Below are 62,365 nucleotides of genomic sequence, written 5' to 3'. Positions count from 1 at the left end.
ATCTTCCGATTAAAGGACGACCGACTCTACCACTGTGCCACAGCCGCCCCATAATAACTAAAACAAACTAAACTTCTCAACATCTCTGTAACATAAACACTTGGAGATTAATTAGCATGATAAGAACTAACTATAAGGACAGAAATCATGTTTGAGTAAAATGTATTTAACATGTAATTTGATTTCACAGTTTGACTCATGTCCCATCTGTTAATATGGAGGAGGCAGGCTTTTTTATACAGTCTATGGAATGACCCTTTTGGGCAAAGTAAAAATAAAAAAACGTACTTACGTGCATTATGTTGCATTGGGTAATGATATAGTGCAACAGCTTGCATAAAATTATGAAAAATGTGAGTTAACATAATATTACCTTCTAGTTAAAATACGGGACACCACATGCGTAATTGTAACTGCAAACAGAGATAATTTTGAATGTTTGTCATCATCCATTCTGAATACACTTGAAATATTTCTTCCTTGTGTTTAAACTACAGGACCAGCTGAGACCACGCCTAGAGATCCTGCAGATTTCCAAATTGCTTTTACTTGATTTTCAAACTGATCATAATGTTATACCGGAAACTGTACAACTAAATACTGTTCAAATGTATAGATATTTACATGGACGAGATTATGTCCAACGACAAAAATATACTCACATGGGGGGCAGTCAGACCAGGCAGACAAAACAGGCAAAGGCAAAAACAGGATAGGTGCACGAGGATCAGGTAAACACGAGGGAATAATGCAGGAATGTTTGTCACGAAGGTACAAAGACGAACTGGCAACTAGGATGGGAAAGCACAGACAGGAGGGCAGGACTTACAAGACAGGTGGAAACAATAAGGGAAGAGTCACGTAATCACAGAGGTGGGAAACAAGGATTAGGACAAGATCTGAAACGAGAGGAGAGGTGAGTACTTTCAAAATAGAACACACAATACAAACACTAGTAGTGCGCAGGACGAGACATGACACCAAGACGATTTGTTAAGTTAAAGACACATTTAAATTTTAAGAAAAGTCACGTTTTTGTAGTAAAAGGTAAATGGAACACATCAGTCTGGTATGACTGTCAAGTGTATTAGTGACAGCCATGCAGGGATCACGCACCCTTTATATTTAACTATATTTTTATAAAGCTACCTGCTCCAGACGTAACCACATTTGCTGCATGTTGTCACAGTCTTTAGAGTCAGTGGTCAAATAAACCCCTATTTGTGACGGCACTCCTACGTTACTGTGTGACCCAATCACGTTTGCTCCAAAGGTCCTTAAAGGAAAGTAAAAATCATTCATGTTTATACAACGCATGTTATAGGGCAAATTATTGCCTGGGGAAAATATTTTTTATCATTCCAGGCATGAAGAATTTCCTTTGAAGATACAGTTTAATGTTTGGTGACAACAAGCAAATCAAAAATGGTGCCAGCATTCCGTTTCAAACATGTCAGTTAAATTGCAGTCCTCACTTGTGTTCATGCACGGTGTGCGTGACGGCTGCGGGACGTGTTCATTTTTATTTTAAATGCATGAAAACAGATGAGAGTCTTGACACTGCTGAAGGAAGCTCGCCTATTTTAAAACACACCAAAACACACGGTGAAAATGAATTGTGATGAGTCCTGACGCACACAACTCATTCTACTTGGCTACAGTATAGTCCGCGGTAGTGTGTTCTGCAGATATGTCTCCTGCTGCGCTCGCTCTCTGCACCCGCTTTCTCACTGACTGCACAGCATGGCTCCACGTGCCTTCAAGTGTAGTTACATAATAGCGCCACAAAGGGGCACTTAGACCCCAGTTAACAACCTTTCCAACAAGTACCGTCACTCAGTCACAAACAGACCCATGTGTAGGTCAGCCAAAAAATAATTAATTGATCAATGATGAATGATAAAGACAAAGAGTGACAATGTGTATATGTAGGCCTATGTTTCATGTCTGATTTCGTTTTATGCAGGATGAACTTGACGAAGTCATGAGAACCTGTAATTCACACAAGATAAGAGCAATGCCGGGCCATGCCGTAATCGGAGGTCGGCCTATTTTGATGTACACACTTCCAGAGATGTATGGCGCCCAGGACAATCTCAAGAGAGTTGACATGGAGGAATTGGCCCTTTGTAAGGATGAGTGCACCCCCAAAAGCCAATTCCCATGTGATCGGATGCTCTTAGAGATGCATTTTCTGCTGCTGAACTGTACACCTTACTGAGAACTGAAATACGCCTACTGCTGAATATCTGAGGGTCGACAAATCTGCAGACGCTCGATACATTTAAGCTTTAACCTGTTAAAGCAAATATGTTCATAAGAAATGCTGTAAAAAGTATCTTAACTGCATGTTGAGATATTGGCTTGCATGTGCATAACACTTTAGTAAATCCTGCCCCTAACTTAATGAATAGTTAAATACAAAATACACAAATTTAATTTGGTGCACATTTTTAATAGCAAATAATGGGCATGGCTTTTTCCATTTTCAACAAAAAACTGCACCAGCAGAACTGTCGATTTATTCTTTTTGCTTTGCTAGATTTGTAAACTCAGATTTGTGGGGTTTCACACAATCATCCTATTCAAAGAACATTTGAAGAAGTGCGCAACGATCATAGAATTCTTGCTAAAAGGCACTGAAGACATCTCTAAGAACCCCTGACCCGCTACCAGCTTCCTCAGAATTATCTGGGAGTAATCGCCTTACTGCCAGGGGTCTGGTCAGAGTCTCTGGGTCAGAAAAGGCTTCGATCATGTCATTGAAGTAATTTGCATGGTGTATAGTTATCATTAGTGTTTGAGGTGTATGGTCAGGTGTTTCAGGCTGATAAATCAGTCACAAGTCATTTTCTTCAAACTCAGCTTCTGCCTGTGGGCCAAATGTAATTTCAGGGTCAGAGAAATTTCATAGTGTAACATACTCTTGAAGAACAACCTCATCCTCCTGCAATATCTCTGGTAAAAAAAAAAAAGATTTCGATCTGTGATGACTGGGTGATGCTGAGTGACCTGGTCCTGGTCTTGGTCTGGATCTGAGTAGCTGGACTCCTGACACAGGGATTGGCTGTCTGAAACTTCGATGACTTCATCCTGTCTCTCAGAACTAGAATCATCAACTGACTGTGGTTTTGGTTGAGTGGCAATGTAGAAACGCAGCTTGGGTAGTTTCACAGTTTCATATACAGTATTGTGCCAATTGAGACATCATCAGAAAAAGAGATTTGTTTGAAATCCCATACATCAAATGTGAAGTCTGATGCATTGCCTTCACTTGACACACCATTTGGAAAAAAAATTCTTCCCCTCTTTCGGGATGTCGTTAATTCGACTCCTTTCTTAGCTTCATTTTCTCCCAGAGCTTTTCAAGAAGGCCCAATTTTCGTTTTGACACAGGCTTTTGATTTCAGCAAAAATTGAAAAGTGCAATTCTGTCTCCATATGAAGGAATGTATTAAGCCAAAGCTGAATCGTCCAGAAGCAGGATGACATCTATGTCGATCTGTGAAGCAAAGAAAAGATATGGCAAGTGTAAAAACAAATTATAGGCAGTGCTTTCACACATTAGATGTTGCCCTGGAAGACAAAAACTATGAACCGGAACCGAACTACCAACCGGATGAAGGTTATTTAGAACAGCAATGTAACACGCTGAAATACCCTGGGATTGTGACAGTTTTTGTTGTAAAATTGGAATAGTATTGAGCCCTTAAGTTTTTCACAGCCAGCTGGTATTTATGCAAAAGATCCTTTAGAATTTGAAATATCTGCAATTTTTCCTGCTTCCACCTCCGCTCTGATTTTCAGCATTCTCTCCTTATTTCTCTGATATTGCTGTTATTTAGCCATGGTGAGGCCAGGGGCTTACATTTTTTAGTATTTCGAAGTGCAACAGAATCAAGGACGGCCAAGACAGTAATATTGAAGTTCCTCTGTGCTCACATGAGATGGTGCAGCCTCAACACTGGTAATAATGGGAACATTTCTGTGGGCTTCTGCAAACCTAGTCGCAGTGGAGGAGTTTGGAATGCGGGAGCAGAGGAGAGCAGGGCGGGCTGGAGGAAAGTAGGGCAAATCTAAGTCAACTAGAATTTACCGCCTTGCGGTTGTATGCCTCCACCAACTAGTCAAGTTGAAGTAACATTTCTGTCTGTGTAGACTCTAGACATTGGAGTTATTAAACAGAAGGTATTAAGTGTATGTTCTGGCGAAATGGAAGTTAATACTATAGTAACATGTATGATTCCAGTGAATAGTTTCCAGTGAGAAATATGCTGCCCTCACTTAGAGACTATTTTTCTAGAGAAGGAGTAAGTACTGATAAAGAGCTTTGACACATGATGCAATTATCATCACCTTAAGTTCAATACTAGCAAGATCAAAGAGCTTGTTGTGGATTACCAGAGGAACATGAGCCCCCTGTCCTGGTTGTCATCCAGTGAGAGGAAGTGAAAAGGGTGGATTCATACTCAAGCACCTTTGGGTCTAAGTCAATAAGAATTGGATTGGAGTGACAATATGAAGCATTATGCCGACACAGTGAAGTTGACCTTTCATCTTTTGGGTATAAAATGTCATCACTTCGTCATTTTAAACCTATTAGAAATTTGTGAATGAATTATTGTGTTATGGCCACAAATGTGTTTTGTGAGGTCACAGTGACCTTGACCTTTGACCACCAAAATCTAATCACATGATTCTTGAGTCCAAGAGGACGTTTGTGCAAACTTTTATTATAATTGAAATTGACTTTTTGAACAACAGAAATTCCTTTAAAACATATTTCAATAACATTAATTTTGCTCCTGTCTCAAGCACATAGTCTCTCTTAAACGAAGAAAGAAATCCCGGGTGTGTTTCATTTACTGCTGCTGCTCTCTCTAACACACTTGTGTGTTTTCACCCGTGACTTTCTGGTGAATTTCCTCCCACAAACAGGACAGCTGAATGGCTTCTGACCTGTGTGGAGCATAATGTGTTGGGTCAAATTGACTTTTTGTGTAAATCTTTTTTCACACACTGAGCAGCTGAAGGGTTTCTCTCCCGTGTGGATCCTCATGTGTTTCAGCAACGTGGGCTTCAGAGTAAAACTTGCATTACACATTGTGCAACTGAACGGCTTCTCTCCTGTGTGAACTCTCATGTGTTGGGCAAGACTTCCACTGAGGATGAAGCGTTTATTACAGACTAAGCAGCTGAAGGGTTTCTCTCCTGTGTGGGTTCTCATGTGGGAGATTCGACTTGACTGCCGAGTGAATCCTTTACCACAAACCGAGCAGCTGAAGGGTTTCTCTCCTGTGTGGGTTCTCATGTGGGAGATTCGACTTGACTGCCGAGTGAATCCTTTACCACAAACCGAGCAGCTGAAGGGTTTCTCTCCTGTGTGGGTTCTCATGTGGGAGATTCGATTTGACTGCCGAGTGAATCCTTTACCACAAACCGAGCAGCTGAAGGGTTTCTCCCCCGTGTGAATCATAATATGCCGCACAGCATCTGCTTTACTACGAAATTGTTTCTTACAAGCTGAACAGCTGAAGGGTTTTCTTGAGTCACTTCTCTTATGTGTGATTACATTTGGACTCTGCTCAGCTTGTTTGGATGACTCTAGAGTCTCATCTTCATCAGCAGGATGAATAAGAGGAACTGATACTCCACAGCCCTCAGTATTACATTCTTTTCCCATCTCTTTGGCGGAGCTGCCGGCTGCACTTTGACTTTGCTGAAGCGGTGAGATCTGAGCCTTCTCTTCATCGTCTTCACTCTTCACATGGACAGGTTCTTGGAGCTGCTCTCCCTCCTGACTGCTCCAGAGCTGCTCAGCCTCCTCTTTGATCTGTGGGGGCTCTGGGTCCTGCTGAATATCTGCAGAAAAAAGGAGGAAATCAGGTCAGCTGAGTCAGTGATCTCTTCTAAATCCCTTCTTGATACATACTTTAAACAGCAAGTTGTTCTGAATATTACTTGAATTTCTTTTTGTCTGAATTCTTTTAAAATATTTTTGTCTTTTAGAGTTCTTATAAATTCATTTTATATTTTTTAAAATTATTTCAGATATTTGCCTTTGATTATGATTTTATGACCTGTCTGTTTTGCTTTGCTGCCTTTGAAACACTTTGTAACTTTGATTTTGAAAAGTAAAAAAACAATGTCTATTTAAAAATAACTGATCAGTCATCAATATTTCTTTAAGATGGAAAAGTGATTGTAATTTTAAGTATTGCTTTAAGTTCTAATAATATGTTTATTATCTTTCAGATGTGATACTTCCCATGTGTGTTTTGTCCCCCTTTATTTTAATGCAATTCCTTGATTTGGAAAATAAAAGTTATTTCACATCAGTGCGGTACGGAAATGCAAAAAATCTGCATGCAAATTTCCCCGCATGACAACTATGCACACCGGGTCCGGTGTGAAGTATACGCATTGCGGTGTTCCATTTTTGTAATAAATTAAAAAATGATTCCGCCCAGAGACAGTACACCAACTTCTGCGAACCAGTCGACCCTGAGACTGGCTGTGAGGTGAACATTTTTCCAAAGGCTTCCGTAATTCCGCACAAGAGCCTTTCCGTGTGGCCCATAGTGTATTGTAGAATGTAGATCGTGGATACACTGATGTAATTCATACATTAATCATGCTTTATTCAATTGTCACGATGAAAAAAAAGTACATGAGGACAGCACGGCTGAGCTTTCGGGTGTTGCAGAAACAGGTATGAAACAGTCACTAATATTCATAAAGTATATTTATGACATTCTTTAAAATTTAAAAGAGGCTGTTTTTGTAATTGATGCAATCTGTACTTATGCATTACTGAAAATCTGTGCTTGGTGTGAAAAGGCTTAAAACCATGTTCAGACAAATGAAGTTTTCTGACTGGATTTTTGCATTCTGACCCGATGCCCATGAAGATAGTCAACCTTTAAATATGAACCTTCTACTTAACACACTGACATTTATAGATAAGTTATTATATATTCAACATAGCTTGAACACACCAAGTATTCATCGCATAATTTCCATTACGCTGCTTTTATCTCGTACTGGTTAAACTAGAATTCACCCTATTTTATATTTACTATTAAACATAACTAAATGGTTTCACTAACCTTGCCTTAAATGGTAAAATTCTAAATATTTAAACCTGGGCCCTATACATTTTCATTTTTGGTAATACATGTAATGGGTTTAAATGTATAGAATTGTTTCAGTAGATTGCTTCAGTCCGCGGCTGTGAAAAGAGCTGTAATTGCTGTAACATAATCCCTGCTGGCAAATGTGCCTGATCAAAGTGTGTCAAATTAAAATGTTTGGTTTTGCCACTGACAGACTCATATGGGATCTCATCTTATGGAAAGGGGTTATTTTATATCCAGGGACAGCTGGTAAATTGCTCTCTTCAAAGCCACCAAACTCCAAAGTTATTTTACCTCACAGAACACGAGAGTTGTTGGACTACCGCTGCCTTGATTGTTTAATTTATTTTTGTTGGAATGGATAAAATGGACAGAAAGAAAGGGGTACAATGGTATGGATTTGATGGACCAGAGGAGGATTCGTCCTGACTGAAAATAATCTGTGTCTATTTTTATTTTATTTAAGTCTCAGTTCTACCATTTTTAATTGTATAATTTCATTCATTTGTAACTTACGTTTCAGATGAGCAAAATCAAACATGAACCTACAATTTTTAAAACCAAAATGTGATCAGCAGTGTCTCCTAAAGTCTCCATTAGTGGGTTTTAAAACACTGGAGTAGAGTGGACGCTTTGCATATACGTACAACAAGTAGTTTTGAATAGAAGAGATTTATCCCAGCACCATATACTGTCACATTACAGGAAATTAAGACCAAAAGAAGTTGGCATCATACATTGGTTCATCTGTCATTATCAAAAAATGTACATGAAGCCTGAGTTGCATGGCCAGTTGTGTTGAAGACTCTTCCTGCAAACAGCTGTACATTATGTGAAGCATTAAACGCAGCCATCACTGTAAAAATGTTCCTGAACTTATTTTCTGAGCGGGAACAATAGGCTGTATAAATAGGCAGGAACATGGACTTGTGTGATGATTATGCACACGGTGTAACTACAGACTATTAAACAGTAAATAACCTGCCAATCAAAACTGTAATTTGTCCGTTTACAGATCTGAGCTCAATCTCGCATTAGGCTGTCTGAGTTGACACTGATATAACATTGTACATTAAAACTTAAAGCTTCTACTACGACTTCGACGACCAACCTGTTCCGTGTAACCGAACTTCCGGCTTCAAAACAGCGTCTAGCAGTTTGCGTTGTCGCTCGTTCTCTTGCTTTGAGAGATAAAGTTCCTCTTCATACTCAGATATGGCCCTTACAAAGAGTCCTAATATTTCTTCGGCGGTAGAAGCTAAATGCCGATTCACCACGACTCTCAACATTTCCACTTTAGACATGTTTAAACTATTAACTACACCCAATCAAGCGGTCTATGTTCACAGCTACAACCATTTACTTCCGTGTTCTGGCCGGCAGCGACAAAACGGCGACTTCCGGCTAAAAACTTCTTCTTCCTCTTCGGTGATTTACAGCCGCCGGCATCCATAAAGTTGCATGACTGCCACCTTCAGATTTTACTTTTCCTCATTTATCCTCATTATTTTAAATCTGTTTGCCTTAAGAAGGCCAACATTCACTTTCTTCCTTGTGTACTGTTTCTACTTTCTAAAACTTAATTTTGATAATATTCTCTACTTGCCCGATTGTCTGTAATCTTCTCATAATTTCCTCTCTCTGGCGTATTTGTGTTACCATGATATGTTCCACTTTCTTTATGTTATTTAATCAGAATCAGCTTTATTGGCCAGGTATGTACACATACGAGGAATATGACTCCGGTTTAACTTTGATCTCTATGTACAAGCACAAAGTACCAAGGCTACCATCCGCGGCACCATCTTGGATTTTCTACATAACCCTGTTGGATGTTTTCCTATGAACTTAAGTGTACTGTTGAAGTTGCTGTGCTCTATCCTCAGTCTGCTTATAATGATCTGTTCTCTCCTACTTGTCCCCCTATTTCTTCATATACCAACACTGCTTTGTATAGATTGTAGGCCTAAATGTCTGCCCTAAGTTTCATTATTCCAAAGTTGTTGCCACAGTGGGTTAACTTTTCTTCAAATTATGGCTTTCCCCTCTGTTTTTGTCCATTTTTTTCTGCTTCCTTTGCAATGTTGTCTGCCCTCTCATTTCCCGGTATCCTTAAGTGTTGTGGGACCCACATGAAGCTGATATTTTGCACTTGTCTTATAAGTCTTGTGTTTGTAACCAACATTTCATAAAGCAACTCCTGGTGACTTTGACTGTCCCTGTCTTGAAACTTGTCAATGCTGACACAGAATCAATGCCTATAACTATTTTTCTTAAATTAATTTGCTCTCTCCATTCCAATACCATCAGTCTTGCATACAGTTTTACTGCAAATATACTTAAACAATCTGAAGTTGTTTTATTAAATTCCATCTTGAGTTTCGGCACAACTGCAGCCCCTCTTGCTTCTGTTTGGGGATCCTTTGATCCATCAGTAAAAATGTGTATGCGGTCAATATATTCACTATCCATATAATTGTAGTACTCTGTGCTCCGAGTCCCAACGTCTGCAAATCCAAACTCAATGTCGTTTAATCAGAAGTTATAGTTGAGATAAAAAAAAACCAACGTATTAACAATCTAAAACCTGCTTCCATCTTCCAACACTACAATCAAGTTAGCATCAGACCCGGTCAAAAACTTTCAGAATAAATCCTCATCTTCAGAGATGTTAATTCCCAAAAAAAACCTATAAATCTGCACTGAAGCTCAAAATAAAATGTATATGCTAAAATACAGCTGGAGTGCAGTCATTTTTTAAATTCAATATTTTTATGATTACAGACATTTTACACTGAAGTGATTTTCTGTCTACAATAAAACCCCTGTTTCCTGACCTGTATTTGTATCATTAAGTCTGTGAAAGGGCAAGAAAAAACATTTAAAAGGCAAGATAAAGACAATCTTAACACGTGTTACTTTGAGATTTGTTGGGTTTCTATGCATGGACGCCTAGTTATGTCTTAAAATTGGAATTTTAAACAAATTTCCTCCAATTCTACACACCAACTAAACCCTTGGATCAGGAGACAGCCCCCTGCACCAGTATAAATGAATTAGATTGAGGGTGCTTTGAAAACCCTGCAAAGAGAACTGCTCAAAACTGCTAATAATACATTCATTGTTGTTGGAACACAAATTCAAAGAACTGACGGGATTGTCTTAACTGTAATTGTATCTTCTATGATTACATGTAACCAATAAAAGGATTTTTTTCTGCCTTTCCCTATTCCCATTCACCCCAGCACTCAGATGCTACTAGCAGCTACCTGCAAGTTAAAATTGAGTTTTTCTTGTATGATAATGAAAATGTAATTTGACAAAATCAGTGAACCAAGAAACCGTTAATGGGACAGCTTCAGACTAATAAATATATTCTTACCATCTCTCTGTATATCTGTATTATATATGATTTGACAGATTCTACACTTCATTACATTTACAAATCTTTGTTGGTGTTTGCTTTGTGAAAGAAACCCCACATACATACTTTGCTGGGAATTGAATACCAGTGTTGGTGAAAATAGCTTCATCCCAAAGAGAAAACTTTACTTAGTCATCTCTAAGGAGAAGCTGCAGGTAGTCAGCTACCCAAGCCTGCCATTGAAACTTAGGGGAAAGGCAAAAACTGTGGGTAAAAAGTTGATGTAGCCACCGTGACATAGCACACTGGTCTGTGGACTACTGTTTTGAAGTGTCAAGGTGGCATTTTGTCCATCACCAACTTGTTTCTTGAAGCCAGAAGTGACTAGGTCGGAGCTGGAGAGCAGCGGTGGTTTTCTTTCCGCACACACTGCAGCTGTATGAGCCCTGTATGAGCTTTAATGTGTCTCTTCAAAGTTACTTTCTGACTGAAACATTTTCCACACACTGAGCAGCCATACAGTCTCTCCTCTGTGTGACGTTAAGTCATTTCCTCATCCTTTGTGTGTAAAAGTGAATGTTCATTTACAGATGACCTCCCATTGACCCTCCTTCCTTATTCTGATTGGCTGGACATATCCTGGTGATAAACCATTGTTTAGGCTACATGTGTTTTTACTTAACGAACAAGTGTGATCAAAAGTATCAGTTCTGAAACAGTCCACCACCCCCTCTCTTCAACTGAATTATTTAAAACTTTTCACGATCAACAAATCTTTCCAGTCATTAGTCAGCAATTAATCATGTCAAACATGTTCTGGTTCCAAAGAAACCGCAATTAAAAAGTAACATATCAAGTAATAAACTTTAAACAATTTACATTACAAACAGGTAGTCTTGTGTGTTTTCAAACTTGACTTTCTCGTGAATTTCTTCCCACACACAGGACAGCTGAATGGCTTATGACCTGTGTGGAGCGTCATGTGTTGGGTCAAATTTCCTTTTTGTGCAAATCTTTTTTTACACACTGAGCAGCTGAAGGGTTTCTCTCCCGTGTGGATCCTCATGTGTTTCAGCAACGTCTGACTCAGAGTGAAACTTGCATTACACACTGCGCAGCTGTACGGCTTCTCTCCTGTGTGAACTCTCATGTGTCGGGCAAGACTTCCTCTGCAGATGAAGCGTTTATTACAGACTAAGCAGTTGAAGGGTTTCTCTCCTGTGTGGGTTCTCATGTGGGAGATTTGACATGTCCTCTGAGCAAATCCTTTACCACAAACCGAGCAGCTGAAGGGTTTCTCTCCAGTGTGGGTTCTCATGTGGGAGATTTGACCTGAGCTCAGAGCAAATCCTTTACCACAAACTGAGCAGCTGAAGGGTTTCTCCCCCGTGTGAATCCTGATATGCCGCACAGCATCTGCTTTACTACTAAATTGTTTCTTACAAACTGAACAGCTGAAGGGTTTTCTTGAGTCACTTCTCTTATGTGTGATTACATTTGGACTCGGCTCAGCTTGTTTGGATGACTCTGAAGTCTCATCTTCATCAGTGGGATGAATATCGGGAACTGACACTCCACAGCCCTCGTCATTACACTGTGTTCCCATCTCTTGAGCTGAGCTGCTGGCTGCATTTTGATTTTGCTGAAGCGGTGAGATCTGAGACTTCTCTTCATCATCTTCACTCTTCACAGGGACAGGTTTTTGAAGCTGCTCTCCCTCCTGACTGCTCCAGAGCTGCTCAGCTTCCTCTTTGATCTGTGGGGGCTCTGGGTCCTGCTGAATATCTGCAGAAACCACTAAAAGCATAAAGAAATTCATGCATACACACAAAGTAGTAAAAGTTCCTTTTAGCCTTTTACCACTTCCCTTCCAAACTCCTTTAGGTCACATCCTACCTCTCCTTTTCTCGACATTGGTTTGCTCGTTTGTATTCCTTGTCAACCCTTGTTAGCCTGACTAAATTCATCTGATCACTCCTTATTTAAAGACTGCTCTTCCTTGCACTCACTCTTCTGAACTACACATGAGACATGGCAAGAGGTGTTTCATCCTACTTGAAATTTTCTATGACTATATTAATTTAATGGAGATGCAAATGATGTGATGCGAGACTGTCTGACTGTCTGTCTCCGCTGGCTTTTATTTGTGCTTTAAGCACATGTGGTTAAGCATCAACCTAGTATTTCTATGATATAGATATGATATAGTTTAACACCACGTATCTTGCACAGCACGTTATCCTCATCATTTTTGTGAAAGTACTCACGGCTGAAATGGTGCATGTAACTGAATTCAACTATTTTAGCCGAAAACGTGTGCGCTAGTAGCGTCACGTTACTCGAATAACGACGTCAACAAAGAGTACTCGATTATTCGTCCCCATCCCTAACTTACACTGTATTATATTTACTATTAAACATAACTACATGATTTCATTAACCTTGCATTAAATGGTAAATCCTGCATTTTTAAACCTGGGCTCTATGTTTGTTTTATTTTTTTCCAGTATATCGCTTCAGTTTATCAAAAGAGCTGTAATGGCTGTAACTTAATCCCTGCTGGCAAATGTGCCTGATCAAAGTGTGCCTAATAAAAATGCTTCTTTTATATAGGATCCCATGTTATGGTAAGAGTTTATTTTTTCACCAGGGACAGCTGGTGAAGTGCTCTCCCTTTGGTATTTTACCTCAAAGAACGCGGAAGTTGCTGGACTACTGCTGCCTTGATTCTTTATTTTATCTATATTGAGATGGGTAAAATGGACAAAAAGAAAATGGTAACATGGTATGGATTTGATGGACCAGGGAAGGATTCGTCCTGACTGAAAATAATCTGGGTGTCTGTGTCTTTATTTCCAAAGTCTCAGTTCGATCATTTTTAATTGTATAATTTCATTCTTCCGCCAGAATATATAAAACCATAAATTCGTAGCTCACGTTTCAGATGTGCAAAATCAAACATGAACCTAAAGTTTTAAAACTAACATGTGATCAGCAGTGTCTCCAAAAGTCTCCATTAGTGGGTTTTAAAACACTGGTGTAGAGTGGACGCTTTGCACAAACCTAGAAAAAGTTTTGAACCGATAAGATCTATCCTAGCACCATATACTGTCACAGTACAGCAAATTAAGACCAAGAGAAGTTGGCATCATACATTGGTTCATCTGTCATGATCAAAAAATGTACATGAAGCCTGAGTTGCATGGCCAGTTGTGTTGAAGACTCTTCCTGCAAACAGCTTATTCATGTGTGAAGCATTCAACGCACCCATCACTATTTTCTATTCGGGAACAATAGGCTGTATAAATAGGCAGGAATATGGACTTGTGTAATGATTATGCACACGGTGTAACTACAGCCTATTAAACAGTAAATAACCTGCCAATCAAAACTGTGATTTCTCTGTTTACAGATCTGAGCTCAATTTCCCATTAGACTGTCTGAGTTGACCCTGATATGACATTGTACATTAAAACTTAAAGCTTGTACTACGACTTCGACTACTAACCTGTTCTGTGTAACCGAACTTCCGGCTTCAAAACAGCGTCTAGCAGTTTGCGTTGTCGCTCGTTCTCTTGCTTTGAGAGATAAAGTTCCTCTTCATATTCAGATATGGTCCTTACAAAGAGTCCTAATATTTTTTCGGCGGCAGCAGCTAAATGCTGATTCACCACGACTCTCAACATTTCCACTTTCGACATGTTTAAAACCGTCAAATATACTCTGTAAAGCTGTCTTCGTTCCCAGCTCCAACCTTGTTCTACCCGGCAGCGACAATACGGCGACTTCCGGTCTTCTTCTTCTTGTGCTTTTTGCCAATACCAACTTAGGTGCATCCCGCCACCTACCGTACCGGAGTATGTAGAACAGGATTCAGATTCAGTTTATATTAACTGTTTTAATCTATAAGTATAAAATACATATATAAATGATAGCAATAATTAAATCAGTCAAAGAAATTCATTACGGAAAAAGTCAATTTGTGTTCAAAATCAGGCTGATGGCTGATCATAAATAAAGGCTTCTGGAAACATCAGTACACTTCACCATTGTCTGGCGGGGGTTTGCTATATCTTATGTTAAGAGCTAATATTTTGATACCAAAAAACAAACAAACAAAATAAACCCGCTAACTATATTCTATTAAACAACCTAGTGCTTTTTAAGAAATATATTATCCCTTGGTAAGTTTCCGACGCCCCATCTCCACCCGTTCCTAGAATACCTTGCAAATTCTATTCATGTCTCGCCTCTCTCACCCTTTGTAGTAGGTGTACCCTTTCTTCATTATATTTTCCGCAGTGCATTAGTATGCGTTCTGCATTTTATATTGTGCCTATGTTATAGTGAATACATATTTACTTTTCCCAATATAAATAATGTCTTATTCAAACCAGTGTGGTCAAGTCTTAGTCTTGATGATATTACCTCCTCTCTTTTATTTCTTCCTTTTACATTCTGTGCTCTGACCGTCTTTTGTACTTTGTAGGAAGTTCTTCCTTTACTATCTTCATCCCACTTCTTCTGCCAAAGTTCATATACTTACTTTTTTATCATTGCTTTCCCTTTCCCTTTTCCAAATGGAATGTTGGTTATATGCCTCATATTTAGTGACCTTATAGCTTCCCTACCCGCAAATTATTTTCCCTTTATTCACACATGTGCAGGTACTGAACAAAATTCAATAACAATTTTCCAACCTCTGTATTCTAAATAAAGATTGAAATATTTTAAATATCAGATCTTCCCTGACTGACTTCACAGCCTGCAAACTCAGAAGGACTGCTGCAGTCTATACACAATACTACTCTGTCTGGTCTCACATCTTCCACCCACTGAAGACCAATAATGGCTGCCATCATCTCAGCTGTATAAACTGATAATTTATCTGTTATTGTGTTTCCTAACTGAATTTGAAATTGTGGGATGTATACTCCTGTCCCTACATGATTATTTTGATCTTTTGAGCCATCATTAAATATCTGTAAATAATTGTAAAAGTTCTTATATAATTAGTTGTGCAGGGTCCTATTTTCCTTTCCACCCAGTCTTTCTTTAGCTCTGTAATATTAAATTATTATATTAAACCTTACTTCTTTAACTTGACTTCTAGTCTTCTTCTTCTTCTTCTTCTTCTTCTTCTGTGTTTTACGGCCACCGGCATCCATAAAGTTGCATTACTGCCACCTTCAGGTATTTTTTTTTCCTCATTTTCCAATTATTTTGTTCTTCTGACTAAAACTTTTGTAACACATGGAGCAGCAGTACGGTCTCTCTCCTGTATGAATTCTCAAGTGTTTAATGATGCGTCTTCTGACCAAAACTTTTCAGGTTTTTTTAATGACTTTTAAATGTGATGTAATTAACCATGTAGATTCAAACAGGATGGTACTGAAAGGGATGTCAGGCTGGTCATGAGGAAACGATTTGGCCCAGTCGACATGATAGACTACTAATCACAACAAAGCTAAATGTAATGAGTGTTTCAAAAAGGAGGAGGGACGGGGGTTAGCTTTGCAGCTAGCTAGATCTGTTTTGGAGATGTAGTGTCCCCTGTGCTCCTTGACCACAGTCTGGATTATGAAGCTGTTTTTGTTTAAGACATAGCAGTCTGTATTATAAGCCTGTAAAATAATGTCACTGCAAAAAACACCCAGCAGATTGTGTTTTTCACTAATTAATCCAGCTAATTCTAGCCTATTTTCAAAGTCAAGAGATGTGAAACAGAGTTTTTAGAGAATGATTAAGAGCTCAAATGTGAAGATGAAGAATCTTGTTCACAAGATGTCATTTAATTGATCAGTACAGATGTAAATGACAATAACAGTATTGATTCCAGGTGGTATTGACAAGCTTTCAACAGTTTGACCTTATACTCCATGTTAGAGTCAAAAGTATTTTCCTCGTGCTAATATATGCTTTTTTTAAACACTGAGCCGCAGAAGGGTTTCTCTCCTGTGTGGATCCTCATGTGTTTCAGCAACACCTGACTCTGAATGAAACTTGCATTACACACTGCGCAGCTGTACGGCTTCTCTCCTGTGTGAACTTTCATTTGTCGGGGAAGGCTTTCACGGTAGATGAAGCATTTATTAAACTAAGCAGCGGTATGGTTTCTCTCCTGTGTGGGTTCTCATGTGGGCGGTTCGACCACCCCTCTGAGCAAATCTTTTACCACAAACTGAGCAGCTGAAGGGTTTCTCTCCTGTGTGGGTTCTCATGTGGGAGATTCGACCTGAGTGCTGAGTAAATCCTTTACCACAAACCGAGCAGCTGAAGGGTTTCTCTCCTGTGTGGGTTCTCATGTGAGTGATTCGACCTGAGTGCTGAGCAAATCCCTTACCACAAACCGAGCAGCGAAAGGGTTTCTCCCCTGTGTGAATCCTGATATGCCGCACAGCATCTGCTTTGATTTTAAATTGTTTCTTACAAAATGAACAGCTGAAGGGTTTTCTTGAGTCACTTCTCTTATGTGTGATTACATTTGGACTCTGCTCAGCTTGTTTGGATGACTCTGAAGTCTCATCTTCATCAGTGGGATGAATAACAGGAACTGATACTCCACAGCCCTCGTTATTACACTGTGTTCCCATCCCTTGGGCGGAGCTGCTGGCTGCACTTTGACTTTGCTGAAGCGGTGAGATCTGAGACTTATCTTCATCATCTTCACTCTTCACAGGGACAGGTTCTTGAAGCTGCTCTCCCTCCTGACTGCTCCAGAGCTGCTCAGCCTCCTCTTTGATCTGTGGGGGCTCTGGGTCCTGCTGAATATCTGCAGAAAAAAGGAGGAAATCAGGTCAGCTGAGTCAGTGATCTCTTTGAAATCCCTTCTTAATACATACAAACTTTTATCGGCAAGCCTTTCCCGATTTTACTTGAATTTTTTTTTGTTTTCATTATTTTAAAATAATTTGATGTCTTTTGCGGTTCTTTTAAATTAATTTTATATATTTTTTTATTATTTGTTATTTCTAATATTTGCCTTTAATTATGATTTTATGACCTGTTGCCTTTATAACTTCGATTTTGAAAAGTGCTGTTACGGAAATTAAAAAAAAAAAAAAATTTAAGGTAGGAAAAAATAAAATAAAACATTTGCTAGAACTCACAAAACTCGCAAGAAAAGTTGTTGAAAAGGTCAATGTATTATTTCAGGTGTCACAGTTTAACTCGTGGAAATAAACGACTCGATTCTACTTCATATGTCTTTTGAGACATTGTAAGACCAACAGTTTTCTGGGCCATTCCTTTTTCTGTGGACAACATGTGACTATCCTGAAAGAGTTAATGACAGTTACTTCTGGAGACGTTTTGGTCATATGTGCACGTCAGTGCTATTGGCATCATAAAAACAAGCTGAGATCACCTTTGCAACCACAGCCGGCGCACACAGCAGAACATCACAAGCTAATTCAAACTCCAGTGGAACAGTTAATGTCTTATTTTACACCACAGATGAATCATAACTTACATGTCCTGAGTTTTAATTATTGTGAAGCTTTTACCTGTTTACTCTGATTCAGTGGAATACCGTTATTTTAAGAAAACAGAAGCAGAGAAGACACCTTTGTAGCGATCATCAGTGGCGAGTGTGGTCCACTATAGTCACATGTTGTCCACAGAAAAATGAATGGTCCAGCCAACTGTTGGTCTTACAATGTCTCAAAAGACACCGATTAATTGAGATAAAGCAGCGAAGTTGAATCGAGTCGTTTCTTTCCTCGCTTGTGTACAACGGACTCAGAAGCAACGCCCACACACATCTGTGACCACCACCAGTTACACTGTGACACCTATCGCCAGGTCAGAGTAAACTCTGCGACGAGATGTATCCCACTCTGCTAATCCGGAACTGAGCGGCTGCAGGAGCCGTATTTGTCAACAGAGATGTCAGTCATCATTTTGACAGCATCAAATAACTAATAATTAAAAATGAACTTGCCAGAAAAATGAACACTCGGAAACATGTTTGAGAAAGATTTATTTGGCGTGTATTTTGATTTTATAGTTTGACTCAAGTCCCACCTGTTAAGATGTAGGAAGCGGGCTTTATGACCTATACTGCAGCCAGTCAGCAGGGGGCGCTTCACTTTTAGGGAGCGGTCATGTCGTCCATCTCTATATATACAGTCTTTGGTTTAAATGTTTTGAATTGCTTGATTGCATTCACTAATGCCATTATTTGATCAGAAACAACCTCATAGTAAAAGGGAAATGCATTTTTCACAATAATTAAAATGGCTAAATTCAAGGCGGTTCCAAGTGTTCAAAATTTGGTGCAATAGCATGGAATGTGTAGTTATTTCTCCCGGGATGACTACCTGCAACTATTTTACCTTTGGTGATCACTTTAAAAGTGCATAATTTCTTTTTCTTTTTTTCCTCTAAAACAAAAAAATGCGTATTCTACTTTGACTTGTTTACAAGATCCAGTAATCAGACAACAAATTATTCTGTTTTTGTTGATATGATATATCAGCTCATAGCTACCATTTTGTGTAGAGCAACTTTTCTCTCTCCCGTTGCCATGTCCCAACAATGATTGCTGTTACAGGAAGCCATGCTTAAATGCATGATTCGTCGCAACTGTTGCCAAATAAGAAACTAAAGTCTCCTCAAATCTGTTGATTGTGAGTCTCATTGGGAATTTGATTGAGACCACAGTTCAATTGAAAATAAATACATACATAATAATGTATTCACTACTGTATAAGTATATTGGGTGGATTTTTCAGCTTTGCTCATCTTTGCAACCTGTAGGATTAATAAGGCCATGACAATGGGGACACTATATCTGAAGTCTAAAATTGTCATTTGGAAATGGTGACGGTCTTTTAATCTTTGAAGATGTAATTTCCCCCGCCCGCCCCTGCAAGGTAATTAATATTTGAAGATCAATAGTTGTTGTATTTGTTGTGTAAACAATTGTGATGTCAGTTAGATTTGGTTAGGTCTCAGGACCTATGGAATATTAAATCGTCTTTGCCTGTCTTACTCAAACACGTGCATAAACTACAGGTTTTTGTAAATTACCAAAATTTGCAATTATCTCTTTTCTTATTGGTATCTGCCATGAGAAGCAGGTCATTTTCGGTCATCGGTATTGGCTGAAATAAAATTTCCAAAGTGAGCATCCCAAGTCCAAGGTGGGTTCATATAAGTAAAGCCTGTTAACCTACAATCAAGTCCAAGTCTCCGTAAGTTCAATTTGTCATGAATTAACCTTCTTGGAATGTCCTGTTTGTGTTGAATACAAGTATGTTATGCTCACAACCGCAGGACTGAAATTAGTCCCATTAATTGAAGACAATCATGTCATACTTTTTTAAGGGGACGATTATGTCCAAAACTCACTACATTTGCTTATATTAATTCTACAGGTAACATTAGATCATGGTCTGGGAGAAGTGTGATCATCAGCAGTGAGACAACTTAGACCCCTCTATCTAGAGTTGTCGACCGTAAGTGTAGTTTGTCATTAGTTATTCTTAGAAAGACCGACAGGTTTCAGTGCCTCTCAGAGATGGGTACAATCAGTTGCAGAGTAAGTTGATGAGTAAGAATATGTCCAAAGCTCAGTCAATTTGAAACACCTTTAGATCTATCCTTACATTTTTCAAAGGTCTGAAAGAGTGACCTTTTATTCATTTTCCAACTGTCATTGCATATTTTTAAATGTATACCTATTCTCAGGAAACCTTGAAGAAAGCTGGAGGGAAAGCCCGGGTGACTACGATCCTTTATCAGTTGGCAACAGACGGGCAACAGACTGCAACCCGGACAGCCACCCAGACACACAAGGATCAGCACCATAGTCAGACTGCAACACAGCGCTGGGAGACAGCCAGCAACCCAGAGTCGCGAGGGGGTAGACAGGCCAGGAGGAGACAAGGATGCATGAGCCTTCAGAGGGATCCATGTTCCCAATGGATATGGGCAGCAAGTACTTTTTCAACTTTTGAAAAGGCTTTTTTGGTATAAATAAAAAAAAAATCAGCAATCTTGCATATATCTAAGGTTAATCCACAAATGCTCTAGCGACCACTGCTGACCCTTTTGTCCGCTGTCTACACCTCCATTTTTCCAAGCTGACAGCTTGACTACTCGGGTCACTTCCATTCATTTTGAGGGTCTGCTTTTATTTTTGAAAGCTTATAAAACTGAAAAAGACTACTTTGCTTTTAGTCAGAGATGTTTGTGGTATTGAAATCAGCACAGGAGTATTTTTATTATACAAAAGTATGATTTTTAAAGTAGGTCAGCAAAATTGATGGAAGTGAATGAGTAGCCCGACACCTGGGAGGAAGGTTGGTGTTGACAAGACACGGCAGTGGTCACTAGCTTACTTGTTGATGCACTTAGATACCAGTAGGACTGCTGAAACTTGAAAGTTCTACTAAAGTTGAATATCTCAAAAAAGGAACAATGACAGTCTGGCCTTAGTCTAATTTATTTTTAAAGCCAAGGAAAGTTACAGAAAAAAATATTTTACTGTCTAATGTTAGCCTAACCCTTCGTAATATGGATTTTGCTCAACTGTCACTCTATTTTTTCATGGTTAGAATTCCAACGCAGGGTTCTGACACTGCTGGTGGAAATGAAGGCAAAAGTCAGTGCAATCCAGGTGACTTTACAGTTTAATGTATACCTAAACATAAAAATATAAAGACATACAAAAAACAAAAAACAAATGTACATACAAATATTCCCTTTATAAATGAAAGCTAACACTACATCATAGTTCAGTACTAATAACAAAACACATTTTAGAGTTGGGATTTGTAATTGTCTCAGAAGAAACACAGCAGCCGGACATTTCTCCATTCTGTTTAGCAGCACCTGACATTGTCACACACTCTCTCTGTATTTCACTTTCTTTGTCTTTTCTGACCGCACAATTGCTATGCACACCGCCTCGCACCTAAATCGCCATTGTGATACAGTCCAGTAGATACTGCTCGTGTAGAAAAATATTGGCAGTGGAATTAGATATCAAAACCTAATCGCTTTCAACTGAATTTTTTCTGGTGGCCCAAGACTTCACTGAATTCACACAATATATTTAATCTAGGTTTAACATCATACTGATAACATCCTTTAACAGTTTTTGTCCTATTGTTGATTTTTTAGTAATTTTGATTTTCATATTCATGTCCTCAGGTAGCGCAATTGCAAGGATTGGAGGTGCCTTCTGGCGTGACTGCACCAACAATATAATGAATAGGTTCTATGCAAATACAGTTGGATCACCTTACACTCCAACATAAAAATCTTTATAGTAGGGGTGTGTATGTTGTTGTGATAGCTATTAGAAGGTTTATTAGTTCATGTCACAGCAATTTAAAATGTGTCAAGGCATGATATTCTGTGACCTAAAAATAAATGAATAAATTGCGTTGTAGTGGCGATCAGGTCAGTAATGGATGACTCCTATATTCTTGTATTACTGAGGCTAGTGAATAGCTCCCTGTATTGCCCTAGACCATTCATACAAGTCAAACTGGCCTCTTCTCTAAGTAAATTCACTTATGACTTTGATTAGAGTTTCATCTCTAGAGATGCGTGGCACTCATTATTTTTCTTCATCAACCCTCTATAGTTATATGAAAGAGATTTGTGTTGTAGTTGAACGGCTCAGCGAGTAGTGTGGATAGAGATTCATGGGCTGCACACATAACAAAACTGGAATGCTTAATGAAGAAAAACAAATGTTTGTTTTGAATTATGCCCCTTTTTTCCCTCTTTCTCGGGGTGATGTCAAATTCGGTAAAGGCTTGTCTAAATATGGCTGATGGGGGACATCGCAGTAAAAGGCGATTTAGGGACAGCCAAGTCTACAGTCTGGTTGGTAAGTTGAATCAGTAATGTGTAATTTTCACATATAATGTAATGCACACAAAAAGACCACTGTGCTCTCGACTGAATTACAAGAACACTGTTAAATGAAACAGAAGTGTAACAATATTGAGGGCGTATTTTTGTGAAGAACATTGCATTCCAGTCAACTATTTACCTTTCCATGTTTTGTATAGATGGTGCACCAAATGCAGTAAGCCATGATTCTAAAATAATATAATTTAATGTGGTCATGGCTGGTTTTATGGAGCAGTTATGCCAGTAAAACATATGCCATTTATACAATTTTCAGACCATGACTCATCAAATCATCATTAATCTATGTATGTTTAACCCTTTGGTATCTGTTACAAGTTGTCTGGACATGCAGTATTCATCGCCATATGAGCTAGTCATTACCAGCAGATGATGTTATCAAGTTAAGAAATTCTTGCAGGAATTGTTAATAAAACATTTCAGGACATCAAAAATTATTAATGTCCTAAAGTTGGAGAGTACACATTGAGACGACGTTGAAGTTGTGACCTGACGTCGTTTCAATTTGTATTTTGGCTACATTTTTCAACCCCCTGACGACGTCAAGGTGTAGACGTTATTTCAACGTCAAAATGTTTGCAGGGTTATGATTCAGATGTGCAAAATCAAACATGAACCTAAAGTTTTAAAACCAAAATGTGATCTGCAGTGTCTCCAAAAGTCTCCATTAGTGGGTTTTAAAACAGAGAGTAGAGTGGACGCTTTGCATAAACGTAGAAAAAGTACTTTTGAACCGAAAAGATTTATCCTAGCAGCAGATACCGTCACCGTACAGCAAATTAAGACCAAGAGACATCATACATTGGTTCACCCGTCATTATGAAAAACGTATATGAAGCCGGAGTTGCGTGGCCAGTTGTGATGAAGACTTTTCCTGCAAACTGCTGATCAATGTGTTAAGCATTAAAGACATCCATCAGGGTAAAAATGTTCCTGTACCTATTTCTGTGCTGGAACAAAAGACTTTATAAATTAGGCGGGAACATGAACTTTACAGATCTGAGCTCAATCTCCCATTAGACTGAATTGACATTGATATAACATTGCACACTAAAACTTAAAGCTTCTACTACGACAACCAACCTGTTCTGTGTAACCGAACTTCTGGCTTCAAAACAGCGTCTAGCAGTTTGCGTTGTCGCTCGTTCTCCTGCTTTGAGAGATAAAGTTCCTCTTCATACTCAGATATGGTCCTTACAAAGAGTCCTAATATTTCTTCGGCGGCAGCAGCTAAATGCTGATTCACAACGACTCTCAACATTTCCACTTTAGACATGTTTAAAACCGTATAATACGCTCTATTAAGCTGTCGATGATCGCAGCTTCCACCGCTCCGATCGCGATCCGCCTAGCAGCGACAATAAGGCGACTTCCGGTCTTCTTCTTCTTCGGTGTTTTACGGCCGCCGGCATCCATAAAGTTGCATTACTGCCACCTTCAGGTTTACTTTTCCTCATTTTCCAGTAACTGTATTTTAATATCTTCCTCGAAACTTTTGTCACACATGGAGCAGCAGTACGGTCTCTCTCCTGTATGAATTCTCAAGTGTTTAATGATGCGTCTTCTGACCAAAACTTCAGGGGTTTTTTAAATGACTTTTAAATGTGATGTAATTAACCATGTAGATTCAAACAAGATGGTAATGAAAGGGATGTCATGCTGGTCATGAGGAAACGATTTGGCCCAGTCGACATGATAGACTACTAATCACAACAAAGCTAAATGTAATGAGTGTTTAGAAAAGGAGGAGGGACAGGGGTTAGCTTTGCAGCTAGCTAGATCTGTTTTGGAGATGTAGTGTCCCCTGTGCTCCTTGACCACAGTCTGGATTATGAAGCTGTTTTTGTTTAAGACATAGCAGTCTGTATTACAAGCCTGTACAATAATGTCACTGCAAAAAACACCCAGCAGATTGTGTTTTTCACTAATTAATCCAGCTAATTCTAACCTATTTTCAAAGTCAAGAGATTTGAAACAGAGTTTTAAGAGAATGATTAAGAGCTCAAATGTAAAGATGAAGAATCTTGTTCACAAGATGTCATTTAATTGATCAGTACAGATGTAAATGACAATAACAGTATTGATTTCAGGTGGTATTGACAAGTCTTCAACAGTTTGACCTTATACTCCATGTTAGAGTCAAAAGTATTTTCCTGATGCTAATATATGCTTTTCTTAAACACTGAGCCGCAGAAGGGTTTCTCTCCTGTGTGGATCCTCATGTGTTTCAGCAACGCCTGACTCTGTGACTTGTGTTACACACTGCGCAGCTGTACGGCTCCTCTCCTGTGTGAACTCTCATGTGTCGGGGAAGGCTTTCACTGTAGATGAAGCATTTATTAGACTAAGCAACGGTATGGTTTCTCTCCTGTGTGGGTTCTCATGTGGGCGGTTCGACCACCCCTCAGAGCGAATCTTTTACCACAAACTGAGCAGCGGTATGGTTTCTCTCCTGTGTGGGTTCTCATGTGGGCGGTTTGACCACCCCTCAGAGAGAATCTTTTACCACAAACTGAGCAGCTGAAGGGTTTCTCTCCTGTGTGGGTTCTCATGTGGGAGATTCGACCTGAGTGCTGAGTAAATCCCCTACCACAAACCGAGCAGCTGAAGGGTTTCTCTCCTGTGTGGGTTCTCATGTGGGTGATTTGACCTGAGTGCTGAGTAAATCCTTTACCACAAACTGAGCAGCGAAAGGGTTTCTCCCCCGTGTGAATCCTGATATGCCGCACAACATCTGCTTTGATTTTAAATTGTTTCTTACAAAATGAACAGCTGAAGGGTTTTCTTGAGTCACTTCTCTTATGTGTGATTACATTTGGACTCTGCTCAGCTTGTTTGGATGACTCTAGAGTCTCATCTTCATCAGCAGGATGAATAACAGGAACTGATACTCCACAGCCCTCGTCATTACACTGAGCTGAGCTGCTGGCTGCACTTTGACTTTGCTGAAGCGGTGAGATCCGAGACTTATCTTCATCATCTTCACTCTTCACAGGGACAGGTTCTTGGAGCTGCTCTCCCTCCTGACTGCTCCAGAGCTGCTCAGCCTCCTCTTTGATCTGTGGGGGCTCTGGGTCCTGCTGAATATCTGCAGAAAAAAGGAGGAAATCAGGTCAGCTGAGTCAGTGATCTCTTTGAAATCCCTTCTTAATACATACATACTTTTATCAGCAAGCCTTTCCAGATTTTACTTGAATTTTTTTTGTTTTAATTATTTTAAAATAATTTGATGTCTTTAGCGGTTCTTTTAAATTCATTTTATATATTTTTTTATTATTTGTTATTTCTATTTATGATTTTATGACCCGTCTGTTTTGCTTTGCTGCCTTTGTTACTTCGATTTTGAAAAGTGATGTTACGGAGCCTGGGAGGGGACATTATTTCAGGTGTCACAGTTTATCTGGTGGAAATAAATGGCTCGATTCTACTTCGCTGCTTTATCTCAGCTAATTAATGTATGTCTTTTGAGACATTGTAAGACCAACAGTTTGCTGGGCCATTAATTTTTCTGTCTGACTCTGTTTACTTTTCACTAACGAGACGTGTTCATTGACCGGTATCATCTTGACCGGCATCATGTTGTCCAAACTCAACACTGTTTGTTATAATACCTAAGTTAATATCATGTTAGGTGGCTAAGTTATTTGTCAAGCTAGACTGACAACACTGACACACACTCGGATAGTATTTTGGTTTGTCATAACGTTAGCGAGCATGCTAAGGTTAGCCTAACTAGCTATAATAAATACACTGCATGGATCTGGCATTGTGCTTCGTAACCAAACGGCAAATGACTCAATTACCTGCCAGATCAGCCCCGTGAGTCTGCGTGAGTTAGCTGATCTTATCTACTCAATGGTGTTTTGCTACATTGCCTAACTGGTATTGTGCTTCGTAACCAAACGGCAAATTACGCTGGCGAAACCAGCAAATCTTCACAAGCATTAGCGAACATTAGCTAAATTAGATTAGATAAAACTTTTTTTTGTTATTTATTCTTGTGCGTAGTTTGTGTTGGTGTTGTTGTGGGTGCCTGTCGTTTCTGGCATAATACATCTCCATTTCACAGCTTGTGTTGTCTCGTGTTGCACACTGTTGACTGTTGGGGCATAGAATGGGCTCTCAGCAGAGGTACTCGCGAGCGCACAGATACGTCACATCCTTTTGTTTCCCGGAAAAACCGTCCCAAGTGCTTTACATAAAAATCAGCTCACAGGCTGTTAGAGGCAATGGAGGAAGTTGGGGAAGGTCTCAATTTATCAGTTCCTCTACTATCCCATCACACATTGGCAATAAAAAAATGATATTTGATTGATGGATATATGTAAAATCTTACATATAGCCCCTTTAAGAAAACATATTTCATAAATAATTTGTTTCCCTTTGTGAGAAATGTCTCTGCATTTCAAATCAATCTGGACTGGATGGGCCGAAAATGGGATAGAAGGAGATGCAAGATAGAGACAGGCAAAGACAGCAACAACAACATGTGTTCTTGTAACATGAACAACAGACACATACTTATGGTTACAATGCCAATAATAGTGGTAGACTAGTGTGAAGATTAGCAAAGAAATAAATAAATAAATAAATTAGCGAGAGAAGCAGAGTAATGATAAAGGCTGAGGTAATTGTAATTGTAACAGTTGAAAACAACAGGTCTACTATTAGCATTAGCAGCAAGAATAATGATACTATGGGGGAGACTGATGTTAGTAGTTGTTGCAGTTGAGCAGGTCCACAGCAGCAGGTGGTCTGCAGCAACGATCCCCAGGAACCTTCAAGACAAGGGAGCACAAGAACTCCTGGGAAGATATGTGGTTAGTAGTGTTAATGGGACCAGAAGATACAGAGTTAATGAGCTGCATTAAAATGACAGAGAGAGAGAGAGAGAGAGTGGGAGAGAGACAAAGAGTCAGAGAGGGAAAGAGAGACAGAGACAGAGAAACGCAGAGAGAGAGAGAGAGAGAGAGAGAGGAGCTCGGTGTGTCAGATCCCCTCCGGCAGTCTAAATCTATAGCAGCATAACTATGGGCTAGTCCAGGCCTGAGCCAGCCCTAACTATAAGCTTTATCAAAGAGGAAAGTTTTAAGTCTACTCTTAAAAGAAGAGAGGGTGTCTGCCTCCCGGACCTTGACTGGTAGATTGTTCCAGAGGAGGGGGGCCTGGTAATTGAAGGCTCTACCTCCAACACTACTCTTAGAGACTTTAGGTACCACAAGCAGGCCTGCATCCTGGGAGCGCAATGTTCTAGAGGGGTAATATGGCACTATGAGCTCTTTAAGATATGATGGTGCCTGACCATTAAGAGCTTTGTAAGTAAGAAGAAGGATTTTAAATTCTATTCTAGATTTTACAGGAAGCCAGTGCAGAGAGGCTAATACAGGAGAGATGTGATCTCTCTTCCTAGTTCTTGTCAGCACACGTGCTGCAGCATTTTGTACCAGCTGAAGAGTTTTTAGTGATTTATCAGGGCAGCCTGATAGTAAGTAACGAGTTACAATAATCCAACCTGGAAGTAACGAATGCATTTGTCCCATCCAAACTACTTAGGGGCACTGGGCAGCCAAAAACATTTATATATTTTATTTCATGGTAGAGAATGGGGGTGGAGGAAGCGGTGCCAAAGCAGAGACTCAGGAGAAAGAGGATTCTGGAAGATTATGAGGAAGGTGAGCTTTCGTTTAAATTTTGCCTTTCAGTTCTCAGACACATTTTGGCTTGCCTGTACTTTCTTAACATGGGGAAGCGTCTGGGGAAATTTGTAATGTTTTTTAATGCAGATATTGATTTTCTGGACGATTCGTCTGTTGATTGTGAGTCTCATTGGGAATTTGATTGAGACAACAGTTCAATTGAAAATAAATTCATACATAATAATGTATTCACTACTGTATAAGTATATTGCATGGATTTTTCAGCTTTGCTCATCTTTGCAACCTGTAGGATTAATCAGGTCATGACAATGGGGAAACTATACCACAAGTCTAAAATTATCATTTGGAAATGTTGACGGTCTTTTAATCTTTGAAGATGTAATCTCCCCCGCCCGCCCCTGCAAGGTAGGCACTTTGGGTAGAGTAGATTTAACTTACATTGAAAACTGTCATTACCTGCAGTTGTCATTACCTGTTACTATACATTGGTCCTGTCCACTCCATGATAGGTTTCTGTATTTTTACAGAATGGATGACTAATTTGAAGTCTTTGATTGACTTCAGTAGAAAAAAGTAAATTAATATTTGAAGATCAATAATTGTTGTATTTGTTGTGTAAACAATTGTGATGTCAGTTAGATTTGGTTAGGTCTCAGGACCTATGGAATATAAAATCGTCTTTGCCTGTCTTACCCAAACACGTGCATAAACTACAGGTTTTCGTAAATTACCAAAATTTGCAATTATCTCTTTTCTTATTGGTATCTGCCATGAGAAGCAGGTCATTTTCGGTCATCGGTATTGGCTGAAATAAAATGTACAAAGTGAGCATCCCAATTCCAAGGTGGGTTCATATAAGTAAAGCCTGTTAACCTACAATCAAGTCAAATTGTCTAAGAAGATACACAGCAGCCGGACATTTCTCCATTCTGTTTTGCAGCAGCTGACATTGTCACAGACACTCTCTGTATTTCACTTTCTTTGTCTTTTCTGACCGCACAATTGCTATGCACACCGCCTCGCACCCAAATCGGCATTGTGATACAGTCCAGTAGATACTGCTCGTATAGAAAAATATTGGCAGTGGAATTAGATATCCAAACCTAATCGCTTTTAACTGAATTTCCTCTGGTATGTGCAGAGACGTTCAGGGTATGTGGACAGGAGTTAGCTCAGACTCAGAGAGGAAGATTGATCGCGAGCTGAAAGTGTTATTGCACCTGTGAGGCAGGGCAACTGCGGTTGATTGGTTCAAGGAAATTTATGACGTGATAAATATCATACATAACCACGCCCAATTTAACACCGACACGGAAGCTTCTTTCATCTTGGTTGTGTATTGCCCTTTGTTGCTTTATCTCAATTAGCATAGCCCTTTTGGTTAGCCCTTTGTTTACTGTTACCCAAGATATATATTCTGACTAGAGCTGACTCTAGTCAGAGAGGTTTTCTACAACTTGCTGTGATGATCTCTCTCCACTGCGCAGTGAATAAAACTCATCTGAACCAGCCACTGAATTGGACCTGAAGATTATTAATTTCTTCTACATAAGACCCTAAATTACACAGTTAGAAGGATTTTGTGGATTTGGGTTTACAGGGGCTTTAACAGTTTTTGTCCTATTATTGATTTTTTTGTTATTTTGATTTTCATATTCGTGTCCTCAGGTAGCGCGATTGGAGGTGCCTTCTTGCGTGACTGCACCAACAATATAATGAATAGGTAAATTTCTATGCAAATACAGTTGGATCACCTTACACTCCAACATAAAAATCTTTATATTAGGGGTGTGTATGTTGTTGTGATAGCTCTTAGAAGGTTTATTAGTTCATGTCAAAGCAAATTAAAATGTGTCAAGGCAAGATATTCCATGACCAGTCTTCATCGCCATATGAGCTAGTCATTACCAGCACATGATGTTGTCAAGTTATGAAATTCTTGCAGGAATTGTTAATAAAACATTTCAGGACATCAAAAATGATTAATGTCCAAAAGTTGAAGAGCGCACATCGAGACGACGTTGAAGTTGTGACCTGAAGTTGTGGAGACACTGAGACTGTATAAATTAGGCGGGAACATGGACTTGAGTAATGATTACGCACAGGTGTAACTACAGACTATTAAACAGTAAATAACCTGCCAATCAAAATTGTTATTTGTCTGTTTACAGATCTGAGCTGAATCTCCCATTAGGCTGTATGAATTGACATTGATATAACATTGCACACTAAAACTTCAAGCTTCTACTACGACTACCAACCTGTTCTGTGTAACCGAACTTCCGGCTTCAAAACAGCGTCTAGCAGTTTGCGTTGTCGCTCGTTCTCCTGCTTTGAGAGATAAAGTTCCTCTTCATACTCAGATATGGTCCTTACAAAGAGTCCTAATATTTCTTCGGCGGCAGCAGCTAAATGCTGATTCACAACGACTCTCAACATTTCCACTTTAGACATGTTTAAAACCGTATAATATGCACTATTAAGCTGTCGATGATCGCAGCTTCTACCGCTCCGATCGCGATCCGCCTAGCAGCGACAACACGGCGACTTCCGGTCTTCTTCTTCTTCGGTGTTTTACGGCCGCCGGCATCCATAAAGTTGCATTACTGCCACCTTCAGGTTTTACTTTTCCTAATTTTCCAGTAACTGTATTTTAATATCTTCCTCGAAACTTTTGTCACACATGGAGCAGCAGTACGGTCTCTCTCCTGTATGAATTCTCAAGTGTTTAATGATGCGTCTTCTGACCAAAACTTCAGGTTTTTTTTTAATGACTTTTAAATGTGATGTAATTAACCATGTAGATTCAAACGAGATGGTAATGAAAGGGATGTCATGCTGGTCATGAGGAAACGAGGAAAAAAAAGGAGGAGGGACAGGGGTTAGCTTTGCAGCTAGCTAGATCTGTTTTGGAGATGTAGTGTCCCCTGTGCTCCTTGACCACAGTCTGGATTATGAAGCTGTTTTTGTTTAAGACATAGCAGTCTTTATTACAAGCCTGTACAATAATGTCACTGCAAAAAACATCCAGCAGATTGTGTTTTTCACTCCTAATTAAACTAGCTAATTCTAACTTATTTTCAAAGTAAAGAGATGTGAAACAGAGTTTTTAGAGAATGATTAAGAGCTCAGATATGAAGACGAAGAATATTGTTCACAAGATGTCATGCAATTAATCAAAAGTATTTTCCTTGTGCTAATATATGCATTTTTCTCCAGGTGACAGTCCGAAAGACCTGTCAAGCAGCAACTTTATTGTAGATCAGAAATGTTTTAAACTTGACGCTCTCTCAGATAAACTACCAATCCAACTATCTGCTGTCTGTCGTACCTCTGAACATAGTAAAAGTAATTTAATTCTTGCATGTCAGGTGTTGCGCAGCTTCATAAATGACACAAATTTAAATTAGTGCAAATATAACAAACATACTTTAATCAATAAGTGACCTTGTCATCAACAGCGTTCTTTTCAGTCAGCCTGTCACATTTACACTGTAATTTTCAAGTATATCTTTCAACATCCTATATGTTATCAATTGATTACATTTCTTTGGTATCCTGACGTTAAGCCATTTCATCATCCTTTGTGTATAAAAGTAAATGTTCATTTATAAATGACCTCCCATTGACCCTCCTTCCTTATTCTGATTGGCTGGACATATCCTGGTGATAAACCATTGTTTAGGCTACATGTGATTCACTTAACGACAAGTGTGATCAAAAGTATCAGTTCTGAAACAGTCCACCACCCCCTCTCTTCAACTGAATTATTTAAAACTTTTCATGATCAACAAATCTTTACAGTTATTACTTAACAATTTATCATGTCAAACATGTTCTGGTTCCAAAGAAACCTCAATTAAAAAGTAACATATCAAGTAACAAATTGTAAAAAAAACCATTTACATTACCAACAGGTAGTCTTGTGTCTTTTTAAACTTGACTTTCTGGTGAATTTCATCCCACAAACAGGACAGCTGAATGGCTTCTGACCTGTGTGGAGCGTCATGTGTTGGGTCAAATTTCCTTTTTGTGCAAATCTTTTTTTACACACTGAGCAGCTGAAGGGTTTCTCTTCTGTATGGATCCTCATGTGTCGGGCAAGATTTTCACTGCGGATGAATCGTTGATTACAGACTGAACAGCTAAAGGGTTTCTCTCCTGTGTGGGTTCTCATGTGGGTGATTCGACCTGATCTATGAGCAAATCTTTTACCACAAACTGAGCAGCTGAAGGGTTTCTCCCTCGTGTGAATCTTGATATGCCGCACAGCATCTGCTTTACTAAATTGTTTCTTACAAACTGAACAGCTGAAGGGTTTTCTTGAATCACTTCTCTTACATATGACTACATTTGGAATCTGTGTGGGTCTTTGAACACAAACTGAACAATACAACAGGTTCTCTGCTGAAGGACTGTTCGTGTGGCTCTTCACACAGTTCTCAGGGTCAAATGTTTTACCACACCCAAAACACCTAAAAGACTTCTTAATCGTGTTACAACTTTTATCAACTGCAGTAACACCTTTGCTTTTCAGTGTTTTTAAAACCGACTTAGGTTTCATTGACTCCTCCCAGTCATCGTCACTGTTTTCCCTCTCAGACTCAGAAGAGTCTGAAGTCCTGTCATCACTGCTTCCTGTCTGCTTTAGCTTCACAGTGTTTGAATCTGACTGATGTTCCCTGCTCTGCTGCTCAGCTTGTTTGGATGACTCCGGAGTCTCATCTTCGTCATTGGGATAAATATCTGGAACTGATACTCCACAGCCCTCGTCATTACACTGTGTTCCCATCTCTTGGGCGGAGCTGCTGGCTGCACTTTGACTTTGCTGAAGCGGTGAGATCTGAGCCTTGTCTTCATCGTCTTCACTTTTCACAGGGACAGGTTCTTGAAGCTGCTCTCCCTCCTGACTGCTCCAGAGCTGCTCAGCCTCCTCTTTGATCTGTGGGGGCTCTGGGTCCTGCTGAATATCTGCAGAAAACACTAAAAACAAAAACAAATTAATGCAGACACATACAGTAGTAAAGGTAGTAGTAAGTCTCTTTTTAGCCTTTTACCACTTCCTTGCCTCTCCTTTCCTCAACATTGGTTTGCTCATTTGTATTCTTTGTCAACCCTTGTTAGCCTGACTAAATTCATCTGATCACTATTTATTAAAAGACTGCTCTTTTATCTTTCAGATGTGATACTTTCCATGTGTGTTTTGTCCTCCTTTGTTTTAATGTAACATATTGATTTTTGAGAATAAACCTTGTTCAGGCGAAGAGTTTAAACCTTTAACTCTTAAAACCTGCTACTTAACACACACTGACTTTTGTAAATAATTTATCATATATTAAACTCAGCTCAAACACACCAAGTATTAATCACATTTTTTTTCTGCGTCAACATAGCGCAGCATAGTACCGCCGGTCTGATTTCCAGTATGCGGCTTTTATCGCAGACTGATTAAACTAGAATTTACCATGTTTTATATTTACTGTTACTGTAACATAACTACATGATTTTATTACCCTTGCCTTAAATGGTAAATCCTGCATTTTTAAACCTGGGCCCTATGTTTGTTTTATTTTTTCTGTCTGGTTTGTGGACTGTGTTCATCAGCAGTCTGTTTAATTAAGTCACAAAAGTTAAAGTTATTCTCGTAATATTATTACTTTTTTCTAGTAAAATTACGACTTTATTCTCGAAATCTTAATTTTTTTTTTCTTTAATGTGGCCCTAATACTCCGTCGTAGTGAAGCATTAAACGTACCCATCACTGTTAAAATTTACCTGTACTTATGGTCTGTGCAGAACATGGACTTGTCTAATCATTCATCAATCACTTTTGTATTTATATAGCGCTATGTCATAACTAAAGCAATATCAAGAAATCTAACAAAAAGAGTAGGTTTAGACCGTACTATACTATTCACAGAGGCCAAACATTAATCCACCATTTATGCACACTGTGTAACTACAGCCTATTAAACAGTAAATAACCTGTTCATCAAATTTGTCATATGTCTGTTTACAGATCTGAGCTCAATCTCGCATTAGGCTGTATGAGTTGACACTGATATAACATTGTACATTAAAACTTCAGGCTTCTATTACAACTTCGACTACCAGCCTGTTCTGTGTAACCGAACTTCCGGCTTCAAAAGAGCGTCTAGTTTGCTTTGTCCCTCTTTCTCCCGCTTTGACAGATAAAGTTCCTCTTCACACTAGGGATGTGCACTTTAACTTGTCTTTTCTTTCCAGTTTCCACAGCCTTGTGTTGTTTTCACACAGCTATATGTTCACGTGCGTGCGTAAAATAGACACTGGACAGTGTATTAATATCTGTGGCCATGACTGTCGGTGCTACAGGTAGTTATGACTGAGGATAATAATAAATTTACCTCTTAGTTGCGTGTGTGTGTTTCTGCGAGTATTGGGGAGAGCACGCATCAGAATGAGTGCGCATGACGGAGAGCTTGTTGTCGATCTCTGGCTGCTCCTTCTAAAGAAGACTATTATCCAATCCAAAAAGTACATTTTAATCTTGTAGGTTAACCGGTTATTAACTATTAAGAGTGTCGGTTAACCGGTCAAAAAGAAAATCCAAATGCCCATCCCTACTTCATACTCAGATATGGTCCTATCAAACAGTCCAAATATTTCTTCGGTGGCTGCAGCTTAACTCTGATTCATCACAACTCGCAACATTTCCACTTTAGACATGTTTAAACTGTCAAACACTCTATTGAGCTTTCGACATTCGCAGCCACAACCATTTACTTCTGTGTTCTGCCCGGCAGTGACAATACGGCAACTTCCGGTCTAAAACTTTCAGAATAAATCCAAATTCTCGTAAGAGAAGTTAACTCATTAAAAAATATATAAATCTGCAATGATGCTCAAACTATATGCCAAAATACAGCAGGAGTCTGTGTTATTTTTATTTATTTAATCTTTTTATATTTACAATACAGACATTTTACACTGAAGTGATTTTCTGTCTACAACAAAATCCCTGTTTCCTGACCTGTATTTGTATCATTAAGTTTGTGGAAAGGCAAGATTACATGATTATTATGATGATTACATGTGACCAATAAAAGTATGTTTTGCAGCCTTTCCCTCTATATTCACCCCAGCACCCAGAGGCTACTGGCAGCTACCGGCTGTTTTTCTTGTTTGATATTGAAAATGTAATTTGACAAAATACATCAACCAAGAAACCCTTAATGTCAATAGGACAGCTTTAGACTAAAAAATATATTCTTACCATCTCTCTGTATATCTGTATTACATATGGTTTGACAGATTCTGCACTTCATTACATTTACAAATCTTTGTTGGTGTTTGCTTTGTGGAAGAAACCCCACATGCATACTTTGATGATAACTAAATACCAGTGTTGGTGAAAATAGCTTCATCCCAAAGAGAAAACTTTACTTAGTCATCTCTCAGCTACCCAAGTCTGCTATTGAAACTTAGCGGAAAGGCAAAAACTGTGGGTAAGAAGTTGATGCAGCCACCGTGACATAGCACACTGGTCTGTGGACTACTGTTATATTTCATTCTTACTGATCGCCAGAGGCAGTGCTTAACACTGGATGTTATCCATCTCGCACATGCGCCGGTTGAGAATTTAATGTCAACAAAGTCACATGTGACCTGGGATGACATAGGGCAGCCCTGCCTACATAAGCCCACATCATCATCAAAGATGTCCCTTGAATCTTCTTGCAGATAATCTGCGAACGCAGGTCTAAACTATAAGCTTGAAATAAAAGCAGATAGCCAATGACTCTTCGCTGTAACCACATGGTTGGAGCTACGGTTTCGTCCTCCAAGGGCTGCCTTGAGCAAATTATGGCTAAACTTATCTTCGCCGACAGAACGGTGTTTTTGCCAGTCTGGGCGGCATAATGTTACGGGTAGGCTAACGAAGGTATAAGCTATTTTTTACATGGCCTTAGTCTTCTTCTATATGTAATAATTGTTAAATTATTATTTCCACAGATGTTATGGAAAATGTTATCATACAGTATCAAAAACGAATTAATATTTACTGTTAGTTGACGCAACCCACAAGAACCAACTTGTGACTTTTTGAACAAAACGCTGTTTGTGGTCTGAATGCAGTTTCAGACAAATATCAGTTTGAAAACACAAAGCAGACAACTTCACTTGTTACTTTTCACACCAGTACACTTATGGCTTTTACAATTTCCCCGCACATTAAAACTCCTTCCACACACACTGCAGCTGTATGGTTTTTCCCCTGTATGAACTCTAATGTGTGCCTTCAAAGATACTTTCTGACTGAAAAATCTTCCACAGATTGAGCAGCCATAAGGTTTCTCCCCCGTGTGATTTCTCAAGTGCGTAATTAATGTCTTCTTCTGACTAAAACTTTTGTCACACATGGAGCAGCTGTACGGTCTCTCACCTGTATGAATTCTCAAGTGTGCGACTAATGCCTTCTTCTGACCAAAGCTTCTGTTACACACTGAGCAGCTGAATGGTTTCTCCCCGGTGTGACTTCTCATATGGCGCTTCATATTGTCCTTTGAACTGAAACTTCTGTTACAGACTGTGCAGGAGAAAGGCTTCTCCCCTGTATGGCTTCTCATGTGGGCATACAGATTTCCTTTGCTGCTTAAACTTTTACCACAAACTGTGCAACTAAATGGCCGCTCCTTGTTTTTAAATCGAATACGTTTTACTCTGCTGTCTGAACCTGCCTCTTGTTTTCTTGTCTCCTTCCAATAATCATCACTATCCTCAGTCTCTGAGTCGCAGCTTTGTAAAGATACCAGCTGACGACTGCTGTCAGTTTCTGTTTCCAGCTGTTCAGCTGAGCTGCTTGGTAGAATAGCTGCCTCTCTGCTCTCCTCAGTTTTCTTTTGATGGAGCCGAGTTTTCTCTTCATATTCTTCACTCTTCACAGTAAATGTGAACTTCATGGTATCATCCCCCTCTTGTCCTTGAAGCTGCTCTCGCTTCTGGCTGCTCCACAATTCCTCCTCCTCCTCTTTAATGTGTCGGAGCTGTGGGTTCTTGTGGTCCAGACTGTTCCTCCACTCACGCTTATCTTCTTTATTTACAAACTGTTTTTGAACACCTGAAATCAAGACCAATTGCAACTGTTACAAACCATAACAATTTATTAGTAGCAATTCATTTTAACCCCTATGCTCTCCTATATTTTCTCAATTTATTTAGTTTTAAAACCAAAATGTGATCAGCAGTGTCTCCAAAAGTCTCCATTAGTGGGTTGTAAAACGTGGGAGTAGAGTGGACGCTTTGCATAAATGCAGAAAAAGTTGCTTTGAACAGAAAAGATTTATCCTAGCACCAGATACTGTAACATCACAACAAATTGGGACCAAGAGAAGTTGGCATCATACATTGGATTATCTGTCATTATCAAAATGTAGGCCTATATGAAGCCGGAGTTGCGTGGCCAGTTGTGTTGAAGACTCTTCCTGCAAACAGCCGATCAATGTGAGAAGCATTAAAGACATCCATCACGGTAAAAGATTTTCATGTACCTACTTCTGTGTGGGAACAACAGGCTGTATAAATAGTCGGGAACATGGTGTAATGATTATGCACACTGTGTAACTACAGACTATTAAACCGTAAATAACCGGCCGATCAAAATTGTTATTTGTCTGTTTACATATCTGAGCTCGCGTTAGGCTGGATCAGCTGACACTGATATAGCATTGCACATTAAAACTTCAAGCTTCTACTACGACTACCAACCTGTTCTGTGTAACCGAACTTCCGGCTTCAAAACAGCGTCTAGCAGTTTGCGTTGTCGCTCGTTCTCCCGCCTTGAGAGATACAGTTCCTCTTCATACTCAGATATGGCCCTCACAAAGAGTCCTAATATTTCTTCGGCGGCAGCAGCTAAATGCTGATTCACCACGACTCTCAACATTTCTACTTTAGACATGTTTAAACTGTCAAATATACTCCACCACGTTGTCGACGTTCGCAGACACAACCATTTACTTCCGTGTTCTGCCTGGCAACTTCCGGTCTAAAACTTTCAGAATAAATCCTTCTTCTTCTACGTATGTATACATACATATACGTATGTGTGTGTGTGTGTGTGTATGTATGTATGTATGTATGTATGAATGACACTGTAACCACAACCAATAATATTTTTAAGATCATAGTACAATTCAATTTAATATCATCTTTCTGCATCATATTTTGAACAGTGAAGCATAACACTTTCGAGATCTTCTTCCATACTACAAAATTCACATCTTCCTGTCGTATGTTTTCCCATTTTATACAATGTACTGTTTAATCTTGTGTGCCCAAAACGTAACCTGGATATTATATACTTTTATCTCTTCTGGTTCTTGTGTTATTTGCCACACCAACTTTCCTTTGAATTCTGCAGAACCACCTTCCTGTTCTCTCTTCTTCCCTCTGCTTTTTTTTGTTTCAGTTTGTGTTTAATTGTGGTCTTCATTTCTGATTTACTAAAGGGCACTATGATGTCTATAAGCATCTTTTTTGTGGCTTCTTTTGTGAATTTGCATCCCCCCAATGTATACTGATGAACCATTACTGATTCTTTTATTGACGACTGAAATACATACTTTGTCAGCTAAGTTATTTGAAGCATCTGTATACATTTGGATATAGCTGTAGTATTTATTTTCTATATATGTATTTATTACTTGTAATGGTTGTAATATAAACTTCTGATCTTTTTTATCTAGCAATGTGAGCTCTACAATAGGGTCCGGAAGTATCCTAGGGTGTCTCCATTTTCAGTTATGCACTCCAACTCCATTTTCCAATCTTCAGAAGCAAACTCACTAAAAAATTTAGAAATCTGCACTAATGCTCAAAGTATATGCCAAAATCCAGCAGAGTGCAGTTATTTTACACTGAAGTGATTTTCTGTCTACAATAAAATCCCTGTTTCCTGATCTGTATCCTTATTACAATGTTAAAATTTCAATTAGCAGATGCTTTTGCCCAAAGCAACGTCTGTGAGTTAATACAACACAAGCAACGATCAAGACAGGAGGGAACAAAGTCAGTAAGAGCCAACAAACAGCTTCAAGTGTGATCGGACACTGGTGCCGACAAGCAGTGCACACATCTTTATTTTTTAATCATCATAAACAGCATCAACAAGGTCAAGATAGTCGTCATCATCATCATGAATATCCTAATCAACATCAGCAACATCCTCAATGTCATCATCATCATCATCAATAGCATCAATATCTTCTCATTAAGTCTGTGGAAGGGCAAGAAAAAAAGGTAACAGACAAGATAAAGAATCTTAACACGTGTTACTTTGAGATTGGCTGTGTTTTTATGCATGCAAGCCTTGTTATGTTTTAAAATTGTAATTTTAAACAAATGTCCTGCATTTCTACACTAACTAAACTCTTGCATCAGGAGAAAGCCCCCCGCACCAGTCTGAATAAATTAGAATCAATAACACTGTCATCAAGAGCTTTCTTTTCAGTCAACATAGAGGTGGTGGTTGCAAAAGCATTTAATGTTTGGTTATCTCAAACAAAGAAATATGTACAATATTAACTAAAGATTAAGGCTTTAAAACACTGGCAGTGTTTCTCTTGTGGTCAACAAATGCCATATTATCCCAAATTTCCCCCCTGGGGATAAATAAAGGATTAACTTATCTTATTAAGATAGAAAGGAACACAAGGTCATCTATCAATCCCTTCTGACTTCACTAACCCCGCATGTGACAGTCTGTCACATGAGGAAAACGTGGGCTATGTGATCAGGTAATCATGAATAGATTACATTTCTTTGGTATTTCCTCATCCTTTGTGTATAAAAGTAAATGTTCATTTATAAATGACCTCCCATTGGCCCATTCTGATTGGCTGGACATATCCTGGTGATAAACCATGGCTTAGGCTTCATGTGTTTCACTGAACGAACAAGCGTGATCAAAAGTATCAGTTCTAAAACAGTCCACCACCCCCTCTCTTCAACTGAATTATTTAAAACTTCATGATCAACAAATCATCAAAACATGTCCTGGTTCCAAACAGAACTCAGCAGAGACAGAAAAGGCAGTCACGGCAGAGTGGTCGGCATGTTTTGTGGAAGAAATAGGAGAGAATGTCAGAAAATGAATGGCTTTCTGGAGAGTTAAGGTGCTGTTAAGTTAATGTGCATCAGACACTCTGCTACCATGCTTTGACAAACAATCCCTTGAATAAAAGGTGTCTTTTTTTTTTGTAGAGCAACACAAAGATAAACTAAGTTCAACTTGCATATTTCACTGGTATAACTCCATGGTAAATGGCCTGTACTTATATAGTGCTTTTCTGGTCTTCTAACCACTAGTTAGTGCTACACTACATGCCACGTGTAAGTGCCAAAGTCCAATCAGATCTATGCCCATTCATACCTGATAGCTAAGCCTTCAGGAGCAATTTGGGGTTCAGTGTCTTGCCCAAGGATACGTTGATCAAACCAACGACCTTCTGATTGAGAGATGACCGACTCCACTGAGCCACAGCTGCCCCCACACTTGTGTTTTTTCACACTTGACTTTCTGGTGAATTTCCTCCCACAAACAGGACAGCTGAATGACTTCTGACCTGTGTGGAGCGTCATGTGCTGGGTCAAATTGACTTTTTGAGTAAATTTCTGTCCACAAACTGAGCAGCTAAACGGTTTCTCTCCCGTGTGGGTTCTCATGTGGGTGATTTGACCTGATCTTTGAGCAAATCCTTTACCACAAACCGAGCAGCTGAAGGGTTTCTCTCCTGTGTGGGTTCTCATGTGGGAGATTTGACCTGAGCTCAGAGCAAATCTTTTACCACAAACTGAGCAGCTGAAGGGTTTCTCTCCGGTGTGGATCCTGAAATGCCGCACAATATCTGCTTTGAAACTAAATTGTTTCTTACAAACGGAACAGCTGAAGGGTTTTCTTGAATCACTTCTCTTACATATGACTACATTTGGAATCTGTGTGGGTCTTGGAACACAAACTGAACAATACAACAGGTTCTCTGCTGAAGGACTGTTCGTGTGGCTCTTCACACAGTTCTCAGGGTCAAATGTTTTACCACACCCAAAACACCTAAAAGACTTCTTAATCGTGTTACAACTTTTATCAACTGCAGTAACACCTTTGCTTTTCAGTGTTTTTAAAACCGACTTAGGTTTCATTGACTCCTCCCAGTCATCGTCACTGTTTTCCCTCTCAGACTCAGAAGAGTCTGAAGTCCTGTCATCACTGCTTCCTGTCTGCTTTAGCTTCACAGTGTTTGAATCTGACTGATGTTCCCTGCTCTGCTGCTCAGCTTGTTTGGATGACTCCGGAGTCTCATCTTCGTCATTGGGATAAATATCTGGAACTGATACTCCACAGCCCTCGTCATTACACTGTGTTCCCATCTCTTGGGCGGAGCTGCTGGCTGCAGTGTGACTTTGCTGAAGCGGTGAGATCTGAGCCTTCTCTTCATCGTCTTCACTTTTCACAGGGACAGGTTCTTGAAGCTGCTCTCCCTCCTGACTGCTCCAGAGCTGCTCAGCCTCCTCTTTGATCTGTGGGGGCTCTGGGTCCTGCTGAATATCTGCAGAAAACACTAAAAACAAAAACAAATTAATGCAGCATTTGCCTTGCCTCTCCTTTCCTCGACATTGGTTTGCTCATTTGTATTCTTTGTCAACCCTTGTTAGCCTGACTAAATTCACCTGATCACTCCTTATTTAAAGACTGCTCTCCCTTGCACTCTTTTGAACTACACATGAGACATGCCAAGAGGTGTTTTTTCCTACTATTAATTTTCTATGTCTATATTAATTTAATGGAGAACAATATTAATCAATATTTATCAAATTGAAAAGTGATTGTAATTTGATGTATTGCTTTAAGTTCTAATAATATGTTTATCTTTCAGATGTGATACTTGCAACTGATAAGAATCTGAGTGTCTGTGTCTTTATTTAAAAGTCTCAGTTCGATCATTTTTAATCGAATTACAAATCAAATTATCATTTTATTGTTGAGTAATTTCATTGTTCCGCCAGAATAAATTGAACCGTAGTTACATTCTAACTTACGTTTTAGATGTGCACAATAAAAAATGAACCTGCAGTTTTAAAACTAAAATGTGATCAGCAGTGTCTCCAAATAGTCGAGTAGTGTCGACGTTTCATAAACATAGAAAATGTTGTTTTGAACCGAAAAGATCTGTCCTAGCAACAGATACCGTCACAGTACAGCAAGCTAAGACCAAGAGAAGTTGGCATCATACTAGTTCATCTAGTATTATAAAAAAAAGCATTAAACGTACCCATCACTGTAAAATTTGTTCCTGTCCATATTTTCTGCGCAGAACATGGACCTGTCTAATCATTCATCAATCATCTTTTTTACTTATATTGCGCTATATAATAACTAAAGTAATCTCAAGACACTTAAAAAGGAGTAGGTCTAGACCGTACTATACAGTTTATAGACCGAACATTAATCCACGTGCTTGGAAATTACAACTTCAGGCTTCTACTACGACTTCGACTACCAACCTGTCCTGTTTAACCGAACTTCCGGCTTCAAAACAGCGTCTAGTTTGCGTTGTCGCTCGTTCTCCTGCTTTGAGAGATAAAGTTCCTCTTCATACTCAGAAATGGTCCTTACAAAGAGTCCTAATATTTCTTCGGCGGCTGCAGCTAAACGCTGATTCACCACGACTCTCAACATTTCCACTTTAGACATGTTTAAACTATTAACTACACCCAATCAAGCGGTCTATGTTCACAGCTACAACCATTTACTTCCGTGTTCTGGCCGGCAGCGACAATACGGCGACTTCCGGTCTAAAATTTTCAGAATAAATCCTCATGTAAAGACAAGTTAACTCATTAAAAAACGTATACATCTGCACCGATGCTCAAGATTTATGCCAAATCCATGTGCTACCCAGAGGTACCCTGACTGCCATTAGGTATATATATATATATATACACATATATACATATACATATACATGTATATATATACATAATATATACACACATATATATATATATATATATATATGTATATATATACATATATAATATATACATATATATATATATATATATATATATATATATATCTGTATGCACTATACAGGCACATTGAGGCCACGCACACTACTGAGCCTCATTCTGAATTGTCTTGAGGAATTTCCACAGAAGTTGGATCAGCCTGTGATCTGATTTTTCCACTTTTATTTTGAGTATGATTCTGAATCCAGACCTCCATGGGTTAATGATTTTGATTTCCTTTGAGTATTCTTATGTTATTTTGATCTCAACGCATTCCACTATGTAATGAATAAAGATTTTCAACTGGAATATTTCATTCATCGAGATCTAGGATGTGTTGTTTAAGTGTTCCCTTTATTTTTTTTGAGCAGTGTAGTTACATCCCAAAGAGAAAACTTTACTTAGTCATCTCTAAGGAGAAGCTGCAGGTAGTCAGCTACCCAAGCCTGGTATTGAGACTTAGATAAAAGGCAAAAACTGTGTATAAGAAGTGGACTTAGCCACTGTGACATAGCACATTGGTCTGTGGACTACTGTTTTAAAGCGTCAAGTTGGCATTTTGTCCATCGCCAACTTGTTTCTTGAAGCCAGAAGTGACTAGGTTGGAGCTGGAGAGCAGCGGTGGGTAGCAAACCCAAGTTATAAGCTAATGCTACCGTAAATCTGCAAGGTAATAATAATAATAATAATAATAATAATAATAATAATACATTTAATTTGTATAGCACTTTTCAAGGTACTCAAAGTCACTTAACCTTATTAAAAATAACTAAAGAATCAAAATAAGAACAGAAAAAAGAAACACATTAAGAGGAACTATGAGAAGAAAAAAAATCGGCATCAGAGGTTAAAAGCAGTTCCAAAAAGGCCTTGATCAGAGATTTGGTATTACAGCCATAATATATTGTAACTGTGACAATATTGGGATGCTTATATTTGCCATTGAAAAACAGGCTTTAAAAATGTTTTTAAGTCATCCTTGATTGTAACTTGCCAATCACATGTAGCCACGCCCTAAAGCATAACCTGCTTCATTATCAATTTTACCATAACCTCCTCATGAGGAAAATAATGAATAAGGTAATAAATCCAGTAAGAAGTCACTTCATTTTCTCTCGACTTCTATACAATAAGACTTTTTGTGTTTCAACCAGTGGCCATTAGAAAAAAAGACCAATTTAAGACAATACCCTATTGGCTTTACTTTTCTGACTGGTAGGCTATGTTGATTTCTTTTAACCAGTCCATGATAGAGGGCTTGGTTTAGCGTACAACCCAGCGCCATCCACAAATAGACTGTGTTGACCCGTTAAGTACATGCCAGTGCATTTTCCTCGTAGATTCTTTTGTAAAGTAAACGTTAATCCAATGTTTACCTTATGCTTTTTTAAATGGAGCATTAAATACAGAAGAGTTTAGGGCCATATGTTAAAAATATATTACCTTTATTCTCACAACTCTTTCCTTCTTCTTTACAATAAAACTTTCACGAAAAAGAAAATGAAACTTGGAGTTTCGACTGACTTTATTTTTTTCATAAATTATTTTTTTCTAACTGAAGCCAGCAAAGAAAATCAAGTTACAACCACGACAAAGGGACCCTGCCGTAGACGTCTGGTTAAATTGGGAAGTGTACTCCCACCATTACCATAAATCGCATTAGGTGGCGCCCAAGAGAGGGAAACTGAAGTTGAGTTTGTCAGTTTAAATGAATATTTCCATAGATGTTATGGAAAATGTTATCTTATCGTATCAAAAACCAAATCAAAAATTTAGTTGACGCAACCCACAAGAACCAACTTGTGACTTTTTGAACAAAATGCTGTTTGTGGTCTGAATGCAGTTTCAGACAAATATCAGTTTGAAAACACAAAGCAGACAACTTCACTTGTTACTTTTCACACCAGTACACTTATGGCTTTTACAATTTCCCAGCACATTAAAACTCCTTCCACACACACTGCAGCTGTATGGTTTTTCCCCTGTATGAACTCTAATGTGTGCCTTCAAAGATGCTTGGTGACTGAAAAATCTTCCACAGATTGAGCAGCCATAAGGTTTCTCCCCCGTGTGACATCTCAAGTGCGTAATTAATGTTATCTTCTGACTAAAACTTTTGTCACACATGGAGCAGCTGTACGGTCTCTCACCTGTATGAATTCTCAAGTGTGCAACTAATGCCTTCTTCTGACCAAAGCTTCTGTTACACACTGAGCAGCTGAATGGTTTCTCCCCGGTGTGACTTCTCATATGACGCTTCATATTGTCATTTGAACTGAAACTCCTGTTACAGACTGTGCAGGAGAAAGGCTTCTCCCCTGTATGGCTTCTCATGTGGGCATGCAGATTTCCTTTGATGCCAAAACTTTTACCACAAAGCGTGCAACTAAATGGCCGCTCCTTGTTTTTAAATCGAATACGTTTTACTCTGCTGTCTGAACCTGCCTCTTGTTCTCCTGTCTCCTTCCAATAATCATCACTATCCTCAGTCTCTGAGTCGCAGCTTTGTAAAGACAACAGCTGACGACTGCTGTCAGTTTCTGTTTCCAGCTGTTCAGCTGAGCTGCTTGGTAGAATAGCTGCCTCTCTGCTCTCCTCAGCTTGTTTTGGATGGAGCTGAGTTTTCTCTTCATAATCTTCACTCTTCACAGTGAATGTGAACTTCATGGTATCATCCCCCTCTTGTCCTTGAAGCTCCTCTCGCTTCTTGCTGCTCCACAATTCCTCCTCCTCCTCTTTAATGTGTTGGAGCTGTGGGTCCTTGTGGTCCAGACTGTTCCTCCCTTCATGCTGATCATCTTTTTTGACAATCAGTTTTTGGACACCTGAAATTAAGACCAATTGCAACATTTACAAACCTTAACAATTCATTATTAGCAATTCATTTTAACCACTTTGCTCTCCTATACGTTTTCAATTTCTTTTCAATTTGCCATGTTTTGGACATTTATGGGTGTCAATAATTGTGCAGTGTTTAGCTCACAGTCCACAGGTTAGGACTAAATGAAAACATGGAGACCAGATGACATCACCGTCTCTCTGTTCTGACTGTAACAGACTTTATGAGACGGCAATGACTTTACAAAATGTCAGTATTTGCCGACCTGTGAATGAGAGCAGTCTTCTATGTCGTTGTCATACTAGAGTTGCAGGTGACGGAGGGCGGCTTCAACTGCAGACAAACTTAATCCTGTACCTTCCTGCAGGGTTGTGCAGAGGTGTGTGAGCGAATTAGTCTATTGTTTAAAAGAACCGCTGTGAAACAATCAGAAATTTTGTCTTATTTTCTGTTTTACTGCTTTGTCTTCATTAACAGCGAGAATCTTAGATTGGCTTTTTTCTTTCCACAATTTCTCCAACACCTTATCTTGATATTATTTTCTGAGCCGGTGTTATAAAGTCTTGTGATATTCTTCCAGCTGTACTCTCTCCAGGAGAGGGAGCAAGGGAGCATTCTTCCACTGATAACACAATATTTGCCTCTTTCTCCCTCTTTTCTTTTATATAGCCAACACAATCTCCATTTAAATCTTCTACACACATATATAGTTTCGATATTACCTTCCTACCCAGCTCCGATTCAAATGCTGAGATCATTTTAACAATTCCTAACTCAACCTCCTCTAAAAGTCCTGATTCTTCAAGTTGTACTGTTCTTTAAATTGCTCATTTCCTTTAACTTGTTCCCAGTATATTGTTGGTCCTCTTTCCGGTGATTTTAACCTCTTTTCTGTTCTGCTAGGAATTAATTCTGAATCATATGCAAACCATTGCAGTACCCTATGAGCTTTCAAGTTCATGATGATTATTTCAAACCTGATTCTAAGAGATATGCCCAACCATGGACTAATCTCCTCCCTAAATTGTTTTATTAGATTATTGTCTTCTATCGTAGCCGGTAGTAGCGCCAGTCATACTACATTCAATTGCCTTTTACCTTGCTGAGTAGGATGTGCTGCGCAAATTCAGAAGTGGCTTTAATTATTCGGCTTGAAAATAACTCTTCAAACAGGGTATTGAAAGGCCTCCAGCACAGCTAGAGAGTTACAGAGAGCTTTTAATCAATAACAGACAGACTCTTATACGTTCATATCTCCCACAGACAGTTCAAAGCCAGCATGCCTCATTGGACAATTATTAAAAGTAGCAAAAGTCAAGTATCACTATTGTTGGAGATTAAGTCTTAAGAGATCAACTGTAGAAAAAAGACAAGGCTATGACTCGAAGATTTGAATAAGTATATTTGCAGAGAAACTAAACAAGATTACGTATGCAATGCATTTATACAGTCCAAATAAGAGATGAAGTGATCATTCACACTAGTATTTAAGTATTTGAGATCAGTAATTAATATCGCTGTGGGACATTTGAAATGAAAACACCTGATCATCACAGGTCAAAGCCATGCTTATATTCAGTACAACAGCTCAACCTCGAGTGATGACATTGAAGAGTCATGTCCAATCAGATTACTTGGTCGGACCTAAATGTTGTATACGTACTAACCTAGCAGTATAATTATAGTATTTTTTTGTTATGCTGTCCTGTTCATTTCTATTTACATGATGATTTGTGCTTTTATTGTGAACGCTGCTGCAGCATTCTGACAGCCTTCCTCGGACCGACCGCCTACTATTCAGGCGTCTAAACGATATGTAGCACCAGAACAGCAATATTCCCTCACTTTAGCAACGAAGAAACACCACAAACCTGCAGTATTTATGTCGTTTTCCGGTCTTGGCACATCGTCTAGCAGTCTACGCTGACGGAAGATCTCTTCTTCGTAGTTTGATATGGTAGTTTCCAGGAGTTCGAATATCTCCTCCACAGCTGCAGTCAGTCTCTGGTTAACAAAAGCTTTCACAGTTTGAATCGTGGACATTTTCGCACAAAAACCTGCGAGCAACGAAATGGCAGAAATAGTTTGTGTGGCTGTCTCTCCTCGTGTTGTCGACATCCGCGTTGTGCGAAATACCGGAAACTTCTTTCTTCTTCTTTTCTGAAATTATAGTTTGGCGGATTGCTATCAACGTAAAAAAGTGAATACCGCCACCTACTATACCGGAGTATGTAATATCATGTTCAAATTCTGTACTTCAGGTTAAATGAAGGGAATTAAAAAAATAATAAAGCAAAAAAATATATAAAACAAAAAGAAAATACAAAGAAAGAAAATTCCTATATCCTATGATAAAGGCATGTTCCCCCACCATTCTTCTTCTTCTTGGCCAGTGCCGTTTAAAGTGCATTACCACCACCTCCTAATTACAAAACTAAACCTCCTGTTCCTTTAAAAATCTATATATTTTCGTCCCTTATATTTAAATAAATGTTTAGGATTCAATACTTTGACCCGCCCAGTTCTTTCTTTTGCTGTTCTCGATTTGTTTTACAGACTACCTCTAAAATTGTAGATCAGCCAATGTGACACTAGCATAAAGGTGAGAAGAGAAGTCTCATGATAAACAACGAAAGCAGAGTTTCAGTGAATTTTCTTACTATATTTCATTGTTTTTATTGTCAGATTCACTTTGATGGGCTCAAGCTTCAACCCTGCAAATAAGTGATATCAAACAACACTTAAGAAAAAAAATTAAACTCTGTTGCAAAATATTACACTTGATGTTCTCCTATCCTTTGATTCGACACTCATCTGTAGGAGTGTACAGGTTTTATGTTGGCTGCAAAATGCATTTGTAATTATCTTGTTTTGTTTAAGTCAACATCCCCAATGAGCATGATACAAAGTGTACAATGCTAGCCAACTAAACATCCACTCAGAAAACATGGACAATTAGCCCACACTCATGCCAAGTTCAACCCTGTTAATTTATGTTGCTCTGTTTGTAAAATATTTTTAAAAAAACCTGAAACAAACAAACAAAAAACAATAAATATGTCCATGTCATATTAAAATATTGAATGTCCCTTCAACCCTGTTATCATTTTCAGCCCACACACACACTGTGTTAATGGTGGTGATGCTGCTCACCTTATATCTTATCTTATATCAGCACTAATGGAATGCCTCTTATCCAATCAGATTACTTGGTTGGAACTAACTGTTGTATAATGTGACACAACTGCCAAAAAAATGTTTACCATTATTAAATGAATTCAGTTGAATTTAATCATAAGTAGCTAAGCAAGAGAAAATAAGCGTTGCTGTCACCTTTGCACGCGTGGTAGGGTTTTGGTTTTGGAAAGTTGTTTTGGTTTGGGGCAGAAATGTGTCAGTAGAAACTGAATTTAAATTATCATAGGCCAATTTGAATTTGAATGTGAATTGCTCAACTTGAATAGTTGAATTCCAAATTTGACTTGAATTATGTTTTGAAATTAAATTTATTAGTTTGAAACTGAATTCCAATAAACTTGAAACTAAATGTAATATTCTGAAATTAAATACAGATAATCTGAAAATTCTAATTCTTGAAATTCAATTTCAGTTTACTGAGACACACATCGGGTAGATGAGGAAGAGCAATGGAGTGCAGATTCACAGCATTCATTTTTGGCTAATCAGCACATATGTGTTTGAACATTTCATTTACTACATGGAGTTTCTGGAAGCTACCGGAGCTAATGATAGTTAGTTATATCATTGGTAATAGTAATATTATTAGCTGTTTGGGCTACGGTAGCTTTGCTTGGGGAACCTCTGGGGGGCTGCTGGTGCTTTAACGGGGAGCTCAAACTGACAGATGACACATGGTACGGGAGCTGCCGAGCGTGGGGAGGCTCTGGATGCGTTCCCAAAAGCAAAGGGACAGTGTGGACCCACTGCATGTGGCCAATTCACCTACACTTCACATCAACACAGCCTCGCTGGTCACTTATTGGTATAATTGAGGCGTCTTTTCAATCAAACCAACACCTCACATGGTTTATTTCGCTACTAAAAGTATATCACAGTTTTCTTTAAATGCTTGATGACATAATGAGAGAGAAAAGCAGCGTTAGTTTTTAACACAATTAACCTAAATGCACACAGCACTTAATTGTCACTGGTAGCTGACCAAACCAACTCGTACCAATGCCGCCTCCTGTGGTTTTTTTCAACACAGTTTAAACACAGTTATTTTTGGTCTTCACACAGCTTTACACAAAAGCAGACAACTTTACTTGTTACAGCTCACACCGGCACACTTATGGCTTTTAAGACGTGTCAGCAAACTAAAACTCCTCCCGCACACACTGCAGCTGTATGGCTTCTCCCCTGTATGAACTCTAATGTGTCTCTTTAAAGTTCCATTCACACCGAAACGTTGTCCACAGAATGGGCAGCCGAACGGTCTCTCCCCTGTGTGACTTCTCAGGTGTACGACTAATGTCTTCCTCTGAGTAAAAGTTTTGTCACACATTGAGCAGCTGTACGGTCTCTCTCCTGCATGAATTCTTAAGTGAATAACTAACGCCTTCTTCTGAGTAAAACTTTTGTCACACTCTGAGCAGCTGAACCGTTTCTCCCTGGTTTGACTTCCGCTGCTCATCGGACGCTCTGCTTCTCTGCTGTCCTCCGTTTGTCTTTGATGAAGGTGTGGCGACGGAGCTTTCTCTCCACCATCTTCACTCTCAACTGAGACAGAAGTGAATGTGTACTTTGTGGCATCATCCTCCTCCTGTCCCTGAAGCTGCACTCCCTCGTTGTTGCTCCACGGTTCCTCCTCTTCTTCCTCCTCCTCCTCCTCCTCTTCAGTGTTTGGGGGCTCTGGGTCTTTTTGGTTTGGACTGTTTCTCAGCTCATGTTGATCTTCTTTTTTCACATGTTTTTGGACACCTAAGGGTAAAACTGTATCAGTATCAGAAATTGAACCTCTTAAGACACCCTCTCCACTTTTAAAAATAGGCTTTCAACTTTCCTTTTTGCTAAAGCTTTTAGTTAGGGCTGGCTCAGGCTTGGACCAGCTCCTATATATGCTGCTATAGGCTTAGACTGCTGGGGGACCCGGCACACCAAGCTCCTGTCTCATCCTCCTCTCTCTACCAGTATGCATTCCAGTCGCTTTGATACACGTTACTAACTCTGTATCCTTCTGGGATATTAGTGCTGATACAAAACCAGTTTCAGATCCAATACGATTTTTTTGGTACCTGACTTGGATATAAAAATATGTATTTCTCATAGATGTCTTCTCAAGAACTGAAAGCTGATAAATGATAAACATGAGTGACCACAAGCAGCCATAGCCTTTCTTTGTTTAAATAAAATGTATCCCAAGTCTTGCAAAATTCTGATTTATATCAGGGAGTGGCTGATCAAAGAATAACTACAAACTGTCCTAATATTTTTTTTTAATAATAATTTACGGTAAGTTGCATAAAGTATTTTAACAGGCTAATCAGTGCCAGTGCAGTAAGGCAGAGATGGTGGAACACACTTACACCTGAAGAGGAAGAATCTACTTCAAACCAAAAGTCAAATAAAACTAGCTTAACCAAGGTTGAAATTATGTCTTTTTTTTGTCTGTAAACTAATTTTAATACTAAGTTCATGTTACATATCTATCTAGCAATAAAATGTAGATGTCCATGTATTTGGATGTGATGATATGCGCTTTTATTATGAAAGTCTACATTGGTCAACTTCCGACTTGTATTAGTAACCAAACGCAGCCGCGGTAAGCTAACATTTTGCTAACAGACTGACACACTTTATCTGCTATCCAGGTAGCAAATTTAGAGTTAGCATTGTGCAAACCATGTGAAAGACTTTAACCCATGTCTTTCATGAAAGCAACAAACAAACCGTCCACAAACCTGCTTTCTTTGTGTTGTTTTCAGGTCGGGAAACATCCTCCAGCAGCACGCGCTGACGGATCTCTTCTTCGTAGTTTGATATCGTAGTTTCCAGAAGCTCGAATATCTCCTCCACAGCTGCAGACAGCCTCTGGTTAACAAAAGCTCTCAGCGTTTGAATCGTGGACATTTTCACACAATAACCGGGCAGAGAGCAATGAGTAGGGATGTTTGTGTTTGTCCTTCTCCTCCTACGTCCCCACGTGAAACGCTGGGAGGAGCCCCTCCTTCCGTTCCCCGTCACTGATCAAGTTTTTTATGTGCAGCTTTCTAGCCACCTTTCAATGGCAAACTGTTTCAAGACTGCAAAGCAAATATAGTGGAGTATTATCTTCCTGAAAGCTCTCTTGCAGCCAGCAACAGTTACAGGCAGTGTGCAAAATATGTATAAAGCAATTCACAGTTCTTTAAACAATGCTTTGAAGCGAGGTCTTCGCATTCATTCAAATTTCTTAATACTTTATGATCACTGGTTGGCACACAAAAGGGACTTAATCCTCACTAATCAACCAACCTTTCAGAACAACAAAAATCACATGAGGAGATGTGAAATGTGTTCGAGAGAGATGTAGAGCGGAGCAGAGGAGATGGAACTTGTGAGAAAGGCGGGTTTGTGTGTATTCTGGCATGAATGTTATCATTTTGGATCTTTCCGAGGGACTTTATCTCTTACTGCCTCAACCAGCGTGTCCACATTGTTACTGGTTTAATGCAACTCTGTGCAGTTGGGTTAAAGAGCATGTGAAGAGCCTGCTGGCTCTCTCCTGTTAGTAAAATATCAACTAGCCTCTTGGGACAACAGTGAAAATGCCGGGCGTGTAACCAGCGGTTAGCGATAAACGACTTCCTCTTCCACGTGCTGCACTGTTTACAGAAATAGAAACCCTTTTTCTTGTGATTTACTTTAATTAACAGCTCTTACCTTTGCAGAAAGTTCAACATCATGATGCAGTTTATTAAAAATGAAGCGTTGTCAGGTCTGTCCTCAAAAGGAGAAGAAAACTACTTTTAAAATGCTCGTTGGTTAGATCGATCTGATGCATTCGAGCAAGTCTGAAATCTGAACGCTGAACAGCTTTTGTGACAGCACGTCAAGGGAAGTTAGGCCTATCTCAAATTGAATTTTAGATCTACAACAGATTGTTAGCTGAACTTGATGCAGATGTCTGTTTATAGAGATTAATAAGTAGGTATATCGTTGTCAGATGACCGCTCTCCACACAGACTGTTTTTCCTGCATACGCTGCAGCCTGCTCATACTGAATTGGTCAGTATTACTCGGACTACAAGCGCACTACAAATGGAAACCAGAACACTTGCCAGCCCTAAAATCCACGCCCCTGCCTACAGATACTACATTTCTACGTAGAATCTGTATATAGACATTAGTAAAACATAAACTCCAGTTGCTTGAAGCAGTAATGTGACTGAACCTTATCGCCACCTCTAAAAATATGATTCTTTCCTCACAGGAGAGAGGGGCTATTTCTAAGGGAACACAAGATAAAACCAGGCATATCCCTTTTTTCCTTTGCATGATTAAAAAAGCACATCATACAAGCACAAGGTCGTACACATCACACATACACATCACACACAATACAGACTTTACAGGAAGGTACCTGGTTAAGAAATAAATGCTGATGTAAATTACAGGATAAGGAAGTATACCTTTAATCCTGTTAGGAAGACTTTCAAAGAAAAACACGTCGCCCTTTAATTCCCTATTGTTTGCGTCCACATAATTTCTCTGAACACAGTACGCTGCTTGAGTACAGAAGTTTACATGCCACTTAGAGGGGTCAACAAATAAGTGATCAGTAGGGCTGGGCAAAACAAACTTATAATATAATCTATGATTTTTTCAAACCACATCTGATTCATGATTTCAACTGATTTTAGGAGGAAGTCATTCAAACCACCAAAATTAGAAAAACAAGTAGCCTTTCAACAAGTAAAATCATAAGCAACCTGCTGTGAAGTGGATGCAGTGATGCATACTATCTATCGCCGAATGAGGTAACACATTGGTGTTTATTTAATGTTTATTTCTATAGGGACAAGTATGAAGCAAGTAAACCGATGCCACGCACTACAGCATTTATAGCCTTGGCTAATTTGCAATGCCCGTCCCTCGATGGGCCTTTAAAATACATGAAATCAACAACAAATACACAAGAGACAGTACAAAACAGACTCAGCAGCACTAAAACAGATATAACAATACAGTATACAAAATACACTCAGGCAATAAAACTTAATGTAAAACAGGAAGCACAAAATCATACATGCTTACAAGACTGAGCCCTCTTCAAAAACTGTTTCAGTTTGAGCTTAAAATGCTCCCAGTCAGGGTCCAGTTTGAGCTCTGCAGGTAAGGCATTCCACATATTGATCCCCTGAACAGGTGATTGAGCCTATGGCCCACTGATGAAAGCCTTTGCATTTGCAGTATATAGTATTATAATGGACTGGATGTCTGGTGCGAAATTCGCGGAAAAAATCACAAGCAGCGCCCAGTTAGTGACGCGTTTTCCATCACCCGGCAGTGGTTGGTCTGCCAGAGAGGGCAGGTGGAGCTAAGCAGCTGCTTTTCCGCTCTCTGCAAGTGTTGTGAATAAACAGTAATCTACTATGGCTGAACAAACAAAGAAAAGATCGATGACTACAGATACAACTTCAAAAATAAGTGAAAATCCAAAGAAAAAGAAACAAATTCGACGCTCAGATGAAGGCAAACAGTCTAAAAAGGAAAGCGTTACAACCGCATAATGTAATTGTTGTAATTTGAGTTAGTATTGTTTGAATGTATAAAAGAATGACCATATTGCTTGAACCCCTACAGAGAGTGGTGTGCTCAGCTCAGATCTACACACTGAATCAGACCTGGTGGGATTTAAAATGATCCTCAACTACCCCAGCTTTGGACTGCTCCAGCCTTTACAGCCCGGTAAAAGTCCAACATAAAGGGTCTCACAAAGGTTCTTCACTCAGACCGTCAGCTTGATAAACTCTATCCAGAGCATCGGAGTTTGATTGCCTAAACAATATGTTTTACATTTATTGTATTTCTGGAGAGTGAAGAGTAGCATATTTTGACCACCAGAGGGCGCTGTTTACCGTAAAATAAGCTGAGTGCAGTGTCCTGTGAGGGCAGCAAACAGACGGGAACAAGACAAGGCAAGTTTATTTATGTAGCACATTTCAGCAACAAGACTACACAAAGTGTTTTACACAAGACAACAAAAGCAAAGAAACACATAAAACCAGACATTAAAAAGCAAAGTGAAGCCATAATATAAAAAGACAGTTATAAAATGTAAGAATAAATGTTACAGTGCAGATATACAGTACTGTGCAACAGTTTAAAGCAGGTGTGAAAAAATGCTGTAAACTAAGAATGCTTTCAAAAATGGAAGTGTTAATAGTTTATTTTCATCAATTAACAAAATGCAGTGAATGAACAGAAGAGAAATCTAAATCAAATCAATATGTGGTGTGACCACCCTTACTAACTAACCACAGATCTTCTGTGGATGTAGGCGTCCTCAAATCCTTCTGTCTCTTCATGTAATCCCAGACAGACTCGATGATGTCAGGGCTCTGTGGGGGCCATACCATCACCTCCAGGCCAAATATTTCACATTTGACTCATCAGTCCAGAGCACCTGCTGCCATTTTTCTGCACCCCAGTTCCTATGTTTTCGTGCATAGTTGAGTCGCTTGTGCTTGTTTCCATGTCGGAGGCTTTTTGGCTGCAATTCTTCCATGAAGACCACTTCTGGCCAGACTTCTCCGGACAGTAGATGGGTGTACCTGGGTCCCACTGGTCTCTGCCAGTTCTAAGCTGATGGCACTGACAAATCATCCGATTTCGAAGGGAAATAAGCTTGACGTGTTTTTCATCTGCTGCACTAAGTTTCCTTGGCCGACCACTGCGTCTACGATCCTCAACGTTGCCTGTTTCTTTGTGCTTCTTCAAAAGAGCTTGAAAGCACATCTTGAAACCCCAGTCTGCTTTGAAATCTTGTCTGGGAGAAACCTGCAGTATAACTACCTTGTGTCTTGTTGCTGTGCTCAGTCTTGCGATGGTGTATGACCTGAGACATGTCTTCCACAACTTCACCTTGGTCGCAGGAGTTTGGCTGTTCCTCAGCCAGTTTTGAGCCTCCTACACAGCTGTTAGTAAGTGAAGGGTAGTAACACCAAATATTGATTTGTATAGATTTTTCTTTTGTTCACTCACTTATAATTTTGTAAATTGATAAAAATAAACAATTATTATTTATATTTTTGAAAGCATTCTTAGTTTACAGCATTTTTCACCTTCCTAAAACTTTTGCACAGTACTGTAGATAATTTAAATAGTTATCTAAATATATGTATTAAAATAATTTAATAAAAGGCAGCTGTGAACAGGTGAGTAAAACCAATGTGGTACACTTGATTTATCTGCTGTGATCTTCTCAAAACATAGGTCAGTATCACCTGGACATACCATTTGTTACTTGTGAAAAACAGGGAGCATTTATCATTCTTACCATGTGCAAATCTTTTAGCAAAATCAGACAAACGACTAAGCACGATTATCCGTCCATCCATTACCTATTTGCTCATCCTGTTGATGGACGCGGGGGGGGCTCGAGCCTAGGCGAGAGGCAAGGTATACTCTGGACTGATCACCAGTCGATCACAGTGCTGACACACAGAGACAGATAACCTTTCACGCTCACATTCACACCTACAGGCAATTTAGAGTCACCAGTGAACCTAACGAGCATGTCTTTGGACTGTGGGAGCAAGCCGGAGTACCCGGAGAGAACACACACATGCATGGGGAGAAATGCAAACTCCACACAGAAAGGCCCACTACATCCACACCAGGGCTTGAACTATAGGAACCTTGTAGCTGCGAGGTGACAGCACTAACCACTGCACCACCGTGCCGCCCTAAACATGATTATCTAAAATTCAAACATTTGTCTTTATGATCCAATATGATCCGTTTTTTTTCGTCACAATAAAATAAAGTCATCTAATAAAAAAGCCAGTCTATATGCCAAAATCTGTATAAGTATGGAGTGGCTGTAATGTCTGCAAGGTAAATTCATGCATTCATTCTCTGGTTATGACTAAACCACTCAGCTCCTGTGCATCTGGAGGGCTCCTGTTGCTCAAACATGTCACATGTGGCATAAGCAAAAAAAAATGTGTCCATTGACGTCTTAAGCCTTCTGATTGTGTTGAAAACTCTTTTTTTTAATTTATTCATTCATCCATGGTGGGAGCGACTTAAACTCAAGGACGAGACACATGTGATGGAAATATGGATTATCCTATAATATTTCTACCCTATTTTTTTGCACCATAACAGCCCTGACCCGTCGAGGCATGGACTCCACTAGACCTCTGAAGGTGTGCTGAGGTATCTGGCACCAAGACGTTAGCAGCAGATCCTTTAAGTCCTGTAAGTTGTGAGGTGGGGCCTCCAGGGATCAGACTTTGTCCAGCACATCCCACAGATGCTCGACTGGATTGAGATCTGAGGAATTTGGAGGCCAAGTCAACACCTTGAACTTGTTGTTGTGTTCCTCAAACCATTCCTGATCTAATGGCCACTGCCATTAGGGAATACCGTTTCCATTGTCTACAACGATGTTTAGGTAGGTGGTACGTGTCAAAGTAACATCATGAATGGCAGGACCCAAGGTTTCCCAGCAGAACACTGCCCAAAGCATCACACTCCCTCCACTGGCTTGTCTCCTTCTTGTAGCGCATCCTGGTGCCATGTCTTCCCCAGGTGAGCAGCTCACACACACACACACACACACACACACACACACACACACACACCCGTCACATGATGTAAAAGATAACATGATTCATCAGACCAGACCACCTTCTTCCATTGCTCCGTGGTCCAGTTCTGATGTTCACATGCTCATTGTAGGTGCTTTCTGCAGTGGACAGGGGTCAGCATGGGCACCCTGACCGATCTTTGGCTACACCTCATACGCAACAAACTGCGATGCACTGTGTATTCTGACACCTTTCTATCAGAACCAGCATTCACTTCTGTTTTATCGGACCTCGGGGCCAGCCTTCGCTCCCCATGTGCATCAGTGAGCCATGGCTGCCCATGACCGTCGTCAGTTCACTGGTTTTCCTTCCTTGGACTACTTTCTGTAGGTCCTGACCACTGCAGACCGGGAACACCGCACAAGAGCTGCAGAGATGCTCTGACCCAGTTTATGGAGTTAATGTATCGATAACATTTTAAACTGTTGGAGCTTTTTAACAGCGGTTTTTACTTTGTTGCGTTTTTAAATTGACCACTGTGCGTCTAACAGCTTTAACATCAGGTGAGGGAGAACCCGGTATGCCCCTGACCAATCTCCGATCCCATCGGCTATAGTCTAACGATGATATAACTCTGTGGACACTGGTGTATATGCCGGGGTAAACGGCAAAAACGACCTCCAGTCAAGACTTCCTTTTCCGCATGCTGCATTGTTTACAGATAAATAAACCGTTTCTCTTGTGGTTTACTTTAACTAACGGGTCTTAAGTTTGCAGAAATTTCAACATCATGATGCAGATTTGTAAAAAATAAAAATTAAGCTTTGTCAGGTCTGTCCTCGAGAGGAGAAGAAAACTACTTTTAGAGTGTTCGTTTGTTGAACGGAGGTCAGATGATCATTTCTGATGCATTCGAGGAAGTCGGGAAATCTAAACTCTGAACGGCTTTTGTGACACAGCGTCAGGTAATTTATCTCCAGTTGAATTTTAGATCTAGAACAGATTGTTTGTTGTCAGCATGCAGATGCTTGTTTATAGAGATTAATAAAAGCTAAATCTTCGTCAGATGACGCCTATGGGGGCCGGGATGTCAATACGCCACATTACGTTCCGCCTGCTTTTGCTCTCCACACGGACTGTTGTTCCTGCATACGCCGCAGCCTGTTGATACGTGATTGGTCTATACTACTCTGACTACAAGCGTACTACAAACAGAAACCAGAACACTTGCCATCCTGGAAATCCACGTCCCACGTCTGTAAATAGTAGCCCTGATAGATCCTTTTTTCAGCCTTGGCGGGGGCTGCAGGTGTATACTTACTTTATGGCGGTGCCAGGTAGCTGGTTACTAAGGGAATGGTGCGTAATCATGAGCTGTTTTTCTTTGCCAAAAAACAACAAAACTTTGGCTCACAAACTGCATAAGCTGAATTATGTGATTCACCAGGTCAAGAAAAAGTGAATCATGGGAAATGTAGTAACTATTACATAGAGTGTGCTGATTCACTTGATTCAGTCTGGAGACTACAGGGAGTTTAACATTAGTGAGATGTTATGAGGCTTTCTTTGGTGCTGCTGGCTCTCCCAGAGCTGCACATGTTGTTGTGTAAATGCAACCCTAAAAACTATACATCAGTAAACGGGATAAAAGTCTTCTCTCATAGAATTTTTAGTTTTGTCCTGCCAAATCAAACTGTGAGTATCAGCGATGTTAGGTTTACCTGATAGACAGAAATGTGCCTCAGGAAGGAAACTATTTCATTGGCTACTTCCCCTTTAAACAATAAAAAGTGACTTGGCAGAAGATTACGAAGAGTGTTCTGTGGTCCTGCAGCCTCTCTAATGGCTGACCAGCCAACAGAAGCAGTAAATTTCACTAATGACTTTCCAATGGTCTTTAATTCTCCATTTAGGAGGAGAGGAAATGTCAGGGCCGATGGAAAGGTTAATGTGACTTTCACCCACTAATAAACATGCCTTGATCAGAGAACAATGCAATTAAAAGCTTTCTTTTATTCACTGGACATACACCAACGCTCGCTCACACACGCATACACACACACGCATGCACACAGATATCACAACGATTTGCCAATTAGATTTTTCAATTTTGAACTAAATGGAATAAGTTAATGAAATGGTCTTTTAGAAACAGACTGATTTTCAGAGCAAGAGAGGGTAATGAATTTACAGAAAGGAAATCATTCATATCGGCCTGAAAATGTAATTTATTTAATAAGAACAACAGATTAAAGAGCTGATATTAAAGATTGGCCAGAAAATGGAATAATCACGAAATTATAGCTGCATCTGATGGAGGGGCTGATGATGACACTGAATATAGATGCTGTCTCCGGAGCTCTCCCAGGAAAGAAAGCTAAATGTGAGTTCGGCCCCGATCACACAGAACACGAGGAGCACCTCACTGCCTTGTCTGTTGAAGCCTACGGTTAAAAAAAGAGCAGCTCGATGCACCTTTTTTTTTTTAACTGTTGTTAAGGCAACCACCTAATCATTAGCTGTCATTAACTTAACCGTTATTTTGTAAACTGACAGACAGCCTCTCTATTCATCAGATTGGACTAAGCGAGAAAAAATGCAAAAGCAGGACGCAGAAAGCTTCACTCTCATTGAAAACAACTACAAAAAAGCCGCCCCAGCTGCTAAAACGTGTTCTGTCTGATCGAGCCCTTACTGTTTAATGCCTTAGAGATCATTTAACATATTAGATTTTCATTTCTAGAGGCCAATAGTGAAGTTTTGGGTTCTGTTTCTTTGTCCCATGAGCAACATGGGCAACATTTAATGTAACAGTTGCACTTATTGTTTTTCATGTTAGCCCTGCGGCAATATGGGATATGGAAAATGTGTGTTGCACTTAAGTTTGATAATCTGTACAACTTTAAGTTAATGTAAGGCAATTAACCATTATTACTGATAAAAGTATTAAAATTGTGTCATAAATCAAGTAAAGAAAGGCACGTTCCCACGACAGATCCATCCATCTATTATCTGTACTGCTTATACGGCAATTTTAGAGTCACTGATAAACCTAATGAGCATGTCTTTGTTGTGGGAGTAGTAGGCCAAACACCTTATACATGACCTAATGGCCAAGCTTTCTAATTTGTCAATGTTACCTTACTCACATTCAGCTGGTAGCCTTGACCTTAGTACTACTGACTTAATGTTACCACCTGTTTACTGCTACTTATTGCATATTTGAATCATTTATATATATATATATATATATATATATATATAAAACGATCAGCCACAACATTATGACCACCTGCCTAATATTCTGTAGGTCCCCCTTTTGCTGCCAAAACAGCCCTGACCCATCGAGGCATGGACTAAACTAAACCTCTGAAGGTGTGCTGAGGTATCTGGCACCAAGACGTGAGCAGCAGCTCCCTTAAGTCCTGTAAGTTGCGAGGTGGGGCCTCCATGGATCAGACTTGTTTGTCCAGCACATCCCACAGATGCTCGATGGGATTGAGATCTGGGGAATTTGGAGGTCAAGTCAACACCTTGAACTCGTCACACGCACCCATCCACATGATGTAAAATAAACCGTGATTCATAAGACCAGGCCACCTTCTTCCATTGCTCCGTGGTCCGCTTCTGATGCTCACGTACCCATTGTAGGCGCTTATAGCTAAGGACAGGGGTCAGCATGGGCACCTGACCAGTCTGCCCCATACGCAACAAACTGTGATGCACTGTGTCACAATCTGGCGCTTGACAAAGCCACTCAAATCCTTGGGCTTGCCTTTTTTTGCCTATATATTTTAAACTAAATATTAAGTATGAACAAACTATGCTTTAAAAACCACAATGTAGAGGTTCTACCTCTTTAACAGTTCGCTCAAGACCTGGTCCAAAACACATAGGAGGAAAAACATGTTTTATACTGCTGACTACAGACAGAGGAAAGCTGCTGAGCTGTTCCACGTTAGCTGAAGCATGCCATCCATTCCCCCACAATACAGTACATCACACACACACACACACACACACACACACACATGCAGAAGGCCACCAGAGAGACTTCTGGAGCAGCTGGAGGCCCACTGACCCTAAGAGAAGAGTCATCGGATAGCTGCAGTGTCACATATTTGCAGGTATTGATTTGATGTTCCAGCCAGAAGCATTATTCAAGAGGAATAATGAGTACTTAAAATTAGTTCTTACCTCACTTCACTATCTGTCTTGCTGTTCTGCGTCCAGACCTTCATCTAGGGCCACCGTATCAATACCGGATTTTATTAAAAAAAGTCACCTGTGAATTGGTTTATACATGAGCCAAAGGAAAAATCTGGTAATTTGAGGTCCTGTTTGTCACCATTAAGTCTCAAGGATTCTGGAGGGGGAGTTTACCCAGCCAGTCTCTCATGCTGGACTTGGAGGATGCTTGTGACCATGTTCTCTTGGGTATCTTGTCGCCGAGGTCAGTGTGGCAACCCAATCAAGTATTTCAAGGTTACATTTCTGTGTAGTTTCCAATGTTCTCATAATCCCCAGTTTCCTCTCAGTTTATTGTTTATTATTTGAAACCTAAGACAGCTCAAAGTTCGGTTTATCAGCTAAATTCTAATTTCATAACCAAGAAATGCAAATAAGGGTGTTGCAGGAGTACAAAGACAAATAGCAAGTCAGTAAATACA

General features: G+C 39.5%; 6 protein-coding genes across 6 annotated transcripts; all 6 read right to left on the bottom strand.

The window, feature by feature from the left end:
- Positions 1 to 4,808: 4,808 nt before the first annotated feature.
- Positions 4,809 to 8,466, bottom strand: LOC138612718 (gastrula zinc finger protein XlCGF57.1-like). Its single transcript, XM_069686121.1, has 2 exons — positions 8,248 to 8,466; positions 4,809 to 5,862 (listed from the first exon to the last, which is right to left on the bottom strand). The coding sequence occupies exons 1-2, from the start codon at positions 8,438 to 8,440 to the stop codon at positions 4,859 to 4,861; spliced, it is 1,197 nt and encodes a 398-aa protein (XP_069542222.1). The 5' UTR covers positions 8,441 to 8,466; the 3' UTR covers positions 4,809 to 4,858.
- Positions 8,467 to 11,380: 2,914 nt separating this feature from the next.
- Positions 11,381 to 15,943, bottom strand: LOC138612716 (gastrula zinc finger protein XlCGF8.2DB-like). The gene is made up of 4 exons (XM_069686120.1): positions 15,883 to 15,943; positions 15,737 to 15,823; positions 15,284 to 15,292; positions 11,381 to 11,919 (listed from the first exon to the last, which is right to left on the bottom strand). The coding sequence occupies exons 1-4, from the start codon at positions 15,941 to 15,943 to the stop codon at positions 11,381 to 11,383; spliced, it is 696 nt and encodes a 231-aa protein (XP_069542221.1).
- A 423-nt stretch (positions 15,944 to 16,366) lies between these two features.
- On the bottom strand, positions 16,367 to 30,503 carry LOC138612715 (gastrula zinc finger protein XlCGF57.1-like). Its single transcript, XM_069686119.1, has 4 exons — positions 30,311 to 30,503; positions 24,794 to 25,480; positions 16,624 to 16,906; positions 16,367 to 16,553 (listed from the first exon to the last, which is right to left on the bottom strand). Exons 1-4 carry the CDS (start codon positions 30,501 to 30,503, stop codon positions 16,409 to 16,411), a joined length of 1,308 nt encoding a protein of 435 aa, XP_069542220.1. The 3' UTR covers positions 16,367 to 16,408.
- Positions 30,504 to 31,956: 1,453 nt separating this feature from the next.
- LOC138612713 (zinc finger protein OZF-like) lies at positions 31,957 to 37,989 on the bottom strand. The gene is made up of 3 exons (XM_069686116.1): positions 37,797 to 37,989; positions 36,250 to 37,149; positions 31,957 to 32,327 (listed from the first exon to the last, which is right to left on the bottom strand). The coding sequence occupies exons 1-3, from the start codon at positions 37,987 to 37,989 to the stop codon at positions 31,957 to 31,959; spliced, it is 1,464 nt and encodes a 487-aa protein (XP_069542217.1).
- Positions 37,990 to 40,445: 2,456 nt separating this feature from the next.
- Positions 40,446 to 48,053, bottom strand: LOC138612712 (zinc finger protein 271-like). Its single transcript, XM_069686115.1, has 3 exons — positions 47,808 to 48,053; positions 45,248 to 45,922; positions 40,446 to 41,647 (listed from the first exon to the last, which is right to left on the bottom strand). Exons 1-3 carry the CDS (start codon positions 47,977 to 47,979, stop codon positions 40,446 to 40,448), a joined length of 2,049 nt encoding a protein of 682 aa, XP_069542216.1. The 5' UTR covers positions 47,980 to 48,053.
- A 584-nt stretch (positions 48,054 to 48,637) lies between these two features.
- On the bottom strand, positions 48,638 to 52,035 carry LOC138612711 (glutamic acid-rich protein-like). The gene is made up of 3 exons (XM_069686114.1): positions 51,858 to 52,035; positions 50,700 to 50,877; positions 48,638 to 48,650 (listed from the first exon to the last, which is right to left on the bottom strand). The coding sequence occupies exons 1-3, from the start codon at positions 52,024 to 52,026 to the stop codon at positions 48,638 to 48,640; spliced, it is 360 nt and encodes a 119-aa protein (XP_069542215.1). The 5' UTR covers positions 52,027 to 52,035.
- Between the last annotated feature and the right edge of the window lie 10,330 nt (positions 52,036 to 62,365).

Source organism: Semicossyphus pulcher, unplaced genomic scaffold, assembly GCF_022749685.1.
Source record: "Semicossyphus pulcher isolate SPU_LCO1_2020_fin unplaced genomic scaffold, fSemPul1.0.p SCAF_8, whole genome shotgun sequence".
Taxonomy (NCBI): domain Eukaryota; kingdom Metazoa; phylum Chordata; class Actinopteri; order Labriformes; family Labridae; genus Semicossyphus; species Semicossyphus pulcher.
The sequence above is the reverse complement of the archived record's forward strand: the minus strand, read 5'-3'. Positions and strand labels throughout refer to the sequence as shown.

Coding starts and splice junctions, on each gene's coding strand:
- LOC138612718 (XM_069686121.1), bottom strand. CDS start 8,440: ATGTCTAAAGTGGAAATGTTGAGAGTCGTGGTGAATCGGCATTTAGCT. Junction 5,863..8,247: donor AGTTCGGTTACACGGAACAG/GTTGGTCGTCGA, acceptor TTTTTTCTGCAG/ATATTCAGCAGGACCCAGAG.
- LOC138612716 (XM_069686120.1), bottom strand. CDS start 15,943: ATGTCGACTGGGCCAAATCGTTTCCTCATGACCAGCCTGACATCCCTT. Junction 15,824..15,882: donor ATCCCTTTCAGTACCATCCT/GTTTGAATCTAC, acceptor AAACCTGAAAAG/TTTTGGTCAGAAGACGCATC.
- LOC138612715 (XM_069686119.1), bottom strand. CDS start 30,503: ATGTCTAAAGTGGAAATGTTGAGAGTCGTTGTGAATCAGCATTTAGCT. Junction 16,907..24,793: donor TAAAAGATTCGCTCTGAGGG/GTGGTCGAACCG, acceptor TTAAAATCAAAG/CAGATGCTGTGCGGCATATC. Junction 16,554..16,623: donor GCCCACATGAGAACCCACAC/AGGAGAGAAACC, acceptor TCCCCGACAAAT/GAAAGTTCACACAGGAGAGA.
- LOC138612713 (XM_069686116.1), bottom strand. CDS start 37,989: ATGTCTAAAGTAGAAATGTTGAGAGTCGTGGTGAATCAGCATTTAGCT. Junction 37,150..37,796: donor AGTTCGGTTACACAGAACAG/GTTGGTAGTCGT, acceptor TCTTGATTTCAG/GTGTTCAAAAACAGTTTGTA. Junction 32,328..36,249: donor TTTTAATGTGCGGGGAAATT/GTAAAAGCCATA, acceptor AATTTAGTAAAG/CAGATGCTGTGCGGCATATC.
- LOC138612712 (XM_069686115.1), bottom strand. CDS start 47,979: ATGTCCACGATTCAAACTGTGAAAGCTTTTGTTAACCAGAGACTGACT. Junction 45,923..47,807: donor AAACGACATAAATACTGCAG/GTTTGTGGTGTT, acceptor TCTTAATTTCAG/GTGTCCAAAAACTGATTGTC. Junction 41,648..45,247: donor ACACTTGAGAATTCATACAG/GTGAGAGACCGT, acceptor TTTTGTTTTTAG/TGTTTTCTGCAGATATTCAG.
- LOC138612711 (XM_069686114.1), bottom strand. CDS start 52,026: ATGTCCACGATTCAAACGCTGAGAGCTTTTGTTAACCAGAGGCTGTCT. Junction 50,878..51,857: donor AAACAACACAAAGAAAGCAG/GTTTGTGGACGG, acceptor TTTTACCCTTAG/GTGTCCAAAAACATGTGAAA.